At 37.6% G+C, this 60948-nt stretch overlaps 2 protein-coding genes across 11 annotated transcripts; one reads left to right on the plus strand and one right to left on the minus strand.

The window, feature by feature from the left end:
• Window positions 1-30712: 30712 nt before the first annotated feature.
• RMI1 (RecQ mediated genome instability 1) lies at window positions 30713-47312 on the minus strand. Of its 2 annotated transcripts, XM_060101700.1 has the most exons (4): window positions 47153-47312; window positions 41837-41897; window positions 33531-33627; window positions 30713-32759 (listed from the first exon to the last, which is right to left on the minus strand). In XM_060101700.1, the coding sequence occupies exon 4, from the start codon at window positions 32721-32723 to the stop codon at window positions 30843-30845; it is 1881 nt and encodes a 626-aa protein (XP_059957683.1). In that variant the 5' UTR covers window positions 32724-32759; window positions 33531-33627; window positions 41837-41897; window positions 47153-47312; the 3' UTR covers window positions 30713-30842. The 2 variants fall into 2 exon arrangements, with proteins under 2 accessions (XP_059957683.1, XP_059957684.1); XM_060101701.1 differs by lacking the exon at window positions 41837-41897.
• An 88-nt stretch (window positions 47313-47400) lies between these two features.
• HNRNPK (heterogeneous nuclear ribonucleoprotein K) lies at window positions 47401-59755 on the plus strand. Of its 9 annotated transcripts, none has more exons than XM_060101709.1 (17): window positions 47401-47534; window positions 49509-49587; window positions 49695-49779; window positions 50238-50335; window positions 51012-51068; window positions 52517-52560; window positions 53438-53510; window positions 54033-54104; window positions 54608-54721; window positions 55058-55186; window positions 55790-56097; window positions 56216-56270; window positions 56582-56665; window positions 56944-56959; window positions 57036-57118; window positions 57517-57686; window positions 58455-59755. In XM_060101709.1, the coding sequence occupies exons 3-17, from the start codon at window positions 49722-49724 to the stop codon at window positions 58483-58485; spliced, it is 1392 nt and encodes a 463-aa protein (XP_059957692.1). In that variant the 5' UTR covers window positions 47401-47534; window positions 49509-49587; window positions 49695-49721; the 3' UTR covers window positions 58486-59755. The 9 variants fall into 9 exon arrangements, with proteins under 9 accessions (XP_059957692.1, XP_059957693.1, XP_059957694.1 ...); XM_060101702.1 differs by having other exon boundaries at window positions 47402-47534; window positions 58395-59755; XM_060101703.1 differs by lacking the exon at window positions 47401-47534 and adding an exon at window positions 47780-47884 and having other exon boundaries at window positions 58395-59755.
• The last annotated feature ends 1193 nt before the right edge of the window (window positions 59756-60948 follow it).

Here is a 60948-nt window from a genome sequence, read left to right on the forward strand (position 1 = left end):
ATGCTACCAGAAAACTACTAGAAGCAGGATACAAAATTAATGCACAGAAATCGCTTGCATTCTTATACTCTAATGATGAAAAATCTGAAAGAGAAATTAAGGAAACATTCCCATTTACCACTGCAACATAAAGAATAAACTACGTAGGAATAAACCTACCTAAGGAGACAAAAGACCTGTATGTAGAAAACTATAAGGCACTGATGAAAGAAATTAAAGATTGTACAAACAGATGGAAAGATATACCATGTTCTTGGATTGGAAGAATCAACATTGTGAAAATGACTATACTATCCAAAGCAATCTACAGATTCAGTGCAATACTTATCAAACTGCCAATGGCATTTTTCACAGAACTAGAAAAATAAATTTCACAATTTGTATGGAAACACAGAAGACCCCGAATAGCCAAAGCAATCTTGAGAACGAAAAACGGAGCTGGAGGAATCAGGCTCCCGGACTTCAGACTATAGTACAAAGCTACAGTAATCAAGACAGTATGGTACTGGCACAGAAACAGAAATACAGATCAATGGTACAGGATAGAAAGCCCAGAGATAGACCCACGTACATATGGTCACCTTATTTTTTATAAAGGAGGCAAGAATGTACAATGTAGAAAAGAGAGCCTCTTCAATAAGTGGTGCTGGGAAAATTGGACAGCTACATGTAAAAGAATGAAATTAGAACACTCCCTAACACCATATACAAAAATAAACTCAAAATGCATTAAAGGGCCTCCCTGGTGGCGCAGCAGTTGAGAGTCCGCCTGCCGATGCAGGGGATACGGGTTCGTGCCCCGGTCTGGGAGGATCCCATATGCCACGGAGCGGCTGGGCCCGTGAGCCATGGCCGCTGGGCCTGCGCGTCCGGAGCCTGTGCTCCGCAACGGGAGAGGCCACAACAGTGAGAGGCCCGCATACCGAAAAAAAAAAAAAATGCATTAAAGACCTAAATGTAAGGCCAGATACTATCAAACTCTTAGAGGAAAACATAGGCAGAACACTCTATGACATAAATCACAGCAAGATCCTTTTGGACCCACCTACTAGAGAAATAAAAATTAAAAAAAATAAACAAATGGGACCTAATGAAACTTAAAAGCTTTTGCACAGCAAAGGAAACCATAAACAAGACAAAAAGACAACCCTCAGAATGGGAGAAAATATTTGCAAATGAAGCAACTGACAGAGGATTAATCTCCAAAATTTACAAGCAGCTCATGCAGCTCAATAGCAAAAAAAAAAAACCCAATCCATAAATGGGCAGAAGACATAAATAGACATTTATCCAAAGAAGATATACAGATTGCCAACAAACACATGAAAGGATGCTCAACATCACTAATCATTAGAGAAATGCAAATCAAAACTACAATGAGGTATCACCTCACACCAGTCAGAATGGCCATCATCAGAATATCTATAGACAGTAAATGCGGGAGAGGGTGTGGAGAAAAGGGAACCCTCTTGCACTGTTGGTGGGAATGTAAATTGATACAGCCACTATGGAGAACAGTATGGAGGTTCCTTAAAAAACTAAAAATAGAACTACCATACGACCCAGCAATCCCACTACTGGGCATATACCCTGAGAAAAACATAATTCAAAAAGAGTCATGTACCACAATGTTCATTGCAGCTCTATTTACAATAGCCAGGACATGGAAGCAACCTAAATGTCCATCGACAGATGAATGGATAAAGATGTGGCACATATATACAATGGAATATTACTCAGCCATAAAAAGAAACGAAATTGAGTTATTTGTAGTGAGGTGGATGGACCTAGAGTCTGTCATACAGAGTGAAGTAAGTCAGAAAGAGAAAAACAAATACCCTATGCTAACACATATATATATGGAATCTAAAAAAAAAAAAAAAGGTTCTGAAGAACCTAGGGGCAGGACAGGAACAAAAACACAGATGTAGAGAATGGACATGAGGACATGGAGAGTGGGAAGCATAAGCTGGGTCAAAGTGAGAGAGTGGCATGGACATATATACACTACCAAATGTAAAATAGATAGCTAGTGGGAAGCAGCTGCACAGCACAGGGAGACCAGCTCGGTGCTTTGTGACCACTTAGAGGGGTGGGATAGGGGGGTGGGAGGGAGATACAAGAGGGAGGAGATATGGGGATATAAGTATACATATAGCTGATTCACTTTGTCATACAGCAGAAACTACACACCATTATAAAGCAATTATATACTCCAATAATGATGTTAAAAAAATTAATGTCTATAAATTTATAGTTAAATGTTATATATTTTATAAGAGACACGTCCTTTCTTTTATTTATTTATTTAGTTAGTTAGTTAGTTGCACGATCTTTTCGTTGCAGTGCACAGGGTCTTTGTTGTGGTGCACAGGCTTCTCAAGTTGCAGCGTTCAGGCTCTCTAGTTGTGGCACACGGGCTCTAGAGCGCACCTGCTCAGTAGTTGCCGCACACGGGCTTAGTTGCCTGTGGCATGTGGGATCTTAGTTCCCCGACCAGGGATTGAACCCACATCCCCTGAATCCCTAAATAAGTTATATTAAAAATAAAGATAACAAACATGCAAAACTCTTCAATTCCTAATTATTTTTTTTAATTTTCTATGCTTTTGAAGTTATTTACACCTATTTTATCTGCTTGGTGAAAATAATATGTAATAAATAAAAGAATATGGGCTACTATATATCCCTTCCCATTCAGTACTATCATGTTGGTAGCTTGAAATTGGCCATGGTGGGAATATTTACACCATGAAAATTGGTAAATGTTACAAATCAGGTCTTTATTTATTGTTTTCTTGTCTATCTAGACTTTAGAAAGTGTCAGATAAAATTTTAATAACAGACTAAACTTTAAAAGATGTCATATCTATAACTATTACATTATAAATAGCACAAAAATTGTCATGGAATTGCAAAATCATGATTGATTTGCAATCATAGGTTGGCTACAGATACAAGAATTTGCCAAAAATCAGCATCCTGTGAGAATAAATTTGCTATATGGAATTTACAAAGAAGAGTATTCTATACTTTATTATAATATGTAAATTGTGTGCTACACATCCTTCATATCAGTAAAATTCATAATAAACATATACGTAATGTATTTATATATATTATGTATATATACTATATAAAACCCAGTTGTTAAACAATTACTAGCACACCACTAGACACTAGAGAGTCTAGTGACAAAGTCTGAGGCTTCGATAAAGGGAATTAGAGATTCCATTTGAACCTGTCCCCAGGAATATTCTCTTTTGAGTGGCTCAAGTTTGGGGATGTAGAACTCATAGAAAAAGAAATATAACTCAGTAGCATACATGGTTCTACGGGTTTCAACTTTAAACTTCAATCTGTTAAAATTCATCTTCTATCCTCTAAGAAGATTGTAACTAAGCAGGACCCTACGGGGCCTTCCCAGGGGCAAGCCATTGCCCCATATCCTCTGCTTTAGCTCCTCTCTGAAGTACCTAGATAACAGTATCTGGTGCACATTTCCTGAGTTGTTTTACAGATGTGAAAACCCCCCACCACATGGAAGTTGTTAACCACTTGATGACCATGAGCACATAGTCCCCAGGCCTCCTGGAGCCTGAGGATCGATAACGTTAACCCCTGTGACACCATCCTGTTACCTCACCATCAACCAATCAGAGAGTTGGGCAGTAGCTGATCACATACCCTGCAACGCCACTCCCTCACCTGGCCTTCAAAAATACTTCGTTGAACCCTTTCAAGGTTTTATTTAACATCCAATAAAGATGTTAAAAAAACATCTTTTTTTAACAGGGTTTTTTGGACATGAGCCACCCGTCTCCTTCCATGGCCCTGCAATAAAGCTTTCCCTGCTCCAAACTCCAACATTTCATTTAGTTTGGCCTCACTGTGCGTCAGGCACACGGACTTATGTTCACTAGCAAGATGAGCTAGCCAAACATTCATACGGAAAAATTGTAAGAGACATGCAAGTGGCCTGCAATCCTAATTTAGATTTATTACTTCTATGGGAGAATACACCAAAATTTGGTGCTAGTGATTATCGGTGCTAGTGGTAATAGTGATTATTAACTGTGCAAGATGTTTGCATACTTTGTCTCATTTGAGCCTGGCAAGACTGTAGGCTATAAATAATCACTCTCACTCTACCAATGGGAAAACTGGGGCTCAAAGAAATTAGACAATTGCCAAGGACACATTCCCTAACACCACCACTTGGAAGCCCAAAGCCCTCCCTGGGACACACACTGGATCAGACTTGTCCTCTTCCAGGTGAACATTTGCTCTGAGAACTAAAATACTGCCTGCCATATCAGTAAACAAAGGATGTTGTAGCCATCAAGCCATCACATTACAGCCCCCCAGACGGTGAGCCCTGAGGGAACTCAGGATAGAGACAAACAGGCTGCCCACTGCCAACCCCATCTAGCAGTCAGCTGCTGCAGCCACCCCCAACCATGCAGCCTGAGGAAACTCAGGATGAGAAAACACAGGATACTGGCTCCAGATAGCTGAGGTGTATGATAGCTGAGGAATGATTTCAGTGAGCTCACATGCTTGCATCTTCCCATACATAGAAAAGCAATAAATTCCTTGAGATATCTGGTTTTCTTTTATTAACAGTAATCTTTTGATATTCCAAATACCTGATCTTTTGTTGCAAAAACTCCTATATACTCTGGCTCCCCACCCTTGCCTCTTTGGAGCAGTCTCTCAGAGTTATTTGAGACACTGACTCCCAGGCTTGAAGTCCTAAGACTGTCCACTGAATAAAGTGTAACTCTCAACTTTAAGTTATGCTTTTTTCTTTCAGTCGATAGATCCACTATTATTTATGGGTTATCAGTCAGTGAACAACCATAAAAGGAGTTGAAAATTGTATGTCCGATCACTATAATTCACATTAAGAAGTAAAGGCATTTTAATAAATTAATTTCTTAAATCTCCAGAATGTTGGAGGGGAGGGAAAGATTTCATTTTGTTTTGTTTGGGACATATATATGATGATTTGGGAGGCAGAAGCTGGTCAGGCAGTACCTTCCTGTTGCCCCTTAGCTACACTTCCACTCCATCACAGGAAGGCAGGAGTCGGGAACTTGTTCTCCCTTCTGAACATTTGTGAGTTCCAAGGACAAAGCCAAAACAGAAACACTTGAGACACTTCTCTTCCATTCTCCTTCCACCTTCTACTCCTTCCCCTACCTCCACTCAGAGTTAAAAGTTAAAAATTTTTTAACTCTTGAGTAAATAGCTTGATAACATTTAGTGATGTTCATAATGTAAAATTACCAGGCACAATCTGTCAATCTGTATTTCCCAGAAATGTAACCTAACAAAAACATCTTAGCTCTCTGGTTCTTTTCCATAAAAAGAACATGGAGAAAAAAACAGATTAAATAAACTTGGGCTTATGCAGCTCTGTTTCATTTCATTAGCATTGAGGTCCCATAAAATTGACAAAAAAACCCCAGCAAACATGGAAAAGTAATAATGTCAAATACATATTTAAAGTTGATTTATATTGAATCTTTTAAACACACTCTGAGTCTGCTGCCCTGAATCTCAAAGCCACAATGAATACCAACAGCATGAATTCACAAATAAGACACCAAATTTATTGAATTTACTCACGGGATAATCACCTGTCTTTCACTCCTAATTGTTAGAGACTGTTCTAAAACATTGGTGCCCTATTGTTCATTCCAATGTTTAAGAAATATTTAAGACCATAATTAAGGAGGACAATTCACAAAAGAAGAAATACAAATGATCAGATTGGCAATGAATTTTTAATGATAATAGCTTATAAGTATTTGAGATGTTGAGAAACCAAACTCTTAAACACTCCAGGTAGGAATATGAACTGGAAAAACTAAAAAAAAAAAAAGGGTAAAATAGCTATCACTGAGTACTTACCATGTGTTAGGCACTGTGCTAACTACTTTAAACAGTATATTTTCACATTATCTCTGTCTTATGGATGAGGAAAATGATGCTCAAAAAGGGTTAAGTAACATATCCAAGAACACAAAGATAGTGGAAAACAACAACAACAGAGCTAGAATGCAATTTGGCAATGAATATTAAACATCTTTAAAATTTGTATATTTTTAGAGCCAGCAGTTCTTGGAGTTTATCATAAAGAAATAATTAGAGAAATACATAATTATATTTATATAGCAATGTCCACCTTAAAATTATTTATAAAAAGGAGAAATGGCAACAACCTAAAAGTCCAACAATAGCCAAATGGCTAGTTTCAGTGTATTGTGCATTGAAGCAATGGAATACTATATGGCTATTTTAAATGATGGTATAACTCTATACTTATTGAAATAGAAATCTAGTCTATGTTTAGTGGAAAAAGCAAAATACAGAGTAGTGTATACAGTACAACTTTATTAAAAATAGTGTAGGTATGGGGCCTCCCTGGTGGCGCAGTGGTTGAGAGTCCGCCTGCCAGTGCAGGGGATACGGGTTCGTGCCCCGGTCTGGGAGGATCCCATATGCCGCGGAGCGGCTGGGCCCGTGAGCCAAGGCCGCTGAGCCTGCGCGTCCAGAGCCTGTGCTCCGCAACGGGAGAGGCCACAACAGTGAGAGGCCCGCATACCGAAGAAAAAAAAAAAAAATAGTGTAGGTATGGATGGTGACTAGACTTATTGTAGTCACCACTTTGCAGTGTATAAAATATCAAATCATTGTTATATATCTGAAACTAATGTTATATATCAATTATATCTCAATTTTTTAAAAAGTCTATTAAACCATAAAAAATTAGCATAGGTATGAAAAAAACAAGAAGAATATACTCCAGTATGTTAACTCATTATGTCTTGTGGTGGCATTTTGAGTGATTTATTTTGTTTACTCACATATTTTAAAATAATTCTACAATAAAAATGAACTACCTATGTAAACATTTGTTTAAAAGGTCATAAGAGAAGTCTAATACACTGCTCATGGGAATGTAAAACAATACTACCGCTTTGGAAAACTGTTCAAGAGTTTCTTATAAAATTAAGCATACACCTGCAATATGACCCTGGCATTCTACTCCCAGGTGTGTACCTAAGAGAAATGAAAGTGTATATTTACACAAAGACTTGTGACAAATGTTCAAAATAGCTTTATTAACAATAGCCCCAAACTGAAGACAATTCAAATATCCATCAACAGGTGAATGAATAAACAAAATGTAGTACATCCATACAATGGAACACTACTCGGCACCAAAATGAATGAAATACTGATATGCCTGTATACGCAACACAGATAAACCTCACATTCATTATACTGAGTAAAAGAAGCCAGACACAAAAGAGCACACATTATATCATGTTATTTACATAAAATACACAAGACTGAAAACTAATTTATAGTGACAAAAAAAAAAAAGATCAGTGATTGCCTGAGGCCAGGAGCAGGAGGAATAGACTACAAAGAGACATGAGAAAATTTGGGGGAGAGGGTGATGATGGAAATGTTCTGTATCTTGATTATGTTGTTTTAAAGGTATATATAGAATTCATTAAACTGTACCCTTTAAAAGAATGCAGCTTATTGTACATACATAATACCTCAATAAAGTTAAGTTTTTAAAAAGTTTACAGGAGCTTAATTCTTCAAAATATATATATAATTCTTTCCTAAACTCTGTATACAGGAATTTCAGGTCACCAGATTGATTTTAAACTTAATAGTAATAACAACAACAATTGCAGGTAACATTTATAATATTCCAGAAACTATCCTATCAATATTCTAATTCTGTTTTCACAGAAAGATAGAAATCCACCTTAAAATTCACATGGAATCTCAAGGGACCCCCAAATAGCCAAAACAACCTTGAAAAAGAATAGCAAAGTCAGAGATTTCACACTTCCTGATTTCAAAACTTATTACAAAGTCAGTAATCAAAATAGTGTGGTACTGGCATAAAGATACACACATAGAACAATGGAATAAAATAGAGAGTCCAGAAAAAAAAGAGCCTTGCATTTATGGCCAAATGAGTTTTGACAGGAGTGCCAACACCATTCAACACCATTGAAACAAATGGTGCTGGGAAAATTGAATATTCACATGCAAAAGAATGAAGTTGAACCTTTATACACCACACACACCATATGCAAAAATTAACTCAAAATAGATCAAAGAACTAAATATGAAACTCTTAGAAGAAAACACAGGTGAAAAGCTTCATGACATTGATTTGGAGGTCAAGAATGATATCTTGGATATGATACCAAAAGCACATGCAACAAAAGAAAAAATAAATTATGGGCTTCCCTGGTGGCACAGTGGTTGAGAGTCTGCCTGCCGGTGCAGGGGACACGGGCTTGTGCCCCGGTCCGGGAAGATCCCATATGCCGCGGAGCGGCTGGGCCCGTGAGCCATGGCCACTGAGCCTGCGCGTCCGGAGCCTGTGCTCCGTGACAGGAGAGGCCACAGCGGTGAGAGACCCGTGTACCGCAAAAAAAAAAAAAAAAAAAACTTCTGTGCATCAAGGAACACAGTAAACAAAGTGAAAAAGCAATCCACACAATGAAAGAAAATATTTGTAAATCATGTATTTGATAATAGACTAATAGTCAGAATATATAAAGAATTCCAACAACTCAACAACAACAAAACCCAGTTTCAAAATGGGCAAAGGACTTCAACAGACGTTTCTCCAAAGAAGATATGCAAATAGCCTATATGCACATGAAAAGATGTTCAACATCACTAATCACCTTAAGTTAAAAGACATAACCAACTGTTCCCATTTATTATTATTATTTTTTTAATTGATTTATTTCTTTATTTTTGGCTGTGTTGGGTCTTCGTTTCTGTGCGAGGGATTTCTCTAGTTGCATAAAGCGGGGGCCACTCTTCATCGCGGTGTGCGGGCCTCTCACTATCGCAGCCTCTCTTGTTGCAGAGCACAGGCTCCAGACGCGCAGGCTCTGTAATTGTGGCTCACGGGCCTAGTCGCTCCGCGGCATGTGGGATCTTCCCAGACCACGGCTTGAACCTGTGTCCCCTGCATTGGCAGGCAGATTCTCAACCACTGCGCCACCAGGGAAGCCCTCCCATTTATTATTAGTTAGGTTCAAAACCTAATAGCCATACTTTGTGTGGTGTTCAACAGATTACACCGTGTCTCTTGAAAATGTAAGTTCCTGTAAGTTCACTGGAATGCCTGGAGCACCTCAGCAAATAGTTTGGGAACCATGGATATAGATACTCACCAAGAATAGAGAAGAAATATATAGTGAGGTTAAATACAACAACTCAAACTAAATTACATTCAAGGTTTTAGACTTGTCTAAAAACTGTGAGGTTTTTTAAAAGGTGTAGTCACCATTTTAACAGTTCTATCATAAGATGGGAAATCTTATCACTATAATATTAAACTGTGTTGCTCAGTCTTTGGTTTTGCCCTCCAAGTCATAAACTGAAGTATTCTCTTTTCTTCTTCAAAAGGTGCTTGATGCAGATTTCTATCCTACAATACATAGTTTCAGAAAGAAGCCATTGATTGAGCTAGTATTAAATGCACTCAGATTGGGGCTTCCCTGGTGGCGCAGTGGTTGAGAGTCCGCCTGCCGATGCAGGGGACACGGGTTCATGCCCCGGTCCGGGAGGATCCCGCATGCTGCGGAGCGGCTGGGCCCATGAGGCCATGGCCGCTGAACCTGCACGTCTGGAGCCTGTGCTCCGCAACGGGAGAGGCCACAGCGGTGAGAGGCCCGCGTACTGCAAAAAAGAAAAAAAAAAAAAAGAAGATGCAAGAAATGTTTAACAAAGACCTAGAAGAAATAAAGAACAAACAGAGATGAACAATACAATAACTGAAATGAAAAATACACTAGAAGGAATCAATAGCAGAATAACTGAGGCAGAAGAACAGATAAGTGAGCTGGAAGACAGAATGGTGGAAATCACTGCCACAGAACAGAATAAAGAAAAAAGAATGAAAACAAATGAAGACAACCAAGATTACGCTTCCCAGGAAGGATTTCATTCAGATTCCACAGAGAAATCAAAAGCTTTACAGACAAGCAACAGCTAAGAGAATTCAGCACCACAAAACTAGCTCTACAAAAAAGGCTAAAGGAACTTCTCTAAGTGGGAAACACAAGACAAGAAAAGGACCTACAGGGCTTCCCTGGTGGCGCAGTGGTCGAGAGTCCGCCTGCCGATGCAGGGGACATGGGTTCGTGCCCCAGTCCAGGAAGATCCCACATGCCACGGAGCAACTAAACCCATGTCCCACAACTACTGAGCCTGTGCTCTAGAGCCCGTGAGCCACAACTACTGAGCCCGCATGCCACAGATACTGAAGCCCGTGCACCTAGAGCCCATGCTCCACAATAAGAGAAGCCACCACAATGAGAAGCCCGTGCACCACAATGAAGAGTAGCCCCCGTTCCCCGCAACTAGAGAAAAACAACCCACACGCAGCAACGAAGACCCAACACAGCCAAAAAAAAAAAAAAAAAAAAAAAAAAAAATTTTTTTTTTTAAATATAAAAAGAAAAGGACCTACAAAAACAAGACCAAAACAATTAAGAAAATGGTAATAGGAACATTCATTTACCTTAAATGTCAATGGATTAAATGCTCCAACCAAAAGACACAGGCTCGCTAAATGGATACAAAAACAAGACCCATATATATGCTATCTACAAGAGGCCCACCTCAGACCTAGGGACACATACAGACTGAAAGTGAGGGGATGGAAAAAGATATTCCATGCAAATGGAAATCAAAAGAAAGCTGGAGTAGCAATACTCACATCAGATAAAATAGGCTTTAAAATAAAGAATGTTAAAAGAGACAAGGAAGGACACTACATAATGATCAAGTGATCAAACCAAGAAGAAGATATATCAATTATAAATATTTATGCACCCAACATAGGAGAACCTCAATACATAAGGCAAATGCTAACAGCTATTAAAGAGGAAATCAACAGTAACACAATAATACTGGGGGACTTTAGCACCTCACTTACACCAATGGACAGGTCATCCAGACAGAAAATTAATAAGGAAACACAAGTTTTAAATGACATAATAGACCAGATAGATTTAATTGATATTTATAGGACATTCCATCTGAAAACAGCAGATTACACTTTCTTCTCAAGTGCACATGGAACATTCTCCAGGATAGATCACATCTTGGGTCACAAACCAAGCCTTGGTAAATTTAAGAAAATTGAAACCATTTCAAGCATCTTTTCTGACCACAGCGCTATGAGATTAGAAATAAATTACAGGGAATAAAACATAAAAAATGCAAACACATGGAGGATAAACAATACGTTCCTAAATAACCAAGAGATCACTGAAGATATCAAAGAGGAAATCAGAAAGTACCTAGAGACAAATGACAACGAAAACATGATGATCCAAAACCTATAGGATGCAGCAAGAGCAGTTCTAAGAGGGAAGTTTAAAGCAATACAATCCTACCTCAAGAAACAAGAAAAATCTCGGGCCTCCCTGGTGGCGCAAGTGGTTGAGAGTCCACCTGCCGATGCAGGGGATACGGGTTCGTGCCCCGGTCTGGGAGGATCCCATATGCCGCAGAGCGGCTGGGCCCGTGGGCCATGGCCGCTGAGCCTGCGCGTCCGGAGCCTGTGCTCCGCAACGGGGGAGGCCACAACAGTGAGAGGCCCGCATACCGCAAAAAAAAAAAAAAAAAAAAAGAAACAAGAAAAATCTCAAATAATCTAACCTTACACCTAAAGGAACTAGAGAAAGAAGAACAAACAAAACCCAAAGTTAGTAGAAGGAAAGAAATAAAGATAAGAGCAGAAATAAATGAAATAGAAAAAAAAAGAAAACAATAGGAAAGATCAATAAAACTAAAAGTTGGTTCTTTGAAAAGATAAACAAAATTGATAACCTTTACCCAGACTCATCAAGAGAAATAGGGAGAGGACTCAAATCAATAAAATTAGAAATGAAAAAGGAGAAGTTACAATGGACACCGCAGAAATACAAAGCATCATAAGAGACTACCACAAACAACTCCATGCCAATAAAATGGACAACCTGGAAGAAGTGGATGAATTCTTAGAAAGGTAAATCCTTCCAAGACTGAACCAGGAAGAAATAGAAAATATGAATGGACCAATCACAAGTAATGAAATTGAAGCTGTGATTAAAAATCTTCCAACAAACAAAAGTCCAGGACCAGATGGCTTCACAGGTGAATTCTACCAAACATTTAGAGAAGACCTAAAACCCATCCTGCTCAAACTTTTCCTAAAAATTCCAGAGGAAGGAACACTCCCAAACTCATTATACAAGGCCAACATCACCCTGATACAAAAACCAGACAAAGACACTACAAAAAAAGAAAATTACAGACCAATACCACTGATGAATATAGATGTAAAAATCCTCAACAAAATACTAGCAAACAGAATCCACCAACACATTTTAATGAACCTTTTAAGGTTCATACACCATGATCAAGTGGGATTTATCCCAGGGATGCAAGAATTCTTCAATATATGCAAATCAATCAATGTGATACACCATATTAACAAATTGAAGAATAAAAACCATATGATCATCTCAATAGATGCAGAAAAAGCTTATGACAAAATTCAACAGCCTTTTATGATAAAAACTCCCCAGAAAGTGGGCAGAGAGGGAAGCTACCTCAACATAATAAAGGCCATATACGACAAACCTACAGCAAACATCATTCTCAATGGTGAAAACCTGAAACCATTGCCTCTGAGATCAGGAACCAGACAAGGATGTCCACTCTTGCCACTATTATTCAACAGAGTTTTGAAGTCCTAGCCATGGCAATCAGAGAAGAAAAAGAAATAAAAGGAATACAAATTGGAAAAGAAGAAGTAAAACTGTCACTGTTTACAGATGACATGATACTATACATAGATAATCCTAAAGATGCCACCAGAAAACTACTAGAGCTAATGAATTTGGTAAAGTTGCAGGATACAAAATTAATGTGCAGAAATTGCTTGTATTCCTATACACTAACAACAAAAGATCAGAAAGAGAAATTAAGGAAACATTCCCATTCATCATTGCAACAAAAAGAATAAAATACTTAGGAATAAACCTACCTAAGGAGGTAAAAGACCTGTACTCAGAAAACTATGACACTGATGAAAGAAATCAAAGATAACACAAACAGATGGAAAGATATACTGTATTCTTGGACTGGAAGAATCAGTACTGTGAAAATGACTATACTGCCCAAAGCCATCTGCAGATTCAATGCAGCCCCTATCAAATTACCAATGGCATTTTTTACAGAACTAGAACAAAAAATCTTAAAATTTGTATGGAGACACAAAGACCCCAAATAGCCAAAACAATCTTAAGGGAAAAAACCAGAGCTGGAGGAATCAGACTCCCTGACTTCAGGCTATACTACAAAGCTATAGTAATCAAGACAGTATGGTACTGGCACAAAAACAGAAGTATAGATCAATGGTACAGGATAGAAAGCCCAGAGATAAACCCACACACCTACAGTCAACTAATCTATGACAAAGGAGGCAAGGATATACAATGGAGAAAAGACAGTCTCTTAAATAAGTGGTGCTGGGAAAACTGGACAGCTACATGTAAAAGAATGAAATTAGAACACTCCTTAACACCATACACAAAAATAAACTAAAATGGATTAAAGACCTAAATATAAGACCAGACACTATAAAACTCTTAGAGGAAAACATAGGAAGAACACTCTTTGACATAAATCACAGCAAGATCTTTTTTGACCCACCTCCTAGAGAAACGGAAATAAAAACAAAAACAAATGGGACCTAATGAAACTTAAAAGTTTTTGCACAGCAAAGGAAACTATAAACAAGACAAAAAGACAACTCTCAGAATGGGAGAAAATATTTGCAAACGAATCAATGGACAAAGAATTAATCTCCAAAATATATAAACAGCTCATGCAGCTCAATATTCAAAAAACAAACAACCCAATCTAAAAATGGGCAGAAGACCTAAATAGACATTTCTCCAAAGAAGACATACAGATGGCCAAGAGACACATGAAAACCTGCTCAACATCTCTAATTATTAAAGAAATGCAAATCAAAACTACAATGAGGTATCACCTCACACCAGTCAGAATGGCCATCATCAAAAAATCTACAAACAGTAAATGCTGGAGAGGGTGTGGAGAAAAGGGAATCCTCTTGCACTGTTGGTGGGAATGTAAATTGATACAGCCACTATGGAGAACAGTATGGAGGTTCATTAAAAAACTAAAAATAGAATTACCATATGACCCAGCAATCCCACTACTGGGTATATACCCAGAGAAAACCATAATTCAAAAAGACACATACACCCCAATGTTCATTGCAGCACTATTTACAATAGGCAGGTCATGGAAGCAACCTAAATGCCCATCGACAGACAAATGGATAAAGAAGATGCAGTATATATATGCAATGGAATATTACTCTGCCATAAAAAGGAATGAAACTGGGTCATCTGTAGAGACTTGGATGGACCTAGAGACTGTCATACAGAGTGAAGTAAGTCAGAAAGAGAAAAACAAATATCGTATATTAACGCATATATGTGGAATCTAGAAAACTGGTACAGATGAACTTGTTTGCAAGGCAGAAATAGAGACACAGATTTAGAGAACAAACGTATGGACACCAAGGGGGGAAAGTGAGGGGTGGGGGTGGGGATGGGATGAATTGGGAGATTGGGATTGACAAATATACACTAATATGTATAAAACTGATAAGAAACTGCTGTATAAAAATAAATAAAAATTTTAAAAAAGAACTGTGAAGGATCTGAGATTTTATGCTACTTTCAATGGAATACTGCTCAGAAATAAAAAGGAATGAATTACTGATACACACAACAAAATCTCAAAATCATTACACTGAGAAAAAGAAGCCACACACTAAAGAGTGCATCAGTATTTCTTTCCTTTTTGTTGACAAATAGTATTCCATTTTATAGATATACTGTATGTTGTCTATCCATTCATCAGTTAATGGAGATTTGAGTGGCTTCCACTATTGGCTATTACAAATAACACTGCTATAACATTCATGTACTTTGATGTATAAATAAAACATACTGTCTGATTCCATTTATATCATGTTCAAGAACAGGCAAAACTGGGACTTCCCTGGTGGCCCAATGGTTAAGAATCCCCCTATCAATGCAGGGGATGAAGGTTCAATTCCTGGTCAGGGAACTAAGATCTCACATGCCTCGGGGCAACGAAGCCCACGCACCGCAACTACTGAGAGTGATCCACAACTAGAGAGAAGCCCACACTACAACTAGAGAAGCCTATGTGCCACAAGGAAGAGCCCACACGCCACAACAATAGATCCTGCATACCACAACAAAGATCCCGTGTGCCACAACTAAGACCCAATATAGCCAAATAAATAAATAAATATAATTTTTAAAAAAAGAACAGGCCAAACTTATTTATGGTGGTAGAAGTCAAAAGAGTGGTTACCTAGGGGCAAGCAACTGGTGTTTACTGAGAAAAGGCACAAAAAAACTTTTGGGGCAATGAAAATGTCACATATCTTTATCTGGGTGGGTGTCACAAAGGTGTAGACGTATAAAAAGTCATTGAACAATGAGATGCCACTTCACACATAATAGAATTGTTATAATAAAAGAGACTAATAAATGTTAGCAAAGATGTAATGAAGCAGAAACCCTCATACATTGCTGGTAGAAATGTAAAATATTACAACCACTTTGGAAAATAGTTTGGCAGTGCCTCAAAATGTTGAACATAAAGCTACCATATGCCTTAGTAATTCTCCTAGGTCTCTACCCAAGAGAAATATATGTCCACACAAATGTTCAGTGGCATGATTCACTGTAGCAAAAATGTGGAAACAGCTTAAATGTCCATCATTTAATGAATGGATAAACAAAATATGGTATACACATAAAATGGAACAGTATTTAGCAACGAAAAGGAATGAAGTACTGATACTTGCTACAACATGAATGAACCTCAAAAACATTATGCAAAATGAAAGAAGCCAGTCACAAAAGACTGCATATTATAAGATTCCATTTATATGAAAGGTCCAGAATAGACAAATATAAAAAGATAGAAAGTAGATTAGTAATTGCCAAGGCCTGAGGGGGAAGGGGGACAAGGAGAATGGGCAATGACTGCTAATGTGTATGAGGTTTTTTGGGGGGGCAATGAAATTTTTCTAAGCTTAAATTATGATAATGATTGAAAAATCTATAAACAGACTAGAAACCACTGAATTGTACACATTAAACAGTTGAATTTCATAATATATTAATTATAACTCAATAAATCTGGGGTTTTTCTGTCATCAAGCAATCTATTTTAAATTTGTGTATTCAACCATATGTAAATTATACATCAATAAATTATTGATCAAAAGGTATATTAAGAACCACCAAAAACAAAATAAGAAGAGTTAAATAATAGAATCAGAATTCTGTGGGAGGATAAGATCTGAAATCATCTGGTCCAGCCTCTTCACTTGTATACCTGAGGAAACTGAGGTTCTGAGAAACAAGACTTGCTCATTCTCAATGGCAAAACTGAATAGAAAATCAAGGAGTCAACTCAGTGATCAGTGCCAGGATATAAACTGAATATTTAAAACCAGGTTTCTGGCATTCGATATACAGATTACTATGTTTAAATATACAGGTCTCTTCTAGAGTTTATAAAGAAGTATTTGCTGGCAAGTGTTAACCAGATCTCAACATGGCCATCTGGTACATTTCTGTTTTATAGATGTCCCTTAAGAATAAGCCTTCAGGGCTTCCCTGGTGGCACAGTGGTTAAGAGTCCGCCTGCCGATGCAGGGGACACGGGTTCGTGCCCCGGTCCGGGAAGATCCCACATGCCACGGAGTGGCTGGGCCCGTGAGCCATGGCCGCTGAGCCTGCGCGTCCGGAGCCTGTGCTCCGCAGAGGGAGAGGCCACAACAGTGAGAGGCCCACGTACCGCAAAAAAAAAAAAAAAAAGGGCCTTCAGGGAAAAAGATATAGGAACAAACTTATGTTTTATGTATGCCACTTTAAGCCACCCCACTGCCCCTTTTCTGTTATTCTTCTGTTATTTCTGTTATTTCTCCAAATGATATCTATTCTTTTCCATTGCACTTCTCTGATTAAAAAAAATTTTTCTCAACAGATGAAACAGTTCTAAATAAATCAAATAATATGAAGCAACTAATGACTGATTAAGGAGATGCAAAGTGGAATAATCCAGAACAAATATAAGTTGATACATTTTAGAATGTATCATCTGCCAAATATAATTAGGAATCATATACTTAACCAAGTGTCTTCTGGGTTTTTGAAAATGAAATAGTCCAAGATATAATACGTCTGCTGTCTCCTAGGATATTTCTAAATGTCTTAGGATTTCTTAGTAGTGAATTTAGAGAGAAAATACGAATATGAAGCTCTGGAGTAGAGCTTCTGGGATTTAATTCCCACTACATCATCAAATAGCTTATTTGTGTTAGAAAAATCTATTTAACCTCCTTGTGCCAATGTTTCCAAATCTGTAAAATAGAATTGTATAGGGTTGTTCTGAGAATTAAATAATTTGTTCTTCTTCAAGATGATGAAGAGCCAAATGCTTTTTTGTTAATCCCTCTGAAAACCTTATTTAAATAACCCTGAAAGTTATTTTCAGTGTATAAACCCACAACACTTAAGAGAAAGGAAGGAAAGCCATTAGAAAACACATTATTTTAACAAATTTTTGGGAAACAGAAAGAGGATGAAAGACCGATGACTAATAAAGCAGGGCAGGAGGAACCACTACTTAGAATATGAGTGGAAAAGAATGTAATGGAGGAGTGCATCAATATTACCTGAAGAAACCCAAAATGATTAGAGTCAGGAAATTCTGACTAGGATGGACAACAGGAGCTGGGTCTGAAAGCAGGGGAATTAATTAAAGCCTGTATATGGAAAGCACCCACTCTCCTGCTAAGAACCAGGACGCAAAATAGCCATCAGACAGGTGATTATCTTTTGGGCAAAAAATAATAATAATGCGGGAAGTGGTAGACAGTAGAAAGCATGTTCTTAACCATGAATACTGCATATTTTGTTTTATTTTGGTTAACTTTCACAACAAAGGAGGTGAAAGACCTGCAGAATGCGAACTATAAGACGTTGATCAAGGAAATTGAAGAAGACACAAATTAATGGAAAGATATTCCATGCACATGGTTTGGAAGAATTAATATTGTTAAAATGTCCATTTTACCCAAAGCAATCTGTAGATTCAGTGCAATCCCTATCAAAATTCCAATGGCATTTTTCACAGAAATAGAACAATCCTAAAATCTGTATGGAATCACAGAAGCCCCCATATAGCCAAAGCAATCTGGAGAAAGAACATAGCTGGAGGCATCATGTTCCCTGATTTCAAGCTATACTACAAAGCTGTAATAATCAAAACAGTACTGGCATAAAAACAGATCAATGAAACAGAATAGAGAGCCCAGAAATAAACCCATATATATAGTCAATTAATTTACAACAAAGGAACCAAGAAGATAAAATGGAGAAAGGACAATCTCTTCAATATATGGTGTTGAGAAAACTGGAAAGCCACATGCAAGAATGAAACTAGACCACTATTGTATACCATACAAAAAAATTGACTCAAAATGGATTAAAAACTTGAATGTTAAGACCAGAAACCATAAAACTCCTGGAAAAAAATATTGACAATAAGCTCCTTGACATCACTCTTGGCAATATTTTTTTTGGATCTGACTCCAAAGGCAATGGCAACTAAAGCAAAAATAAACAAATGGGCCAACATTAAACTAAAAAGCTTTTGCACTGCAAAGGAGACCATCAACAAAACAAAAAGACAACCTAGTGAATGGGAGAAGATATTTGCAAATCATATATCCAATAAGCATATCCAAATATATAAAGAACTCATATAGCTCAATAACAACAACAACAAAATCCATTTTAAAAATGGGCAGAGGATCTGAATAGACATTTTCCCAAAGACATACAGATGGTCAGGGGACCGTATATATATTATATATACAAAACATGTTATGTATATATAATATATATACATATACAATCAACTATACTTCAATTAAAAAAAAAAAAGTGTGCCTGGAATCACCCAGGGAATTAGGTTAGAGGGAGGTAAAGAGGAGAAAAATGAGAAATTTGGAAAGGGAGGAGAATTCTCCAAAACTGGAAAGCAGATGGCGGAGTGTGAGACCTCCAATAATAAAACCCATTCCCCACCCCACCCCACCCCTCAAAGGGGAATGGCTATTGGTGCACTTAGGAAAGTTGGGCTTAGCACCAGGGCTCAAGAACCTAGAGTCAAACAGCCTTATGGCCAATATATGGGGAAGCTGAAGAGAAGTAAATATTTGCAAATTCTGATGAGACCAAAAAACCCTTACATTATCCCTCATCTTCATATATATATATATATATATATATTTTTTTTTTTTTTTTTGACTGCATTGGGTCTTCGTTGCTGTGTGGGCTTCTCATTGTCGTGGCCTCTCTTGTTGTGGAGCCCTGTCTCTAGACACGCAGGCTTCAGTAGTTGTGGTGCACAGGCTTAGTTGCTCCACAGTATGTGGGATCTTCCCAGACCAGGGATCAAACCCATGTCCCTGCTTTGGCAGGTGGATTCTTAACCACTGCACCACCAGGAAAGTCCCCCTGCACGTATATTTATACTCTCTAGGCTATTCTGGAGGTTCTGTCCTTGGCAAAGTTGAATGTACCCCACATGGCACAAAAGGAGTCATTTGGGCTTATACCATAAATATCAGCTGTAAACATCATGGACTAGGGACCAGTGGGGCCTCATCTAATGTTCAGCTCTTTCTAAAGCCCTCTGGAAACTTCATATGAATCTGAGTAATGGAACCTAACTATTATCTGTGGTTGAGCTTTCCACCAACCCAAGAAGGATTAAAGTCAAATTAAAGATGTAGGGGGAAATGCGTGCTACAATAGAAAACTACATCTTGTGTAGGTAACTCTCCTCCAAGTTATCTAATTCTGATCCTAAGGGAGCTATTTTACAACTCTGTTAAGTTGTAGATACCTGATAGCAATGCAAAACAATTGTCTATAGACATGCAAGTTGTCTTACCTGACAGAGGATCAGCTAAGTTCCTGTCCTCTCTGTGGAAAGACCAGTTTTGCCTCCATTTGTACATTAATTTCAACATCCCTTTACTCCATACAAATTTGTGTGTTTCCTATTCTGATTACATATATTGTAACCATTTATAGGAAATACTTGCTGAAGTATTTGGGGGTGACACAGCTTAAGTTTGCATTTTCATATAAATTTTAGAATCAGCTCGGTTTACACTAACATGTTCTACTGAAAATGTGATATTGCATTGAATCCATAGATCAATTTGGGGAGCACTGACATCTTTAAAATATTGAGTATTCTAATCTATGAACTGAATTTACTTAAATCTTTAATATTTTGTGGGTTTTAGTGTAGAAGTCTTAAACATCTTACATTACATTCATTGCAATGTAATGAAGCTTATGCTAGTAAATAGCAGTTTCTCTTTTCATTTGATATTTGTTCCTGATACATGAAAACATAATCAAGTGTTTTTTTCTATTGTCCTATATACAGTAACATTGCCAAGTACAATGTACTACTAATAGTTTATAGACTTTGGATTTCCTACATACACAAGTCATTGGCAAATAAATTAAGAAGTTTATTTCTTTCTTTCCAACATTTGTTTGGTTTTCTTTTTTCTAGCCTTATTACTCTGGCTAGGACCTCCAGAACAGAGTTGAACAGAAGCAGTAATAGCAGATATCCTGGTCTTAATTCCAATCCCAAGTATGATGTCTACTATAGGTTTTATGTAGATACCCTTCATTAGAATAAGAAAACTACCTCTTACTAGTTTTTATTATGAATACATAAATTTTATCAAATGCTTCTTCTGCATCTACTAGAATGGCCTTATAGTTTTTATCTCTTAATGTGAATTACATTGACTGGTTAAACTATCCTTGCATTCCTGAAATAACCCCACTTTGTCATGATGTATTCTTTTTATATTTTTAGGTTTAATTGCTAATATTATGTTTAGGATGAATTTATAATTTGAAATTATATTCATGAGAGGATTAATCTGTAATTCTTTTTTTCAATCTCCTATGCACGTTCAAAATTATGTCAGTCTAGTAAAAAGAATTGGGAAATATCCTCTTGCTGTCTAATATCTGGAAGAATTTATGTAGAGTGGTGTTAATTTTTAATATTTGGAAGAACTCACTGGGGATGCCACCTAGGTCTGGATTTGTGAGCTTTTAAATAGTAGATCACCCTTTTAAAGTGTACAATTGACTGTGGTTCTTAGTATATTAATAAAGTTGTGCGACCATCACAACCATCTAATTTCAGATCATGTAAATCATCCCCCAAAAAGCCCATAGCCATTAGCAGTCATTCACTGATTATCCTCCCTCCTGCTCTGGGCAACCAAGAATCACTTTCTGTCTCTATGGATTTAACTATTATGGATATTTCATATAAGTGGGATCATACAATGTGTGGTTTTCTGTGTTACTTTTTACACTTAGAATAATGCTTTTCAAGATTCATCCATGTTGTTCCATTTATCAATAATTCATTCCTTTTTATGGATGAATAGTATTCCATTGTACATGTGTATATATTTTGTTTCATCAGTTGATGAACATTTGGGTTGTTTCCACTTTTTGGTTATTATGAGTAATGCAGCTATGAATATTCATATGTGTTTTTGTGTGAGCATATACTTTCAATTTTCTTGGGTAAGAATGGAATTGCTAAGTCATATGGTAACTCTATATTTAGGAAATGCCAGACTGTTTTCCAAAGAGGCTGTACCATCTCACAGCCCCATCAATATATGAAGGTTCCAATTTCTCCACATCCTTGCCAAAACTATCATTGTCTTTTTGATTATAGCTATCCCAGTGAGTGTATAGTGCCTCACTGTGGTGTTCATTTGCATTTCCCTAGTGACTCATGATTTTGAGCATTTTATGTACTTATTGGCCATTCATAGATCTTCTTTGAAGAAATATCTATTCAAGCACTTTGCCCATTTTTAAATTGGGTTGTCTTTTTATTGTTGAGTTGTAGGATTTTAAATACTAATCTCTTATTAGATATATAACTTACAAATATATTCTCCCAGTCAGAGGGTTGTTTTTTCATTTTCTTGATAGACTTTGGAAGCACAATTCTTTTTTAATTTTTATGAAGTCCAATTTATCTGTTTCTTCTTTGGTTGCCATGTATAAAAAACCATTGCCCCATCCAAGGTCACAAAAACTTACAACTATGTTTTCTTCCAAAGAGTTTTATAGTTACAGCTCTTACATTTGGGTATTCAATCCACTCTGAGTTAATTTCTGTATATGATGTGAGCTATAGGTTCAACTTCATTCTTTTGCATGTGGCTATGCAGTTGTACCAACACCATTAATTGAAGACTATTATTTCCCCTTGTCAAAAATAAATTCAACTACTTTAACAAATATGGAGCGATTTAGATTTTTCTCTTTCTTCTTCTATCTGTAGCTTTTCAGGTATTTGACCATTTCATCTAAATTGTTTAATGCCTCAGCCATAAGTTATTCATAATATCTTCTTAGATTTTTAATATATATACAAACAATGTGATGTCTCCATTTCATTTGATATTTTTGTCTTCACACTTTTACCTTCACTTTAATCTCAAAGAAGCAACTCTTAGCTTTAATTTTATTATGTTTGATTCCTATTTCAATAAATTAAGCTCTTTTTCTTCCCCCTTTGGGCTTAATTTGCAGTTTTTATAACTTACTGGGATAAATGCTCCACTCATTGACTTTTAGCCATCTTTTCTACTAAAGATATAAAGTCCCCTCTAAGCACAGCTTTACCTACACCTCATGAATTGATACTTTATTTTTTAAATGAAATATTTCCCAATTTTCATTGTGGATTCTTCCTTAACCCAAGGTTACTTTGGAGTATGTTTTGTAGTTTCTAAATATATGAGATTTTCTAAACCCCTGGCTTTTTTTTTTTTGGTATCTCATTTTAACTATGGTCAGAGAATATACTCTGGTTACAATTCTTTAAATCTTGTTTAGATTTGCTTCCTGGTATGGAAAATGGACAGTTTTTGTAAATGTCCCACATGTCCATGAAAAACTAGTATCCCTTTGTTGAGTACAATAGCCTACACGTGGTTATTAGGACAGTTGTACTTTCTATATCCCTACTAACTTTTGATTACTGAGTGTGTGATCCTCCTCTATGATTGTAGATTTCTCTATTTCTCCTTGTAGTCCTCTGATAAACTTAGAAGCAATATATTGAATTCTATAAATCTGGAATTGAAAAATCTTCCTATTAGTCCTTTTATCATTATCAACTACTAGTAAGTCTTTACTAGTAGTCTCTTTACTACTAGTAAGTCTTTTGCCTAAAATTCTGTTTGATATTAATATAGCCACAGCAGCTTTCTTTGGGTTAGTGTTTATATATTTTTTTATATAAACTTTTCTGTATCATTACATTTTGCCTCTCTTGTATATTCAAGCATACCTCGAAGATATTGTGGGTTCAGTTCCAGACCTCCACAATAAAGTGATTATCACAATAAAGTGAATCACACAAATTTTTTTGGTTTCCCAGTGTATATAAAAGTTATGTTTACACTATAGACTATTAAGTGTGCACTAGCATTATGTCTAAAAAAATGTACACACCTTAATTTAAAAATAACACTGTTGGGCTTCCCTGGTGGCGCAGCGGTTGAGAGTCCGCCTGCCGACGGAGGGGACACGGGTTCGTGACCCGGTCCGGGAAGATCCCACATGCCGCGGAGCGGCTAGGCCCGTGAGCCATGGCCACTGAGCCTGCGCATCCGGAGCCTGTGCTCCGCAACGGGAGAGGCCACAACAGTGAGAGGCCCCGCGTACCGCAAAAAAATAAAAAATAAATAAATAATTAAAAAATAAAAATAACACTGTTTATAAAGCAGAAACTAACACACCACTGTAAAGCAATTATACTCCAATAAAGATGTTAAAATAAATAAATAAAAATTTAAAAAATAATAAAAAATAAAAGTACTAAATGCCACTGAAAAAAAAACACTGTTGGCAAAATGGTGCCAAAAGACTTGCTTGACACAGGGTTACCACAAACCTTCAATTTATAAAAATCACAATAAAGCACAGTAAAGCAAAGCACAAGGTATGCCTGTCAACTGGATTGTGTTGTTAACTGACATTGTCTTTTACTGGAAGAATTGGCTTATTTACATTTAATGGACTTTCTGATCCATTCGGATTGTTTTTTTAACATCTTTATTGGAGTATAATTGCTTTACAATGTTGTGTTAGTTTCTGCTGTACAACAAAGTGAATCAGCTACATGTATACATATATCCCCATATCACCTCCCTCTTGCCTCTCCCTCCCACCCTCCCTTTCCCACCCCTCTAGGTGGTCACAAAGCATGGAGCTGATCCCCCTGTGCTATGCAGCTGCTTCCCACTATCTATTTTACAGTTGGTAGTGTATATACATCAATGCTACTCTCTCATTTGGTCCCAAATTACCCTTTCCCCTCCCTGTGTCCTCAAGTCTATTCTCTACATCTGCGTCTTTATTCCTGTCCTGCCCCTAGGTTCATCAGAACCTTTTTTTTAGATTTCATATGTATGTGTTAGCATACGGTATTTGTTTTTCTGACTTTCTTCACTCTGTATGACAGACTCTAGGTCCATCCACCTCACTACAAATAACTCAATTTCATTTTTTATGGCTGAGTAATATTCCATTGTATATATGTGCCGCATCTTCTTTAACCGCTCATCTGTCAGTGAACACTCAGGTTGCTTCCATGTCCTGGCTATTGTAAACAGGGCTGCAATGAACATTGTGGTACATGACTCCTTTTGAATTATGGTTTTCCCAGGGTATATGCCCCATACTGGGATTGCTGGGTCATATGGTAGTTCTATTTTTAGTTTTTAAAGGAACCTCCATACTGTTCTCCATAGTGGCTGTATCAATTTACATTCCCACCAACAGTGCAAGAGGGTTCCCTTTTCTCCACACCCTCTCCAGCTTTTGTTTGTAGATTTTCTGATGATGCCCATTCTAACTGGTGTGAGGTGATACCTCACTGTAGGTTTTTTTTTTTTTTTTTGGCGGTACGTGGGCCTCTCACTGCTGTGGCCTCTCCTGTTGTGGAGCACAGGCTCCGGACGCACAGACTCAGCAGCCATGGCTCACGGGCCTAGCCGCTCCGTGGCATGTGGGATCTTCCCGGGCCGGGGCACGAACCTGTGTCCCCTGCATCAGCAGGCGGTCTCTCAACCACTGCGTCACCAGGGAAGCCCCTCATTGTAGTTTTGATTTGCATTTCTCTAATGATTAGTGATGTTGGGCAGCTTTTCATGTGTCTCTTGGCCATCTGTATGTCTTCTTTGTAGAAATGTCTATTTAGGTCTTCTGCCCATTTTTGGATTGGGTTGTTTGTTTTTTTAATATTGAGCTGCATGAGCTGCTTATATATTTTGGAGATTAATCCTTTGTCCGTTGATTCATTTGCAAATATCTTCTCCCATTCTGAAGGTTGTCTTTTCGTCTTCTTTATGGTTTCCTTTGCTGTGCAAAAGCTTTTAAGTTTCATTAGGTCCCATTTGTTTATTTTTGCTTTTATGTCCATTTCTCTAGGAGGTGGGTCAAAACGGATCTTGCTATGATTTATGTCAGTGTTCTTCCTATGTTTTCCTCTAAGAGTTTTATAGTGTCTGGCCTTATATTTAGGTCTTTAATCCATTTTGAGTTTATTTTTGTGTATGGTGTTATGGAGTGTTCCAATTTCATTCTTTTACGTGTAGCTGTCCAATTTTCCCAGCACCACTTATTGAAGAGGCTGTCTTTTCCCCACTGTATATTCTTTCCTCTTTTATCAAAGACAAGGTGACCATATGCGTGTGGGTTTATCTCTGGGTGATCCATTTGGATTTAAATTTACCACCTCGGGCTTCCCTGGTGGCGCAGTGGTTGAGAGTCTGCCTGCCGATGCAGGGGACACGGGTTCGTGACCCGGTCCGGGAGGATCCCACATGCCACGGAGTGGCTGGGCCCGTGAGCCATGGCCGCTGAGCCTACGTGTCTGGAGCCTCTGCTCTGCAGCGGGAGAGGCCACAATGGTGAGAGGTCCACGTACCGCAAAAAAATAAATAAATTTACTACCTCACCCACTGTTTTTCCTATATACCATATTTTCTTTGTTCTTTTCTCTTTCTTGCTTTCTTTTGGGTTGAGTACTTTTTTGCTGTTGTTATTCTTTTTATTCTCATTAGTATAGTGACAGACTACTTTTCAAATCTTTTAGTGTCTATACTCTAAATATTATAACATGCAACTTTGAATATTCAAGTCCAATAAAACAGCAGCTTTAACCTTTTCTCTGACATAAGGACCTTAAAATACTTTTCTTTATCCCTCACTCAACTTAACTGCCATTGTTTTCATGTAGTTTAGTCCTTTGGTTTTTTTTAACCCTCAAGACATTATTTTCATTTCAAAATCGCTATTCATTTAACCCATATATTTACCATTTCAGTTGTTCATCATTCCTTCCTGCGTCTCCAAGCTTCCATCTGGTTATCATTTTCCTTCTGCTTAAAGACAACCTTTTTATGTAGTTAGGGAAAAAATTATTTTTGTGTGTGAAATTTTCTCAATTTTACTAATTGCACCCTTACTGTTAAGGGCATTTTTGGTTTGTATAGAACTCTAGGTTGGTACTTATTTTTTCCATCATTTTGAAGATGCCATCCCATTGTCTTCTGATCCCCCAATTTTTAAATTGAGGTAAAATTGGCATATAAGTTTCAGGAGCACACCATCATGATTCTCACTGTCTTTATTTAGTCAGTTGCCATGTTTTTGGTCCTTTGAAATATGCCTTCTTTCACTGCTCTAGCTTTCTTTCTTTTTTTTAGCTTTCAATGGTATTGATAATATTTGCACTGGTATGATTTTCTCTGAATATATTTTGCTTGGGGTTTGTGGGACTTCTGAAACCTGTAGCTTGATTTCCATAAACTTTATAAATTTCTTAAGCATTAACTCTAAGTGTTCTCTATTTCCTCTCTTTTGGGGACTACAGCTACATTAATGTTAGCGCTTCTTGATGTTATATTGTTTTCTGGTTCTTTTCCATGCTTTTGTCTCTCTATACATTAATCTGAATTTTTTTCTTCTGACCAAATTTAATTCACTGTATCCTCAGCTGTGTTTCATCTGGAGTTAAACTCATTCACTGATTTTTTATTTTTAGCTATTATAGTCTTTTAGTTTTTTAAAATTCCCAATTCCCTATTGATATTTTCAAACTTTTCTTTTTCGTTTTCCTCTTGCGCATATTACACAGCTGTCCATGAGTGTCTGAGCATTTCTTGTAGTGCCTGCTAACTCCAGAACTGAGCAGATGTACCCACCCAGTCACAAGCAGTGGTGGACTAGGGCAGGGGCCAATACATGTAAGATATACAGAATGGAGGAGCAAAGAACACGTACTCTCTGAAAGCAGATTCATTCCTAAGAGGAACACAAAGATGACCTGATTATGCCCATTTTTTCCCCTTCCCATTTGCTTCTGCCAGCCTCCCACAGCATCATTCTTTTTTGAATTATCAGTTGGAGATTATCATGCAGGTAACTTGAGTGTCTGCTTAGCCTCACATAAGAGCAGACCTATGGCTACAAATTCTCAGGGAAAACTTTTTACCTCTCTATTAGAATCTAGGCGAAGTCAACGAAGTTTTCTTATAGTCTCCCTTTGCTATTGGGCAGATTTTTCTAATTTACTCTTTCACTGAAGAAGAAAGATATTTGAGGTGCCATGTATGCAGAGGTTTCAGGGCTTTAAGTACCATGATATTGAACAGATGATGAGAAATCACTAAAAGATATTAAGCAAGGGAACACAGATGATCAGATATGTTGATTCATTTGTAATAACAATAAATACTTACTGGAGTTACAAAGGTAAATCACTTAGCCATACCCCCAAGCCACTTATATTCCATTAAAGCAACAGTTCTCAACCAAGGGCAGTTTTGTCTCCCAGGGAATATTTTCTGGTTGTCACAACTGGAAGGATTCTACTGACATCACATGGGTAGAGGCCAGCATATTGCTAAAGGGAGCCCATGACAGCTCTCTACAACAAAGAATTATTCTACCTGAAATATAGCAGTAAACTAAGGGAAGCAAATAAGTACAATAATACATATAATATTAGTCTGTACAATGTATAGAGGGCATGAAAGTGGGCAGGGGAATTCATGAAACACTTCAGTGAGCATCTAAAGCTTAAGCTGAGTGGAAATACAAATGAATATGGGAGATGGGGTATTACTATGAGCCATGCATGAGGTATATTCCCCACATCTGGAGAACAACTATGACTAAACTTTAGTGGCAGACCAGGTAGGTGAAGAATAAGGAGGCAATGGGACTTCCCTGGTGGCACAGTGGTAAAGAATCCACCCGCCAATACATGGGACATGGGTTCAAGCCCTGGTCAGGGAAGATCCCACATGCCGCAGAGCAACTAAGCCCGTGTGCCACAACTACTGAGCCTGTGCTCTAGAGCCTGCAAGGCACAACTGAAGCCCACGCACCTAGAGCCTGTGCTCCACAGCAGGAGAAGCCACTGCAATGAGAAGCCCATGCACCACAACAAAGAGTAGTCCCCACTCACCGCAACTAGAGAAAGCCTGTGCGCAGCAACAAAGACCCAACACAGCCAAAAATAAATAAATAAAAATTTATTTAAAAAAAAGAATAAGGAGGCAAGATGAGGATGAAAAGGCAGGCAAGAGGCAGATTGCAAAAGGCCTTACATACTATACATGAAGAGTTTGGACTTCACCCTGTAGGTAAGCGGATAGGAGGTTGATATTAAAGGGTAACAGAGAAAACAAGAAATCTATTCAAGAAAGATCATTCAGGAAGAATTATGGGAAAAGGCTTAAGGGCAAAATAAGGCACAGGCCAATTAGTAAACCTACTGGAATACTTAAGGCCAGAGAAAACTATAGCCAGAATTAAAGCACCAATTAGAAGGATGGACTGATATGGTAAAGTACTATACCCAGTCTTTAGTGACGGAATATGAAGAGAAAATAAGGTTTAATCTCAGCTTTCCAGCACTACTCAAAGAGATAGAGTACAGGAGAACATTTACAAGAAAGATAATGAAAGATAACGCCATCCATTTAGATCTCTTGTAGTAAAAGAGCTATGCAAGTATATGGAAGTGGTTATTATCAGAGGATATAACAGCAAAATCTGGATTGTGCCTTGAACTCTGATTATCATCCTTCAACCAATAATGACAAAAGATTTTTAGAATATTTTTCTACTATATCCATATCATATTTTTATAAATGTATTTATCTTACTTCCAGATATTTTCCTATTACATTATTTTAACTAAAAACACAATGTCTTCATTTTATTATTTAAGTATTTGTTTAATGTTTTAAAATTCAAGATACTTTAATTTAGATTCTTTTAAAGACAAAAGAATAATAAAAATAATTTTACCTTTCAAATGTGACTTTTTAACAGCAAAGTGGAAAAGTGGGAAACAGTCTCCCTTCTGGTTTTTTTTTGGCGGGGTGGGAGGCCAGGGGGAACAATCTCCCTTAAAAAAGAAATCAGCACTTTCAACAAAACTAAAGGAAGAACTTACATGTACACCTAATTCAGAAAGGAGATAACTGGGACTTCCCTGGTGATGCAGTGGTTAAGAATCCGCCTGCCAATGCAGGGGACACGGGTTCAAGCCCTGGGCCAGGAAGATCCCACATGCCGCGGAGCAACTAAGCCCATGCGCCACTGAGCCTGCGCTCTGGAGCCCACGAGCCACAACTACTGCGCCCACGTGCCACAACTACTGAAGCCCGCGTGCCTAGAGCCCATGCTCCACAACAAGAGAAGCCACCGCAATGAGAAGCCCGCGCACCACGACGAAGAGTACCCCCGCTCGCCGCAACTAGAGAAAGCCCGTGTGCAGCAACAAAGACCCAATGCAGCCAAAAATAAATTAATTAAATAAATTTTTTTAAAAAAGAGTTAACTAAAAACATGTGTAAATACCTTATTTTAATCCAGAAAAAAAAGTGACTTACTAGATCTTCTTAATAATAATAGATTATCGTTGAAAATAAGGTTTTTAACTATTCAATATAACCTCTGAAATGGTATCTAGTTAAGATAATATTTGTTTTAAATATACCAGACAAATATTTCCAATCAGCAAAACAAAAACCAGCAAAACAATTTGTATCTGAGAGTCTGACATTCTAATCCACTGGATTTACATTTTTTCCTAGTAATATAAACAAATCTTTTGGGGTACTCTACATATTAGAAGTACTCAACTATCTGTCTGTAATTGTTAACTTTCAACAGTATGATTCATCAGTAAACACCAATACAGTACTTTAGCAGTCACCTTATGTGAAATAACAAGTGGAAAACAAAATTTCTCAACAACAGTGGGTCATCAAATTGCTTCAGCGGTTACCATAAAAAGTTTATTAAAAAAACTTACACACACAAACATAATTAAACATTTTAAAATTAGACTGAAATCAGTTATGAAACTTCCGTTTCCCCTTTTACAAAAAGAAAGTTGCGAAAGTAAAAGGACAAATTTAATTCTAAATATTTCCTTGTTTTTTTAAATTGTTTGTTAGTAAATTATTTCTTTACTCGCCTCTTTAGGTTCTCAAGGTGTTCCACATTAACATCTTGTAATGCCAGTACCGTTGCCTTAGACAAGGAGGGATTCAATGAAATAGTCATTAGACAGCACAAATCTATTAGGTCTCTCTGACATTTCTGCAAACCTTCCAGGAACTTTTGGTATTTACAAGGATCCTTTTTTAACTGTTTCATTTCTAGTACTGAAAACCCTATCAGACCAGTAAGTATTTCATCTACAAAGTCTACATCTAGATATGCAGTACCATCAGAAATTTTTGCTGTTATACTCCAAATGCCACCAGAACTTGAGAGATTTCCAGTTAAGGTTACAATAAATGCTTTGACTTTCACTGTTGTAACTTCCTTTGGTTTGCTGGCCATTAGAACAGACAAATAGATAAAAGGTGGAGAATATAAAGCCATGGTGACAGAAAGATTAGTAGTATTCTCTGATGACCTTGAAGAACAAGTCTGTAAGTGGTGCTCATTTTTATTAGAAATGTGTGAACAACTTTTTGGTACATAATTGACCAGCTCTCCGTTTAATATTTTATTATTTAAGGAATGTCCACCTGAACTGCTGGTTTGTTTTATTTTATGATATGTCTCTGAGTTCTTATCTTTATTTGTAAAATTATGGGGTAGGGGTACATTATGATTAACTGAAACAATACTACTGTTTTGGTCTCTAGCAGACGGACAACTAAAAGATTTGTCTTCATTAGTTATTTGCTCAGATAAATTTTTTTCATTCCAATTATTATTTCCATTTTTGCAAATCAAAGAAAAATTATTCAGAGTATTAGATCTATGTGAAAATCTCTCTATACTTTCATCTGTAGTTCTGTTCAAAGTCAGTGGCTGTAATTCTTTGGCCTCTGTTTGTTCCTTCTGGACAGCTTCTTCTAAAAGCAAGGCCTCCTCCAATGAAAAGTCATCTAATTCCTCATCAGTAAAAAGCATAGACTGGTTTTGTGGTTTCTCCTTGGATCTTGGAGAAATAACAAGTCCTGGTTCAAAATCTGACTGTCTGATGGGAACAGTATTTGAAGAACTACCTGTGCTGAAACAACTTCTTTCCAAAGAGGTGTTATTATTTGCTGCAAGCTCATCGTTTTCATCAAGACTTGCCAAGAGTTCTTCATCAGAAGGTCCTAACGCAGGATGTAGAACATCTGTAATTCTGGGGATGCTTTGGTTAGAATTATTTGGTATGACTGGAACTGTAGGATCAGGTTCCCCAATTAATCTTGCAAGAACTTTTTCTTGGGCATATTCCTCTAAAAGAGCATCTACTTCTCCTCCCAACACCTTCACATTTTCTGGTTTCAATAAGAGAACACCAAGACGGAAAGAAATGTTTCCATAAATCAAAATTTTTGTACCTGGAGGAAGATCACTATGAAGAGCTGGAATAGACTGATATTCCATCCCCTGTATTTGTACAATTCCATCAGTAAGCTGTAGCATCAACATTCGTGAAGGCTTTGCTTCCCAAGGTTTTGGGGTTACTTGTGTTTCAGCTGTAATTAGGTCATTGGTTGTATTCTTTCCTCTCAACTTTTGTATCTGGGCATACGCAGGTTGACTTACATCAACCAATGAGTTAATCTGCAGAGCAAAAAATCCATTCAATTCTCCTTTTGGAACTTCCAAAATGCCATCAGGTAAAAGACGATGCTCCAAATCTCTCAGATCAGTAAGGAGCCATTGCTCAAACACTTGTTTATTCATTTGTGCCTGACTCAAATTAACATTATCATTTTCTTCTTGGATCCAGTTAATACAAGCTTCCAGCCACATTAAAGGCACTTTAACATGCCATGTAGCTAAAAGCCAGGTTTCAACTCTTAATGCAATACTAGCTATACTCATTTCTTTTATATAAAAGAAATATTAGGCATCTATTACCTGAAAACAAACAAAAAAAAATTATGGTAATTCAGTACATCTAAATACAGTTTCTATAATTCTCTACAATGCACAAACAGGAGTAATCAAACTTTTAGATTTTTCTCTCTTCAGCACCTTTATAATTCTTTGACTTTCTACATGGCAAAACTTCAAATGCCCCAAGTAATCAGATGGTAAAATAAGAAAAGCACAAGGTTTGAGACAAGATATACCTAGGTTTGAAGGCTAGCTCTTCAAATTATAAGTTCTGTGACCTAGTATTAATTTCTTAACTTCTCTAACCTAATTTTTTCATCTATAAAATGTCAGTACCACCTCCTATCTAACACAGTTGTTGTGAGGATTACATGATTAACATTTGTAAAGCATGTAAGACCTATGAAATACCTGTAGAAATTAGTAGTTATTATGTTAATATAATAAGCAGAGTCTAATAATTTAAAATTTAGCTAAGGAACAATATTTACTAAGGTCCTTTCTATATCTATAATTCGTACTCTATTAAAACTTATACCATTGTATTCCATAAAATTATAACAAGTAACAATAGATTCTGAGCTGATGTAAAGCATCTTATTTGTTTGGCTAAATAATTCTCAACAGTCCTATCAGGGAAATATACTTCTGATTTTCTCAGTATGATAAAAAAAGTAGCCAAACACTAAAGACTAACCTTTTTTCACAAAAGTATATTTTTTCCTTCTACAGATGAAGATATCTAAGAGTTCGAATTTATAAAAGTTTTAACACGCCCATAAGAAAACTTACCATTTGGAACAGGAGCACAGGATTTGAGGACGGGATTTGGAACTGGTTGTTCAGTGGAGTACTTGTAACCTCTATTGCTCAGAAATGGCCCTGAGAGCTAAGACAAGAAGCGGTAAGGGTTATAACAGGAAGCTTCAGAAAGAATCACTGGCCTATTTTCATAAGTGCAAAGTTCGATGGTATGGGTTGAAGGTTCCTATTATCAATCAGGGTAGAGTAGAGGTAGTACAGAATAAAAACATGAGGTTTTGAATGAAATAAACAAAAGCAAGTTACCACGAGAAACTCAGACACTCTACCTTAGCTTGTTTCCTTCCCTATATACTTACTTCATAGGGCTACTGTGAAAATTAAAGGATAGGAGAAGATGGCAGGCAGAGCACAGGCACAAATCAGCTGACCTGAGGTGGCAATCCAATCATTTAGGCTGCTCACTTAGGCCCCAGCAATGGTTGCAGGCCAGAAGCAGGTCACCCAAAAGGCATCCGAGGCCCGCAAGCAACCTGAAGGTGAAGCAGACCAAAGCAGCTGAAACTGAAATTGAACAGTACCAACTGCAGAGGGAGAAAAGGTTCAAAGCCAGAGAAGCTGGAGCTGAAGCTGGAGCTCTGGGATTCCATGGCAGGGGCAGCACTGGGGTGGAAAAGGAGACCCAGGTGATGACCATTCTCCAGATCTACCTCTGGCAAAACAGGGATGAAGTGCTAGATAACCTCTTGGGCTTTGTCTGCTACATCTAGCCAGAGATCCATGAAAACTACTGCATAAATGCATAGGGGAAGAAGGTCTGTTCCACGGACTGGCATTTTAGATGCCTTCATGCAAAATGAAATTTTAACAAAGCTCAAGTTACATTCTGTGAAAAGGCATTAAATTACTTCTGTATATTATATAGTAGGTCCTATCACTTTTTGGAAAATAGCAAATCTAGCTTCCTTGTAAAAACTTAAAGCTTATCCAAATATTTCATTTTTTTAACCTTGCATTTTTTAGAAAATTTAATAGGCATATTGTCTGGTTTCCCACATCTTTTAGCTAAAGCAACATATATATATATATCAATACCGACTTCTTCTTTTGTAGATATAGTTGTTTTTTTTTAAATTTTTAACAAAAAAAGGGATTAATTTTTTTCCCCTAAAGCTTTGTGAAGGTCAGGGGATTTACCTATGAAAAAATAGTAAATAGTTATTTGTAACCTGTACTAAGCAGCATCCAGCCTTAAAACAGTCTTTTCTGGCTAAAGGTTAGAACAATGAATACTAGTATAATTGTTTGGGCTGCTTTTAATATCTTTTAATAAAAATTACTAGAAGACAGAAATCAAGAATTTGTTACATGTTGTTATTTGGGGTACCGATAATCATTTAAAAGTAAAACCCCCTTATCCTGTTAAAAAAAAAAAAAAAAGAAATAAAAAAACAAAGGAGAGCCAGTATATAATCTAGCGGTTCAGAGTGCAAGTGTGATGCCAAATTATCTTTCACTTACAAACTCTGTGACCCTAAACAAGTGGTCATATTATTAATTTAACAAATGGTTAAAATTTAAAGGAAGAGTTAGTTATTGTGAGGAATACAAGAATAACATTTTAAAGGAGGAATTAAGAAGGTCATAACTACCAAACTGATGAATCTTTACAATGAAGAAAATAATTGAGAGTACAGATATATAATTTTTAAATTACATGTGAAAAACAATGTAAAAATTCTAAGGTAGGAGAGGTCCCTGCCCATAGTGATAAAAATAAACCATGCAGAGTCAAATCGGCATGCCTCTTTAACAAAGAAACCAACAATCTCTATATGGAAATGTTTTCTACCTTCTGGCTAAAAAAAAGCAAAACACAGTGTGCTAACTTTTGTGTACAAAAGAAAGGAAAATAAGCACATTCTTATTTACTTTATACATAAAGGACCTCTAGAAGGATATACAAGAAACTAGATAAAACTTTAAATACATAGCTACACTCAATAACAAAGAGTAAAATCTTGTGGGCCAGGGCTTCCCTGGTGGCACAGTGGTTAAGACTCTGCCTGACAATGCAGGAGACACGGGTTTGAGCCCTGGTCCGGGAAGATCCCACATGCCGTGGAGCAACTAAGCCCGTGGGCCACGACTGCTGAGCCTGTGCTCTAGAGCCTGCGAGCCACAACTACTGAGCCCATGTGCCACAACTACTGAAGCCCACGTGCCTAGAGCCCATGCTCCACAACAAGGGAAGCCACTGCAACGAGAAGCCCGTGTACCTCAGCGAAGAGTAGCCCCCGCTCGCCGCAACTAGAGAAAAGCCCGCACACAGCAACGAAGAACCAACACAGCCAAAAATAAAAAATAATTTAAAAAAAAAAAAAAAAAAAAGTCTTGTGGGCTAGGAACAGAGGAGAAACCTAGAGTTTTACTGCTGATTTAAAGCCGCCAGGAAAAGGGGACTTCAGGCTAAAGCTCCAAGGCTTTAAGTTTAAGGGTCCAGTGTGCCAATTATAGGTCAGAAGACCAGAACAGACTACTTGCTAGAACTGGGCCAAAAAAATCTTCCACTCAATACCTACCTATGGCCTATGGAGGAAACAGGGATAACCTAAGAATGGAAATGGGGCCTACATAACTTGTATAGTACATATAGCATGGTCCAGAACTAGGCTATTCACATAAAAACCCAAGTCTCTAATGATACAGCTGATCTAGAGCTATGCCAGCCAGAGGGTCAGGTTGAAGCAACTCCAAAAACACACAAAAGGGAAAAACACACACGGGAAAAACCTCTATCCAACATGAGCTCTCAAACCAAAATTATAACATATTTAAGGAAAATCACCACCATAAGCCACATCAGCAGACACAACAAACAGGAGAATTTATACCTGGAGAAATCTGTTTTTAAATGAAGAATCTTAAATATTTTTAAAAGAATCTTAAATATTTTTAAAGTGTCTTTGAGCATACTAAATACACTTTAAAAGTAGGACTAGGGCCTCCCTGGTGGCGCAAGTGGTTGAGAGTCCGCCTGCCGATGCAGGGGATACGGGTTCGTGCCCCGGTCTGGGAGGATCCCATATGCCGCGGAGCGGCTGGGCCCGTGAGCCATGGCCGCTGAGCCTGCGCGTCCGGAGCCTGCGCGTCCGGAGCCTGTGCTCCGCAACGGGGGAGGCCACAACAGTGAGAGGCCCACATACCGCAAAAAAAATAAATAAATAAAATAAAAAAATAATAAAAGTAGGACTAATCCTTAAAGAAGAATAGAAGATAATTAAACAGTAACAGGCATTTATGAAAAGTATCAATTGGACATCTTGGAAATGGGAAACAGCCTCAGAAATTTAAAACTCAGTAGATGGGATAAACAAAAGGCTAAAAACAAATGAAGAAAGAACTTACACTTTGGAAATTACATAGAACAGAGTATGAAGATTTAAGAAATTAAGCAAAGGGGAAAAAAAGCTAAGTAGGGAAAACAGGCTCCTACACTGAAGTAATCACAGTTTCATTAGAAAATAGAAGAGGTGAAGGAAACAGTTTTGGTTTTTTTTAAGATAATGGTTGAAGGTGGTCAAAAGGAACAAATTTCCAATTATAAGATAAACAAGTAATAGGGATGTAATGCACAACATGACTGTAGTTAACACTGCTGTATGATATATATGAAAGTTGTTAAGAGAGTAGATCCTAAGAGTTCTCATCACAAGGAGAATTTTTTTTTTCTTTTTCATTTTCTTTTTTTTTTTGGCTGCGTTGGGTCTTTGCTGCTGCCCACAGGCCTTCTCTAGTTGCAGTGAGTGGGGGCTGCTCTTCCCTGCAGTGCACGGGCTTCTCATCGCGGTGGCTTCTCGTTTCGGAGCACAGGCTCTGGGTGCGTGGGCTTCAGTAGTTGTGGCACGTGGGCTCAGGAGTTGTGGCTTGTGGGCTCTAGAGCGCAGGCTCAGTAGTTGTGGCACACGGGCTTAGTTGCTCCGTGGCATGTGAGATCTTCCCGGACCAGGGCTCCAACCCATGTCCCCTGCATTGGCAGGTGGATTCTTAACCACTGCACCACTGGGGAAGCCCAATTATCTTTTTATCTATATGAGATGATGGATGTTAGCTTAATCTGTTGTGGTAATCATTTCACGGTATATGTAAATGCTATACACCTTAAACTTATATGGTGATGTATGCCAATTATTACTCAATAAAACTAGAAAAAATATATAAATAAAAGTGAAATTTTTTCATAATAAAAAAATAAAGAATAATGGTTGAAATTTTTCTAATATTCAAGAAAGATATGATTCTGTAGGGTGTAAAAGCTCAATACTGCTAAGCAACACGTGTAAAAATCCACCTGTAAACATAGCATGGTAAACTGTAAAACATCAACGACAAAGAAAAAAAATCTTTTTTTTTTAAATCTTAAGATTCAACAAGATGGATCTAAAATTTGAGGTAACAAAAATGTAGAAAATACAAAAAGAGTTCAGAGGGAAGTTACGGTATTATGTTTTGTCAAGGAGGATAATAGAGATTCTGATTATGTTTACTATTTTATAAGAAAAATATAAAAACTATGTGTTTAAGGGTGAAAATGAAAGATTGAAAAAACATTCTTATAATCCCCGCAAAACTCAGATAATAGATTTTTAAAAAGCCATAAAATTCTAAGAACAAAGAAAATGGGAGAAGAAACAATGGCAACAAATTTTGGAAACTGGAAAGCAAACAGATTAGTACATGATTTAGCAGACACTAGAAAGTTGAATTCTAAGGTGGCATTAAGAATGGCTGATATAAAACCCCAGAACCCACAAAAGGCAATACTAAGTATGCCTGGAAGTAAAGGGTACTCTAAAAACAAGATTGATTAGATGATTCTTTAAGACATTTAAGACTGTGGCACCCTATCCCACATCAGGAAGATACATAATGTACACTTCAAAACTGTTAAGAGGGTAAATTTATGTTATATGTTTTTTACCATAATTTTTTAGAAAGAGAGAAAAATCAAGAGGGAAGTAGAGGAGGAACAAAAGGAAAAAATAAAATTACCTCTATATGCAGATGACATGAATGTTTATGAAAAAATGCCAGAGAATGTACAAAGAAGCTATATCACCTGATAAATGAGTTAGCGAGATGCAAGTGTCTTTTTTGTGCTCTATTTAGTGCCACATTTTCACACTTTTGTGCTTTTTGTTGATGATTTCACTATTTAAAACGGCCCCGTAGCATACTGCTGAAGCACTATCTAGTGTTCCAAAGCATAAGAAAACTGTGTGAGATGTGTCATATATAAAATCTGTGTGTTAGATTAAGCTTCATTCAGGCATTAGTTATAGTGCCACTGGTCGTAAGTTCAGTTAATGAATCAACAACATATAGTGAATAAAGTGTCTTTAAAAAGAAACAAATAAAACAAGGTTATGTACTAATCAGTTGGTGAAAATGTCATGACCAGAGGCTCACAGGAACCTAACCTTGTCTTTCCCCTAGGAACAATAGTTCAGTATTCTCTAACTCAGTGTTCACAGGGACTTTATATAGAACATAACTACCAGGAATAATGAGACTTGACTGTACGAGCAATGAACAAAGAGTACAACTTACAGTAGCCCTCAAAACTTGAATCTAACAAAATATGTGCAGGATGTATATGCTGAAAACTACAAACTACTGTTGAAAGAAATCAAAGACAACCTAAACAAATGAACAGATATGCTGTGTTGAAGACTCTATGATCAAGTTTCAATTCTCCCCAAACAGATATATAGATTCAATGCAATTCCATTCAAAATCCCAACATTCTTTTTTTTTTTTTTTTTAAAGAATGGCAAGCTGAGTCTAAGATTTACATGGAAAGGCAAAGAAACTAGAATAGCGAAGGTAATTAAAAAAAAAAGTTGGAGACTCACACTGAGTTCAAGACTTAGTATAAACTACAGTAATCAAGACAGTGAGGTATTGGCAAAAGGATTAACATATCGGTCAATGGGAAGAGAAGACAGCCTAGAAAACAGACCCATTCATATATAGTCAATTGATTTTCTACGAAGTTGCAAAGGCAATTCAAAGGAAACAGGATAGTCTTTTGAACAAATGATGCTAAAACAACTGAACATCCATATGCAAAACTATGAACCTCAACCAATACCTCACATCATATATAAAAATTAAATGGACCACAGACCTAAATGTGAAAACTAAAACTATAAAACATCTATAAGAAAAGTTAGGAGAAAAAAAAAAAAAACCAAGCTCATAGATAAGAGAGAACAGATTGGTAGCTGCAAGAGGTAAGGGGTGGGGGTGGGAGAAATGGGTGCAGGGGGTCACAAGGTCTAAACTTCCAGTTATAAAATCAATAAGTCATGGAAATGTAATGTACAGCATGGTCACTGTAGTTAAAATACTATATTGCATATCTAAAAGTTGCTAAGAGAGTAGATCTTAAACGTTCTCATCACAAGAAAAAAAATTTTTTTGTAACTAAGTGTGGTGATGGATGTTAACTGGATTTACTGTGGTGATCATTTTGCAATGTATACAAATATCAAATTATTATGTTGTATACCTGAAACTAAAAGGTTATATGTCAATTATACCTCATTTTTTTTTAAAGGGGAAGAAAAGTTAGGAGAAAAATCTTTGTGATCTTGGTTTCTTAACAGTGCTCTTAGATACAACACCAGAAGCATAATCCATAAAACAAATTAATATACTGAGCTTCACCAAAATTTTTAAATTCTTCTCTGTGAAAGACACTGTTAAGAGTATAAAGACAAGCCAAACACACACAAAGACAAGCCACAGACTGGGAGAAATACATAATTGACAAAAGACATATCCAGACTATATAAAGAATTCTAAAATTCAATAGGAAAACAAACTAATTTTAAAAGGAACAAAAGATTTGAATAGACATTTCACCAAAAGATACGCAGATAACGAGTAAGACATTAGGGAAATGCAAAATTGAAATCACAGTGTGATATTACACATCTATTAGCATAGCTAAAATAAAAAGTAACTGACAATACCAACTACTGGAATTCTCATACATTGCTGGTGGGAAAGCAAAATGACACAGCCACTTTAAAAAATAGTTTAGCAGTTTCTTAGGAAGAAAAAGATTTTAGCATTTTCTTACAAAGTTAAACTCACCACACAACCCAGCATTACTAGGTATTTACTCAAGCGAAATGAAAATGAATACTCATTAAAAATCTCTATGTGAACATTTATAGCAGCTTTTTTCATAATCACCAAAAAACTAGAAACAACCCACATGTCCTTCAACTGGTGAATGGATTAACAAATTGTTGTACATCATTACAATGGAATACTATTCAGTAATAAAAAGGAATAAACTAATAGATGCAATAACATGGATGAATATTGCTACAGATGGTATCACTCAGAAAATTCATATGTTGAAATCCTAATGCCCAATGTGATGATATTAGGAGGTGGGGCCTTTGCGAACTGTTTACATTATGAGAATCAGCCCTCATGGGACTTCCCTGGCAGTCCAGTGGTTAAGATTCTGTGCTTCCACTGCAGGGAGCATGGGTTCGATCCCTGGTTGGGGAACTAACATCCCACATGCCATGCAGCATGGCCAAAATAAATCAATAAATCAATAAATAAAAATAAAGTCAGAATTTTGAGAAGATATTAATTTTTAAAAAAACTTACAACCCAATAACAAAAAAATAAATAAACAGTAGAGATGTCTCCACACAGCTACTTACCCCTTCTGCCATGGGAGGTTACTGTAAAAAGACTGTCATCTAAGAACCAAGAAGCATGTCCTCATTAGACACCCACTAAATCTGCCATCACCTTGACCTTGGACTTCCCAGTCTCCAAAGAAATAAATCTCTGTTGTTTATCAACCACCCAGTTTATGCTCTTTTGTCACAATAGCCCAAATAGACTAAGATAAATGTTAAATGCAGCGAGCTAAGTAAAAGAAGCCAGACTAACACTGTATAAGTCCAAGATGGCATTATGGAAAAGGCAACACTATAGAAACAGGTGGCAGCGATGATGTGACTAATGTTTGTCAAAACTCATAGAACTATATACAAAAAAGAACATGAATTTTACTGAATGTAAATTATATCCTCAATAAAAATACTGAGGACAAACACCAAAAGGATAGATATTTAATAACTAATTTTCAAACTTGCTGAGGAAAACACAGAATAAAGAAAACAATCCAAAAGAAGGCACAAAAGGAAATGGCAAGCACTATAAATATAAAGAATAAACAAGGTGGTAGAAATAAGTCTAAATAGATCAGCAATCATAATGAACATAGATTAACTCACCTGTTAAAAGATACTCTCAAACTGAAAAAACCAAGTTAAGCTGCATGCTTAAAAGATGACCCTAAAACAAAATAACATCGAAGCGTGAAATTAATTAAAATAAGGCATGTTAAAATCCCCAAGCATGGGGCTTCCATGGTGGCGCAGTGGTTGAGAGTCCGCCTGCCGATGCAGGGGACACGGGTTCGTGCCCCGATCCCGGAAGATCCCACATGCCGCGGAGCGGCTGGGCCCGCGAGCCATGGCCGCGGAGCCTGTGTGTCCGGAGCCTGTGCTCCGCAACGGGAGAGGCCACAGCAGTGAGAGGCCCGCGTACAGCAAAAAAAAAAAAAAAAAAAAAATCCCCAAGCATGATATTATGAGGCCACAGTTGAGTGACATCTTATCCTCAAGACAGAGGTCTGTACTTCTATAACCTAAGATTCCCAAGTGCTACTTTATCACATCTGTTGTCATTTTTTTAACCTCAAAAATTAAGCTAGATCCAAGGCTCTTAGGTGTGCTCATTCAATAATAAGTTACCTTACTTCCTCCACTAAAATTTAAACACCACAGCACTGGCAAATGGGCCTAGTCTAATTGGCAGAGGTGTTGTAGTAATGAGATGACAGTCATTAAGTAAACTGAAATCAAGACAGTGTACTTTCAGTAGAGTTATAATTATTTAAATGAATTATTAAGTATAAATGCCACAATTAAGTTATTTGCAGAATGTTTTGTACTATAAATTACTTGGTGTATACACTATATACCCCTAAATTATTATATGCAGCCATTTAACACAAATGCTATTTTCTACCTGAACCTGTTAAATAGTAGGAGTTAATACTCTCAGTACTTCTAGGAGGAGGAAGGAACCAATAAAAAAGAAAGACTGATTGATTGTGAACTGAAAAGGTCAAGGCTGGATAGAAAATGAAAGCAAGGAATTTCAGTGGTGTTAATTCTATATCCCAGCAGTACAGCTGTTTAAACAGAGAACTGAAGAAAAAGGTTTAATAAATATTAAAACCTCTTATTTGTAAGATTTTAAGCTTTTTCAAAATACATACTTTTACATCTGTAATATTATCTAAACCTCAAAATAGTCATTTATGATAGAAAGGGAGGGATTGTCATCTATTTGGGTGAGAATGAAACAGGCATGAAGATTAAGACATACAGATCATACATGGTAGCAGACGCACAACGAAATTCTGCTAACCTCCATTTCTATATCATTTTCTAGACCCTGTTCAACTTAAAAGAGAAAGTAAAGCCAGTCCCTCATTTACATATACCCACTTGCATATAAACTATAAAACTCATTCATAAATGGCCATTCTATAAGAGCACTACACTATTACAACGAACAGACTTTTCTCAGATCTCATTTAAACGACAAGCTCACCTAGTATATTCTAAATTATTTCCTTTACGAAGTCAAATCAAAGAAACACAACATCACCTACTGCATCTATGTAACAGCTTCAAAACAGTGTTATCATTAAGTACTTTTCCTTTTGCTATAACTCTACTAAAATATGACATAAAAGTTTTTTTTAATGTTTAAATATTACAAACTGATATTTTAAGGCTTATGTATTCATTTTATTTTTTTAATTTTGTAGTTATTTCAAACACGCACTTCTTTGTTTGTGTTGTTGCATACGGCAAGTGACAAAACTCCTTTCAGATGATAGTTGGGACAAATTCTGAGAAACAGTGCTCAATGAACCACAGTGAAATTGTTCTATTAACACGTGGCAGTTCTAATTAATAATTTTCTCCAAATACTACCTTCTAGGATTTAAATTTCCACTTCCAGAGCTACATGATATACTACAATTTCATAACAATGTTATAACTAAATGCACATTTGCTACATAGAATTCTTCATTTAACAGCAAAGTAAGTAAAGTGGAGGGCATATTGATCTGAAACATGGTCTACTCCCCACAACTGCATGTTAAAACAATTTTAATAAGAAGATGTTTCTACATATAATAGGATTTTTTTTCCTACAGGTAAAAAAGAAAAGCTTATTAAATTTTTTAATTAAATGGAAAAAGTATTATCATGTGGGATTATAAAGTTTAGACTGGGTTTCAATAACCGAGCCCCTTAATAATTTAGTAAATTGTATTACTTGCATCTACTCCTTCAAGAGAATTCCTAAGGTTTTTGTTCCTCCCTTTCTTGAGAAACTGAGTAACCATAGTCACCGCAGGTAGAAGCAACTCAGAGGGGAGGTGTTAGCTACAGCAGCACAACTTCTCATCTGCTCATACATAAAGAACAGCCCCTGATCCTCAAGAACATCACTGTCCAAGAAAAAAATATGAAAAAGTTTACGTTGTTGAAATTGTACATTAAGAAATGTTCACACCGTATGATTTCAAAACTTAATCTTAAGAAAATAATCAGAAATGAGGACAAAGATTTTATGTGCCAGGGTGTTTATCACTGTGCTTTTACAGTTTGGAAAAAAAAAAACAGAAACAACCTAAATGTTCAACACAGTAAAAAATTTTTTTAATTAAATATATTACATTGGATCCATGATATAGTCTTCTGAAAAAACATTTTTAAGTACTATTTAATGACATGAAAATATGTTCATATTTTATTGTTAGGAGAAAAGGTCAGATGTAAAACTACATATATCTTAATCTCCATTAATTTTATAATCATGAAAAAAATGTTTTTTAAAAATTAATTTACATCTTGTGCTTGCTAAACTTGGCTGACCACAGTAATCTACATTCTAGATCTTGACTGCAGGAACTGAGCAGAAGAGACTAGAGTACGAAAATTCTATCATTTGCCACTAAGACTTAGGCAAATTTGATTTATAAGTTAATTTTCAGTCAGCCTCACATATTTCAATTTTTTAAAAAATAGAAAAAGAGGCAGAAGTATTGATACCATCCTTTTGGACATTGTATGCGGCATTCAATCAACAGCTAAGATTTAAAAGCACTAACAAATACTCAAGTTATAACCAGTCCATGTTTCCACTGTCTTCATCTAAAAAATACAGGTGAGTCTGTGTTTTAACTCCTTGGGGAATGACTTTAAGGTAACCCCAGAATTTTGAGAAGGCACTCTGAAAATTATGGGGAAAAAATTTATATTTAATGACTGAAATCAGAAAGAAGTAATTAGTGGAGCTGTTGTGTATCCTCCATAACCTAATGTAAGGAAAAGACAAACAGAATAGGCTTAGGAGTCTGAATCCCATTTCTGCTATGTGACCTTAAATGTGTTCCTTAACTTTGTCTTAACCACAATTTACTTGCAGAACTGTAATAAGCATTAAACTGCCAGCACAAGGTCTGGCACAAACTCAGAAAATGGTAGTTATAAAATTTTAAGTAATCATCCAGCTCGCTAGTGTACAATCTTAATTATATTAGTTTATCTAAAGTAAGTCCCACAGCTAAGTAATACTAGCTCTAAATTCATCAGGAGTCCAAATAATCATACAATTATTTACTCAAGACAGAAGCCACAATGTTATCAACCAAGTTGGTAAGTCCTTGAATGAGCACAGATGTAATATAGTTTGGCTGAAAACAATAGAGAATGAAAGGATGGTGAAAAGACAGACTTTCCTCAAGCTAGCAAGTCCCTAAATGAAGATGGTGGAAAAAAACAGACTTTCTTGTTATTTAAAGAGTAAACCTATAAAGCAAATTAAAAAAGGTAAGGAAGAAGACAAGTAGAAAAAGAAAAAAGCAAAAAAAACCCACAAAATCTGACAATGGCATCTAGAAAAGACGAATAAGACCTTTCAGCAGTTAGGGTCCAGTCAGAAGACAGTGAAACTGGGAATAAGTTCTTAAGATAAAGCTGCTTACTTTGCATTCCTGCCCATCAATCATCACTGTTTATCAAGGCAGAAAATGATGGTTGCAACAGAAATACTAGCTTGAAAGAAAACATCATTAGTACAGTACCCCTATATGTGCCTATTTGTGTTAGTGAAGTGTCCCATGTTTTAAATGACAGATTCAATTAAATGCTGCAAATCCTGACTGGCAGATTAAACCTCTATAATCCAAGTATCCCGAGCCCCTTCATACACTCAATTTTCTTGACTAAACATTAAATAAAAATCCAAACTATGTATCGTAAAACCAAACGCGAGTTAAGTTTTACCTTTCAACAAGACTATAATATTCTTCATGGTGGGGCCATTAAAAAATTATATTACAACTCAAAGAGCCTTTTAAAAACTCCACAATCCCAGACACTATGCTCTAACAGTATTTGTTAACTATCCTCCCAGCCAGTAAATGTTGGTGCTTCATGAAGTTCTCAGTTCCTCCTAAAGAGTTCTCTTCCTGATTAAGCAAGTAAAAGATAAAAGATGGCGGAAATCAGACATTGTTTTTAAATGCTGGTTACATCTAATTTGCAAAGTATTCAAGAGGAAAATCAAGTTACAGCGGAATGAATCAGCACAAATTCATCATTACAAAAAAAAAGTGTATTCTAACGGTGGGTTTACATCCCATGTAAATTATAACATTTTTATGCTTCAACACAAGTTTGGGGTTGTGGGTGAGAGCTGGAGGGCCAAGAGTCAGGATGTGGATACTGGGTCCTACTTACTGGCAATTTCCCAGGTTTGTCACCGATTCAGGGTGACCTTAAGTGCCTTAACAAAAGAAATCATCAAAGCCTGACACTGGCCTTAGAAGTAACCGCACACAAAGCAAGCATAAACTGAACACGCTAGAACGGTAACATATCTGAGGGCGAGGGTTTTAGTCTGTTTTAATCACTGCCGAATACCTTGACACACGGTGGGCGCTTTAAAGAGGTGAACGAACGCAAAGCGGATGTCTACAACGCATTTTGCGATTTGCATTCACTGTAGGTTATGAAAGCAATACTTCCAGAAATTTTTCACACGTAGCGGCAGCACCGACACTACAAAATACTCGTATCGCAGGCCCCATTAACAAAAAAGAAAGAAAAAAAAAGAAAGGAAAAACAAAAGGTTTCGTCAGAACAGAGAGCCCTGTAAAGACCCCGGGAGTACAGGCTCAGCGCCGGAAGCAAAGGGACTGAGCTCTCCCGGACTCCGAGGCTCGCCCGCCACAGCCCAGCGGGACGGCCAACATTTCCCGGAACCCCGAGCCGCCAGAGGACAAGCGGGCCGCGACCCTGCGGCTGCGCCCCCGGCCCGGGCCACGCCTGACGGGCGCTGCGGCCCGTTACATACAGCTCGCCCCGCAGCCCGGGCGAGAGGGGAGCACGGGGGAAGAAAGGAGACGCGAATGCGGGTTGTGGAAACGGGGGCATTCGTCTGGGCCTAACACCGACCTGGGCGTCCCGCCTTCCCCTCACGCAACACTGGTTCCTGGGCCTCGCGAGTGTGAGAACCGGAACCACCACGGCGCGCGCCCTAATCCTTTTTTTGCTCCTTCCCGCCTGTTTTGCCGCACACTCACGCCCCTCCTCCAAACCCTGAAGACTCCTCAGGGCCCCGAAGACGCCCCTTCACCCGCCCCCTCCCGGTGTGCGAGAACTGGACAGCCTTTAGTTCTCGCGAGACGTTTTCCCCCCTCCCCCCAGCTAGTGAGTGCGCGAACGAGAAAGGAGGAGGGCTCTCCAGGCGAAAGCACTGTAGGCGCCATTATTCTCTGTTTCTCTGCTGCACCAACCTCGACGTCTTGCCTACTTCCCGGTTATTTGCGGCCTATAGGTAATTAGGGTTATTGGGGATTGGGTATTACGGGTTCGGGCAGGGGTTTGGCCTTCCTAAAGGCTGCGCTGACTTATTCCAAGTCTGGTTTTTCTCGGGCCCTTAGCGGCCTTACAGCCTGAAGGGAGGCGCCGGCGGGAGGCGGGGCTGTCGCCTCCTCCAGCGCCTTGATTGACGCGGCCTTGGGCCAATCGCTTCGCCCTCGCGCCACCGCTGTAGCTGGGGCAGCCTATCGGGCCCGGCGGCGGGGTAGGAGAGCGCGGGGAGGGAGGTGGGGGCCTACGCTCGTTCTCTGTCTAGCTGTGACCAGCTGAGGCGGAGCGGCCGCATAGGGACGGTAGCCTTGCCTGGTGAGGAATGGGGCTGGGCGAACGGCGCGTGGGGGCGAGGGCCGGAGACCAGTTTCTCCACTTGAGGGAGGTGGTTGGGGCTGCTTGGTGGTTGGCCTGTTCTGGGATGGAACGTTGCCGGGTTTCCCCTCCCCCACCTCCGCCATTTCCTTGAGCGTATATCTGCAGTCTGCGCTGCGGTACTGGAGGCTTCGGGGAGTCGCGAGGCTTGTGACGGTGGGATGAACTGCAGTTTTGTAGTGTTGGGAACTAGGTCTTGTGGGAAGGAGAGGGGGTCGGCGGGCGGGCCCCGAGGCGGTAGAGAACGCCTCCGCTCTCTTTGTGTGGGTCCCGGCGCACTTGGGCGCTCCCGGCCTGGGCCCGACGCGGGAACGGGCGAGCTGGAAGGGTCGGGGCTGCCACAGTTGCTTTGTCTCTCCCGCGGTGGGGGGAGGGCGCGGGGGACGAGGTCTCGGGACCGCGTGGTGGGTGGGGGAGGGGGGTTCCGCGCTCGGCTCCGCCTAGTAGCACGTAGTCGCCATTACGCGGGCCGCCATTTCCTGTCGGATCCGGGTGAGGAGAGGTGCGGCGCTGGTGCTCTCGCCTCGGGAGCTTTTTCAACTCCTGTTGCTGGGCCGTTGCCGATCCCGGTATCCCGGGCGTTGGAGAGAGAACGGCATGTTTGCGCTCGGCTGGACACGCATGTACTTAGCGATTTTCACTGTCTGAGAAACGGTGACTACAGGACCTGAAGGATATTTGTTTATTTTCATAGAGCTTGCGGTCGTTAAACCACTTTACCCAAATCTTCCACCACAACTCAGTATTTAACTGAGTGATGAGCCAGGTTAGCGTTTCAGTTGGTCATTGGAATAGTGGAAGGCGTAGATAATGGCCTTGATTTTTAGCTCTAAGCTGTTTCTTCCTGGGGCCGCAGGTCGCCGCTTTTTGCCAGTCATAAGAGGAGAGCTAAAAGGCTTTTTGCAGTCCTATCGCCAGTGTGGTGTTTGAGGTATAATTGTGAGGTTACACCGCTTTTAACGTAATGTAAAATAGCTCGCTAGTTATGGTGTTGGTGTTCAGGGGTTCTGTTGGATAGTCGAGTAGTATTAGAAGTTTGGGTGTGCTCCTGTATCAGCTTTGCAGGTTTATCGCTCCAGTAGATTGACCTGCCGGTTGGGTATGGCTTGAATTCGCTTTTGTATTTGTAAACTTTAAAGATTTCAGAAGGTAGTTTTTCAAGTCACCAATGGAAGGAAAGCCAAAAATGGTTTTAAATCCCAGTGTAAAAATAATTTTGTGTATCTTTTTATAAATTTATATTTTTCGGGAACAATAGTGAGACTTGTGGATTTATCGATATGCCTTACATGTGTCTAGTTTTCTTTGTATTTATCATATAACTAATTGCTGTGGTGGGACTTGATCCAAGGGCTAAAAATGTGTTTTTCCTTTTACAAAAGAATCAGATATGGTCTTTTGGTTTGTGTTTTTGTGTTTGAAGGCAATCGTTTGGAAGTTTAAGACCCTAAAACAAAGAAGCAAGTTTTAGAAATAGGTCTTTTGTTTGTTGTGTTCAAATTGGTGTTGATTAGTATTCAGTAATAACCAAAAAAGCAAAACTGATTTGTGTTGGTTTTTATAGGCTACTGCAGCACTAGGGTGTCAGTTGGTCCCGCCCAGAACACTTCAGTTCTGCCCTGCAAGGATATATTTAATAACTGGTACGTTCTAGAAACAGTCATCACTTTCCCTTGTTTTTAACATTTAGCAAGATGCACAGCTTACTTTTCAATAAACCAATTGTACTAGCCTCTTTATTTTTCAACAGATTGGTGTGTCCCTTTAATACAAGAAAATGGAAACTGAACAGCCAGAGGAAACCTTTCCCAACACCGAAACCAATGGCGAATTCGGTGAGAAGACATTTTAACAATTTTATTTTTGTTGGTGTTCTGTTAATTTCATTAGTACTTCCTATGTTTAATTTGAGATCCCTGTCAGTTACATCTGAGCGTTTATTTATGAACCAGAAGTAACTCATTTGCATAGGTAACTATAAACTGATTAAAAGAAAGCCAGTAAATGTAAAACTAATATTTTTCTTGCATTTTGAAGTTTCTTATCCTTTGAAGCATTGTCACAATATCTTGTGTTTGGAAAACCATTTGGAATGGAGTGCTTAAATTCATGCTTAAAAGTCCAAGAACCAGTGCCTTTGACCTTTTAAAAACATACTTAAGATTAGCAACAAATCCCTTTAAACAGTAGAGTTAAAGTTTCTCTAATCTGTAGGTTAAAACTGAAATGTAATTAAACATACCCTTTCTTGAATATGCTGGTGCTTTCTGAAATTTGAACTGTTAATTTTTAGGTAAACGCCCTGCTGAAGATATGGAAGAGGAACAAGCTTTTAAAAGATCTAGAAACACTGATGAGATGGTTGAATTACGCATTCTGCTTCAGAGCAAGGTATAAATTTTATTCTTGAAACTTTGAAAGTGGTTCTTAGGTAGGAATTAAGAAAAGTTCTGATTGAACCTTCTGGGAAGCTTGCAAAAGCTTACAGGCTGCAGAATATAAAAGATTTGTGTAGCTTTTCCTAAGCAGACTTTCTAGGTTATGGTAATTGTGTTATTTTGCCAACAATTAAAAAAAAAGCCCTTAACATAGTGAGCCTGCTACAGGGCTGAACTAGGAGATGGGTGTGGATGATCCTTAAAGCATTAACGGATTAAAGATTGTGTCTGATTACATTGTGAATTCATTAGAAAACATCCTGGTTGGCAGCTTACCTGACTGATAATACACCTCACAATGAGAAAGTGCCTACTAGCGTTTAAATTATTTAATTGGCTTGCAGAAAGGCATTGTAAAGTTAGTGATATTGGTTAAGTTTTAGACTCAGTATATTTCTGGCGTTCTCAGTATTTCAAAGCTCTGCCTTGGTGTTTAGTCCCCAAAGCACATAGACTCTTTAATTTTTGCTAACCTGATGGTCTTGATATCCCCAAATAGATTTTCATCTCTATAACCAAAAAAGAGGTTAGACGTGTGTGGTGTTTGTTTTTGGCTAAAAGCTTAAGAGCGTAGGAAGACACATTAATTCTAGGAAAAGACAAAATAAGTTTCTTTTTATTTTCTCCAGAATGCTGGGGCAGTGATTGGAAAAGGAGGCAAGAATATTAAGGCTCTCCGTACAGATGTAAGTATTAAAGAGTTTAAACTATTACACAGGAAGCTTCAGTTTATGTGTTTGTAGGATTAAAGAATTGCATCGTAGAAATCATTTAATAGTCTAGATTCAAGCCTTTTATAATAATTGGTTACATAGGTGATTTTCAAGGTTTGACATTCCTGATTTAACAAAGCCCAGATTGAGCTGGGGGGGGGTCTATATTAAACCTCCTCACTTTCTAATAACTTTACACCAAATTATTCACTTCAAGCAAGATAACATCTTAATTAGAAATAACAATATAAAACTCCTTAATTTGTACCATTTCCCATGTATGAATCAAGTACAGTATTACTGAAAACCATTGCAGGTGGCTGATTAAACTCCAAAATTTTTATTCCTTTTTTTTTCAATTTGCCCATCAGTTCTTTAACAGCTTGCACATGGAGCACAAAGGAATTAAGGTTGCATGATTAAGATGTGGGTAAAGAATAGAGTAGGCACTTAATCTTACAACTGGAAGCCGTTTGTCAATGCCGATGATTTGTTTTGAGTCTTCATATTTTATAGTGGGTTGACTCTTGTGATTAGACACATTAAATGTTGGTATCACCAGAAGTGAGCATATTTATAGGACTTGGGTACACCAGATTTCCTAAATTTTTTTTTCTCATGTACACACTCTTGATGTTTCCTTGCTAGAGTTGAGGCAAATAATAACTGTTGAATACTTATTTGGTATTTTTTCATTTCTCTCTTGGTCACAGATCTTTGTATGTTCCTCTTGATTACTGTAAACTGAACTTGAAAATTTGTTTAAATTTTACAAACTTGCCTGTTAGGATCTAGGAGTGCGTTTTTGAATCTCCAGGAAACCAAACAGTCTTTAAGAGTTAGGGGTTTTTGGTGGTGTGGGAATTTTTGTTTTGTCTTTTATAAACCTCTTTCCTTTTAATCCAGATGTTCTATATAATTATCTGGGTTAATAATTTCCCCATTTCCTCAAGAATTCGAGTCATGACAGGTTTTGTGTCTACCCTCATGAGCCAGCCTGCTACTGAAACATTGTTTGTTTAAAAAAAAAAAAAAGTACCATCATTAAAGGTCCTTAAATGTTAAGCCACAGTCAGATATAGAGAAGTCCATTATTGTGTTAGTCTTCAGAACAACTTAAGCTTGTTTCATTAATTGAGAGTATGAGTATAGTTTGTATTAAATTAAAATTTATTGCTTTTCCCCCTTTTCCCTCTCCTTGTTTTTTTGGCCATATATCTCCGTTGCCCATGTACTGGATCGACTTACCCCTGCGTTGCCCACCATGACGTTGGCCCATCCGCCCCTGAACGCCCATGTGAAAACCCTGGTTGGCTATGCCCAAAAATGTGCTCGTTGCCAAACGGGTACCATACTTGACAACTTCTGATTGAATGCCCATGCCCAATGCCAACATCCACGAACGCCAATGACCAATGCAGTACAATGCCAGTGTTTCAGTCCCAGACAGCAGTGGCCCCGAGCGGTATGTCCCAACAGTTTATGCCTCACTGCCTGATTAGAAAGAGAGAAATGTATTTTATTACCTGCCTTTTATATAATTAAATAGTATCCCCTTTAGACGGTGTATTGTTTTTCAAGTTTCTGTCTTATTTTCCCCATTAAGTCTTTTTGTCACTGAACTTTTACCGTGAGTTGCCCACCCAAACGATCCACTAATTTTATTTCGATGGAAGGAGCACAGCTTCAAGTGTTGCATATTTGCTGCATTGTAAATCAAATTGTTACCGAAATAGTCTCTCGCTCTGTCTTTGTGGCCCACCTTGCTTCCCAACATTGCCTGTTCATAATTTTTTCTGATGAAATGCTAACTCTGGTTCACTTTCCTTCACTTCTCATTTGTGTTGTCTTTGTTTTTGTCTTGCATTTGTATTTGTTTTCTTGCAGAGCCCATTAGTGATCTAATTTCTAACTGGTATTCATAACCTTACTCCAAATATAATGTTCACCACTTGCATATTCCCCCACTTTGCCTAAGAGAAGGTGTGCCAGTTTTACCAATGTAACAGCGAGGGTATCCTTAATTAACTTAGTGGTGGCGGGGAACATAAGTATTCAACTCTGCTTCAGTTCTGGTCAATTTATTGCCCACTTAATCTGAGCCCTTCCAAGAGCCCATTCTCTGTCTCTCTGCAAGTCTCCTAATAATGTTTACCATGTTTGTATTGGCCATAAAACAAAATGCATGTGAAAAATGTATAAATAGGCTACTTTAAATGGGGAGGATTAAATAATTGTATGTTCTTCTCTGTAAAAGTTGTTTGACTACTGGTGATGACCACAAAACTCATTTTTCTTTTCCACCTTTTTTTGTACTATCTGGTATTTGTGATGTTTGACAGCATATTGAGTATCAGTGCTGATATTGAAACAATTGGAGAAATTCTGAAGAAAATCATCCCTACCTTGGAAGAGGTAGGCTCATTTTTTAAATGTATTTGGCAGTTGGGGGGTGCTTAAAGGATGTTTTAATGAGGCAAAATGGGGGAGGCGGAGAGGCATTGGCTATAACAGTTTTGTAGCAGCAATGTGTTACACTCTGCCACTTAAGGTGCAGGGTTATTATACCCACATTACTTGTTTGAAAATGTAGTCTAGCCACTGGAGTACATAGGAACTACCTGTGGCCATACACTTTCATGAGGTTTAGCGTATGTTTTATGGGCTTTAGTTTTAGAGGAGGTTTTGAGTTAGAATAATGATTGTGGGACTGTGTCAGAAAGGACTGTGTTTGATGTAGTTCAAGGAGTTTTAAATTTTATGTAATCACTTACTAGGTGTATAGAGAATAGCAATGTATGTTGATTCTTAATGTAGATAAGCAGTTTCTTGTTACTTAATGATGTGAAATATGTTGTAGTAGCTTTACCAATATATGCGACAATAGCCTGATCACACTAGACACTTAACCTATTACTCTTATTTTTCTACTTTCAGGGCCTGCAGTTGCCATCACCCACTGCAACCAGCCAGCTCCCGCTCGAATCTGATGCTGTGGAATGCTTAAATGTATGTCATAGTGCCATTGAACCCCACTGAAGTATGGAGCCTGGCCCATAGGATCAATTTTATTTTCAACATAGCGTACTTTTCCCGTCTCTATAGAAAAAAGGCTTAAAAACATGATAAATGAATGGTCTTACAACTCACTGTTGACCCTGCTCCATGCTGCAGTGGGAATTAACTACATTTGCAAAGTGCTTTGCAGTCATTTTTATTATGGTGTTATTTGAATGTTAATAATAATTTTGTGGTAACAGCGACATGCTAAATGGCTGCAGTGTGGGTATGGTGTTGCAGGACCTGAAAATAAAATAGTTTTTTAAGGTGGTGCAGAATGTCCTTTTTGGGCCTGGCTATTGAGGATAATAAGCACATAACTGGTAAAGTTATTGAAATATAAATTCAGGTTGCTCACTGCAACAGTATATTGGTATGCTTATAGCAGATAAGTGTGTATTCTTGTGGAATCCTTGATTTGGGACTAAAATTTTATAACTCTCCCTCCGCAGTACCAACACTATAAAGGAAGCGACTTTGACTGCGAGTTGAGACTGTTGATTCATCAGAGTCTGGCAGGAGGAATTATTGGGGTCAAAGGTGCTAAAATCAAAGAACTTCGAGAGGTAAAGTGATAGTTTTGTTTTTTCCTGCCGTATTACTAGAAAATAGCTTTTTATGTGGACTTGGTTCTGTGGGCTTCTCTTATTCCCTTTTTGAGTTTCCTCCCTTAAGTTTATCTTGTTTGCTAATTAAAATATAACAAAGGCCTGGCCATGCTATACAAGTTATTTTGCCAAAAATTTATCATGCAAAGTCCTAGTGTTATTAACAAGCTTTTTATATGGGGGGAAATTTTACTGAAATACAAATTAAATCTGTCTAAACCTGGAAATTTTTTTGTACTGCATTTCCTTTTTTCTGATTGATTAATGCTGCTTTTTTTTGTAAACCTGTTACAGAACACTCAGACAACAATCAAGCTTTTCCAGGAATGTTGTCCTCAATCCACTGACAGAGTCGTTCTTATTGGAGGAAAACCTGATAGGGTTGTAGAGTGCATAAAGATCATCCTTGATCTTATATCAGAGGTACCTTCAGAACCCTTTATTTTACTTGCGTTTAATTTTGTAAAACAGATGTCTTGTTCAAAAGTAGTTTGAGAACGTTTAGACAAATGGCTTTTACTTTTCCTTCACCTAACAATTTTCTATCACCCTGCTTTTAGCTATCACTTTAATTTAGAAATACTTTGGGAGAATCTGGAGAGTTGTCTTTACATTGTTGGTGAGGTTTTTAATAGCCTTTGGTCCTTCAAAAGAAGTTCCTATGGTTCCTCTATAGTACTACACTACATACCCAGGATACTGATCCCCTCAGCCCTTGGGGTGGTCACTTCTTCATAATCCCCATTGTGAAATGTGAAAGGGGTTTGTAGTCTGTTACTTAATCTCTAAGGGTAAAATAAAGCTGTTAATCCTTACCTCGCAAGCATTAAAACTCAATTTTTTTGTTTGAAACTCACCAGAAATGCATTTTTTAAATTCCTATCTTTGCATATATTCCTATCCCTATCTCGAGTACCTCCCAGGGATAAATACAAAGGGCTTGAAATGTTCTGTTTGTTAAAAGAATGGTTGGTGTGAACTAAGGCTTTTTCCTCAGTCTATAAAGTTGCTATGTTTTTGTTTCAGTCTCCCATTAAAGGACGTGCTCAGCCTTATGATCCCAATTTTTACGATGAAACCTATGATTATGGTGGTTTTACAATGATGTTTGATGACCGCCGTGGACGTCCTGTGGGATTTCCCATGCGGGGAAGAGGTGGTTTTGACAGAATGCCTCCTGGTCGGGGTGGGCGTCCTATGCCTCCATCCAGAAGAGATTATGATGATATGAGCCCTCGTCGAGGACCTCCTCCACCTCCTCCTGGACGAGGTGGCCGGGGTGGTAGCAGAGCTCGGAATCTTCCTCTTCCTCCACCACCACCACCTAGAGGGGGGTAAGTTTCTTTCATCCACACATTAACGTACAAGAAGCTGCACTTTATGGGCAGAGGGGGTAGGTTTTTATTTGGTATGTGTGACCAGCTGAGATTACAACAAGTACTATGCTTGCAGAGATCTAATGGCCTATGACAGAAGAGGAAGACCTGGAGACCGTTATGATGGCATGGTAAGAACTTTGATATTTCATCAATGTATTTATGAGTGCTAAAAGGGGTCTTAAAGTCAGATAGCTAACATTTTGTTCAAGATGATTAACTGAAGAGTTTTGTCTTACAAACGGACTTTTGTAGATAGCCGCTTAAATCATTGTTTTGGGTGTTTGCTGGGATATTAAGATTTGTTCCATCTTTGTTTCCCCCAAAGTACATGATTACTGCCAGTTTATATAGAGATGTGAAATAGTAATTGGTCATATAAAAATGGTGATTCAGACAAATACAGTGCAGGTTCATATTAATAGTTTTATCTGTAACACAGGTTGGTTTCAGTGCTGATGAAACCTGGGACTCTGCAATAGATACATGGAGCCCATCAGAGTGGCAGATGGCTTATGAACCACAGGTTGAGTATCATGGATGTTTATTATTCATGTCACTAATAATTTTAACATTCTTGTTTACTCATCGATAAGTGTTTTATTTCCCCCCATATAACTTTTTTGTTTCTTGGGATGCAGTGTACCTGAATGGTTTCTTCCCCTGAGGATTGTTTTTGAAATTTACTTACTAGGGAAGATATGGGAGGACTTTGGTTTCCTAAACTCTGGGGGATTTAATGTTAAAAAGACCTGAAGTTTTGAAGGGGAAGTAATTTTCTATTTTTTTCTGTTCTGTTTTTAGGGTGGCTCTGGATATGGTAAGTTTTTTTCTTTGTGAAATCAAATATTATTTCATGCTTTGTAAATGAACTTAATACTCATTATTTAAATCAGATTATTCCTATGCAGGGGGTCGTGGCTCATATGGTGATCTTGGTGGACCTATTATTACTACACAAGTAACTATTCCCAAAGATGTAAGTATCTTTAACATTATAAGGGACATTTAATAAGTCACTTTAAGTTCCCTGGTTTTTAATAAAAGGTTTTAACAAAAATATTCCATTTTAGGATTAAAATTGTGTTTCAAGGACTTCAGCTGAGGTGTCATTCTCCAGTTTAAGCCTTGTCAAAAGATGTTCAGTACCATTAAAATGCAGTTAGGAGGGTTCTGAGCCCCTGGTTCATTTATTAAAGGAAATGTCAATGGGTGATGTAACTACATTGTAATTCAAACCTGGACTAATGTGGGGCATTAAATTAGCACAACATAGTCAATACGTTGTACAAAGTTAATAGTCTTGATGGTCACTGAACATACAGGATAATACTTTGAAAGTATATAATAAACACTTGTTTTTAAAACTCTTTTCAGCTGGCTGGATCTATTATTGGCAAAGGTGGTCAGCGGATTAAACAAATCCGTCATGAGTCAGGAGCATCGATCAAAATTGATGAGCCTTTAGAAGGGTCCGAAGACCGGATCATTACCATTACAGGAACACAGGACCAGATACAGAATGCACAGTACTTGCTGCAGAACAGGTCAGTTTGTTTAGCTTTTTGTTAGCCTAAAGATACTAAAACCTTAAAAAGCTTCTCTTCTCTGATTTTTCTTTTTAGAAGCCATGGTGTCTCAACCTTTTGGGGACCTAACTTCTAAACATTCTAATAGCTTTGCTTTAATTTTCTTCTGCTTTCTTACTAAAAAAAGAAGACATTCAATACTAATCTTGCTGGAAGAAGCCTTAACCAAGCAAACCTCTCATTTCTCTGGTGAAAACTGCTGCCAAAACCACTTGTTATAAATTATACAGAGCCTGTAGAAAATATAGAAGATTCAATGGATGTTGGTCTAGTTCTGTGTGGAAGACTAGTGATTTTGTTGTTTTTAGATAACTAAATCGACAACAAATCACAGTCTGCCATATGGCACAGGCCATGCCTCTACAGGACAAATGATTGGTGCTGTAAAATGCAGCATTTCACACCTTAACTGACATTTCTTTGTCTTTTCTACCAAATATTAACAACTTTTGATTTTCTTAATTCTGCTCTACTAATGTCTGATTTACTGTTAATCTTTTTTCTTGGGTTTTACATTGCTCTAATTTGTAATTGCTAATGTTTTAATTCTTATCTCTGTAATGGACATGTTTATCATTTTAATTTAGCATTGAAATTGTCTTAATGTTGATTAAGATGTTACGAACAAAAATTCTAATTCGTACTTTTTTTTCTTTTCTTTTATAGTGTGAAGCAGTATGCAGATGTTGAAGGATTCTAATGCAAGATATTTTTTCTTTTTTATAGTGTGAAGCAGTATTCTGGAAAGTTTTTCTAAGACTAGTGAAGAACTGAAGGAGTCCTGCATCTTTTTTTTTTTATCTGCTTCTGTTTAAAAAGCCAACATTCCTCTGCTTCATAGGTGTTCTGCATTTGAGGTGTAGTGAAATCTTTGCTGTTCACCAGATGTAATGTTTTAGTTCCTTACAAACGGGTGGGGGTGGGGGAGGGTGTGCAAAAACTAACATTGAAATTTTGAAACAGCAGCAGAGTGAGTGAATTTTAATTTTTGTTCATTGTTGGTGGTTTAAAAAAAAATCCCCCCATGTAATTATTGTGAACACTTTACTTTGTGATCACTGTAACATTTGGGGGGGTGGGACAGGGAGGAAAAGTAACAATAGTCCATATGTCCCTGGCATCTATTCAGAGCAGTGTGCAGAATGTAATGCTCTTTTGTAAGAAACGTTTTATGATTTTTAAAATAAATTTAGTGAACCTATTTTTGGTGGTCATTTTTTTTTTAAGACGGTCATTTTTCAAATGGCTGAATTCCCCCCAACCTGCCCCCAAACTAAACACTAAGTTTAATTTTCAGTCCTCTGTTGGATATAAGTAAACACATCTCTTCTTGGACTTAGGCAAAATATCCTGACACATTCAGTTCTGGTGATTTCTTAAGTGATTTGAAAGTCCATTGCTTGGGAGGAAATTCCACCACACATTCATGCTTATAATAAGCTGGGGATTTTTGTTTGTTTTTGCAAATGCTTGCCCCTACTTTGCAACGATTTTCTGTTTGTAATTGTGAAGAACCAAGGTGGGGAGCAATACAACAGATGGAGTAGTTGGTATAAGTATATACCAGAAGCCTAATGGCAGCAAGTTTTATTAATCAGAATAATACTTGGTTATGGAAGTGACTGATGCTTAATAAATTCTGATTATTTTTTATTAGATAATTTCTCACCTATAGACTTAAACTGTCAGCTTGGTAGTGTCTATTAGTTAAACTTTGTAAAATATATATATATATTCTTGTTTTTCCATTGTATGCAAATTGAAAGAAAAAGATGTACCATTTCTCTGTTGTATGTTGGATTATGTAGGAAATGTTTGTGAACAATTCAAAAAAAGATGAAAAAAGTTCCTGTGGATGTTTTGTGTAGTATCTTGGCATTTGTATTGATAGTTAAAAGTTCACTTCCAAATAAAACTCCCAAAATGCTAGATTTGATGTGTGCCCAATTCGAACAAAGGTTGATTGACACCTGTAAAATTTGTTAAAACATTCCTCTTGTAAGGAAATACAATAATCTTAAATTATATATTTTTCGTGTGAAGTGTTTTTCTAGCATTTATAAATCAGATATGATAGGGGTGGTAAGTTAAAAAATAACAGTAGTTGGGCTCTTAGTTTTAAAGGGGAGTCCAGCATAAGAGCTGAGTCATTCCAATTCTACAAGTCCTCCTATTCTCACATTACCTGTGAGCTGCTTTGAGTTTCTTAGGTTTAACTTTAAAATAGTTCCAGTTTGTTGTGAGAGTGTTTACAGATAAATGTAAAATTTTTTTTTCTGGCTCTTGGCTTGTAAATCCTTAAAATGCTACCTGTTATCTTCCAACTGTCCAGAAAGCCTGAGAACAACTCAGCAATTACATGGAAAAGAACTCATGGATGCAATTGTTTAAGTTTAGAAAACAGGCTTGCGTATGATAGAAGAATGTGAAGTGAGCAGAATTTTCTGAACTATGTATGACTACTACATGCAAAGGTTTAAAATTTCAGTGATACCCCTTTTAGTTTAGGGAGGGAGATGGGGTGTTCTCTTGATAAGTGACAGTGATACCACAGCATCACTTAAAATGCTACCTGTGATAAGGTTTCCCCAACGGTGAAATTAGTCTGAATTGCCACTTGGGTGTTAGTTTCCCTCTTGGGTATTTTAAGTATGGGTAAGCTTGGGTTGCATAGGGTCAGTATAGTGTACTTATGTTGAAATGTGCCCCTCCCCTAGAGAAAAACTATCGGTAATGACATTTTAGTCAAATTGTTACTTACATTGGAGGAAAGTATCCCTGGAGAGAACACTGGCTTTCAAAGTTCTCGTTTGTCATTCAAAAATTAGTTGTGTAGGGACTTCCCTGGGGGTCCAGTGGTTAAGACTCCCCCTTCCAATGCAGGTGTGGGTTCCATCCCTGGTCGGGGAGCTGGGACCTCATGTGCCCTGCAGCCAAAGAACCAAAAAGCAAAAGCATTGTAACAAGTTCAATAATAAAGACTTTAAAATGGTCCACATCAAAAAAATCTTTTAAAAATTACATAAATAGACTCTTGGCTGAAAGTATTAATTTTTTGTCTTTTAAAAATAAGACCTTGAACACAATCTGCTAAAAAGAAAATACCTGACGTTGGTAAATGGGGGACACAACTTTGGCGGTAGGGGCCTTTTTCATTTCCACTATTACCTGGTAAATGGTGTCTGAACATGGGCTGGCAATTTAAGAAAATTCTCTGAAG

Source organism: Mesoplodon densirostris, chromosome 6 (genome assembly GCF_025265405.1).
Source record: "Mesoplodon densirostris isolate mMesDen1 chromosome 6, mMesDen1 primary haplotype, whole genome shotgun sequence".
Taxonomy (NCBI): domain Eukaryota; kingdom Metazoa; phylum Chordata; class Mammalia; order Artiodactyla; family Ziphiidae; genus Mesoplodon; species Mesoplodon densirostris.

What these genes read in the sequence shown, in the direction of transcription:
- RMI1 (XM_060101701.1), bottom strand. Translation starts at nt 32,723, where the DNA reads ATGAGTATAGCTAGTATTGCATTAAGAGTTGAAACCTGGCTTTTAGCT.
- HNRNPK (XM_060101702.1), top strand. Translation starts at nt 49,722, where the DNA reads ATGGAAACTGAACAGCCAGAGGAAACCTTTCCCAACACCGAAACCAAT. An exon ending in CCACCACCACCTAGAGGGGG is followed by an intron (nt 56,098 to 56,215) that starts GTAAGTTTCTTT and finishes CTATGCTTGCAG; the next exon opens with AGATCTAATGGCCTATGACA. An exon ending in AAGTAACTATTCCCAAAGAT is followed by an intron (nt 57,119 to 57,516) that starts GTAAGTATCTTT and finishes AACTCTTTTCAG; the next exon opens with CTGGCTGGATCTATTATTGG.